General features: G+C 41.1%; 1 protein-coding gene across 2 annotated transcripts; it reads left to right on the forward strand.

Annotated features, from left to right (window-relative positions):
- The first annotated feature begins 23,089 nt into the window (after positions 1–23,089).
- On the forward strand, positions 23,090–46,260 carry olfm1b (olfactomedin 1b). Of its 2 annotated transcripts, none has more exons than XM_023817982.2 (6): positions 23,090–23,558; positions 35,831–35,980; positions 37,463–37,618; positions 38,943–39,162; positions 41,671–41,777; positions 42,461–46,260. In XM_023817982.2, the coding sequence occupies exons 1-6, from the start codon at positions 23,493–23,495 to the stop codon at positions 43,133–43,135; spliced, it is 1,374 nt and encodes a 457-aa protein (XP_023673750.1). In that variant the 5' UTR covers positions 23,090–23,492; the 3' UTR covers positions 43,136–46,260. The 2 variants fall into 2 exon arrangements, with proteins under 2 accessions (XP_023673750.1, XP_023673749.1); XM_023817981.2 differs by lacking the exon at positions 23,090–23,558 and adding an exon at positions 32,730–34,158.
- Positions 46,261–72,089: the final 25,829 nt, after the last annotated feature.

The raw sequence follows: 72,089 nt of genomic DNA on the forward strand, positions 1-72,089 counted from the left end.
CAGTACAACAAAGTGGGTTGTACATCAAATGATCAGCTTTTCCAGAAATTGTTCATGAAATGCCTGGCTGATAGTCGATAGTCAATAGTAAATATACTTTAAATGGCTTTTGTACAAAAATGACTAGATTGGTTTAATGTTTATTAATTTTATTGTTTTTCTTTGACAGGATTGTCATAAGCTAATGCATACATAAAATGGAGGAAATTTCGAAAGTACAGCACCTGCAGTGGATTTTGGGAGGTCTGACTGAAGCTGAACCAGTCCTCCTCATCTCCCTCATGTATTGGGTATTTTCAAAGAAGATGCAGTCAAATAACAGTACAAAACAGTTACTGTAGGACAGTAATGCGACATAATGTGCTTGAAATGCATCGAGTAACTCAACAGATCAAGCTTCCATTGGTACGTCTTTTCTAACTGCTTAGCCAGTACTTCCATACTGGAAAAATTAGCTAGAAGGCTGGGGACACCTGGGATGAGACACCAGTCCCTCACTGGGTACAGATGCACGATCACAGCATAATCGCTTGTCTGTGGACTGCAGTACAAACCCTGAGGACACAGAGGGAACACACCTGAACTTCACAAACACAGAATTGGAGGCAAGATTCACACTGCCAGTCCTACGGGTGTGAGTTTTCACCAGAAAATATTTCCCAAAATGTTTAATCAGTTTCTAACGTTGAAATATGCATTTAATCCTGTGTCACTCAGAGAAAAAACGCCAGTGTAAATGTGACACTGGTGAGTCCACATAAGTCAATAAGGTGCATTAATAGTGTAGAGCTTCACAAGGATAGTTTCAAGTCAGGCCACTTAACTGCACGTGTCATATGGGATAGTCAGGATCTCGGATGATGCAGAGACTGTATGTTCCAAAGGAAGCCGCTGCCACCCCTTAGCTCCGGAAAAAAAGGTAATTTCTCGCCGAACAAATGTGGGACACGTCATAAGAGGATATCACAAGTGAGCAAGCCAATCCGCCTGTTGTCTCACTGCTTATCCTGGTGAGAATCGTAGCGAAGTGTGGAGTGTGACCCAGGCAGCACGGGGTACTAGGCGGGGGAACACCCTGGTCAGGATGTCATACTATTGCAGGGCACAAACACAGATTTACAGATGCTAATGAACCCCAATCCACATGGAATGGAGAGAAATAGGAAACATGAAACACAGAACTGAGGTGAAATTCAAACCCGCCAGTCCTGGAGGTGTGTGGCATTGGTGTTACCCAGTGAGTCACCGTGCAAAGCTGTTTTTTCATACTCCCGTTTCACAAGTAACACAAGTGAGCAAATCTGTAATAGATGCATGCAAAGAACAACCCACGACAGGGCCACCAACCCATCACAGGACACAGGCCATTAACATCTACAGACAATTTGGTGCTTCTCACAACTTGCAAAAGATATTTGTTCTAGGCTGCTATGGAACCGGTTACGATGGGTGCTCTGGTATCACTGATTAATTAAAGGCCGGTTTATGCTTTGCAGAGAGCCCATAGGAATCGTTCTGCAGCATTGACTTAAATGAGCCAACAAGTATTACCATCAGTGTGACAAAACACACACAATCACACAAAAACCAAAGCATTATTTTCTACTCACAACATTGGAATATTGCCACACTGGTTTAGATATAACAATAAACAACAAAGCCTGGCATTGAAGAATATATTATAAAATTGAAAATTTTATTTTATGATTTATTCATGATTTATTTTATCTTTCTTTAAAGTCTCACAGTAACATGCTCAGAATGCCCAAAAGCTTTTTAAAACGGTTACATGCTATTATGACTTTTAAAAAGAAATACTAAAATAATAGCTGCCCCTGCTATGTTAGTACATGTACTGACATTACATTAATATTAGTGCATGTACAGATCTTTATAAGACAAGCACAGGAAACCATAAATAAAGGAAATGTATTCTCTGTCACACACCCAGATTAGCAGGCACCCAAAACGTTGGAATCAATAGTGAGGCAGGATTCTGTTTATGTAACACCAGTAAAAGCAGACCAACCCCCATAGATACTATTAATGAGGAATGCAGAGTAGAAAAGTCCCAGCGAACCTTCAAGAAAGTGTCAAGATGTCACACGCCTGCCCAGGACCGTGGAGCACACTTATCACGAGCACACCACCTACATATCCGCTTCGAAGCTCGCATCACTTGTGCATGACGGGGGGGGTTGGATCAGAAAACGTGAAGAGGAAAACTTGAGTCTGCAATAGTAAGTGTCAGCTAGCTACCACAGTGCATATGCTTTTCATGCTGTACAATGTCCTTGTAATCAGGCTGTGGTTGGCCATTAATGAGACATTATTCACTGGCTAATTAAAAGGGTTAGGAAAGAAATATCACTTTAATTGGGATTGACCTCATTTTGTCTTATGCTTTCACATTTTCTTCCTGGAATGATGTTCCTGTTTTATCAGGGTTATCCAAATAATACTGCCAAGAGAAAGGGGCGCTTTAAAGATTCAAGTAAGTCTCATAATTACCCAGTGATGCAAATTAGGCATTTAGATTCACAGCACTGAACACATTAGAGGTCCGCTGGGGAATTCAGTAGTGTTTGGATTTAATTACCAGTTTGATTATGAAGTGGACAATCATTAGCAAAGCTATGCCATAAATTCCTTCACTTTATTCACTAAATCAAATAAAACTAATGATATTAAGCAAGATAAACCATTCCTTGAGAAATGATTTACAAAATGTCAAACTTGCTAATTTGTAGTAGCAACGGACTAGTGAAAGCTAATGCTGATATGACAGATTTTGTCACAGATGGCTATTCTTTGAAATATTTGAATCATTTGAGCATTGTGAGAAATGTATCTGCTCTAGCTAATGGTGTGACAACCACTGAATTTGAAAGGCATGAAAATATGAACCACTGGAAAAAAGCTTGCAGTTATTCAAAGAGAATATTAATGAAGATGGCATACTTTTCTCTGAGAAATGTGATGAGATGTTTACAGTACATGTAAACATCTCACTGTATCAACAACCTAGTGATCTTCAAATGATGGAATACTTCATCTGCAAACCACTATTTAAAAAGGTAAAATATAAACTGCAAAACTGTATATTTATGAATTGTTAATTTATGGTTTATCAATAAACATGAACAAAATTGAGCTAGAATGCATTCTGTATTACCACTCACTGAAAAAAACTAAAAAATAATTTATCTACTGATTATTACATTCCCTCAACTTAAGTGAAACATTTTAAATACATAAAACCAAACTGATTAGTGTATTGAGATCATATCAGTGTCAGTTCAGTCGTTTCATAATCAGCTAAAGCATATTTTATACAAGTGAGCTATTGTAAGTAAAGTTTATTTATATAGCACTTTTCACATACACTGGTCACAAAGTGCTTTACAATACCAAGAGCAAGTAATAAAAAAAACACAGGAATGAGATACAGGTAAAAAGAAAAATAAAATAATGAGATGCATAATAAAACAGTAAGAAAAATAAGATAAAACAAAAAAATATATAAAAAATAATCTTTGTTGTTCACAATAAATACTATGATATAATGTTTATAAGTGTCAGTTAGAAATGTATCCTGACATTCCTGCATATGTGCTGGAGGTAGTGAATGCAATATTTAAAAATAAATAAATAAATAAATGTATACCAGAGGTCTTACAGTGGGAGCTCCTTCTGCAAAAAAAGAGAAAGAAATCTGGGGAGCAACTGGGGGAGGGGGGGGGGAAGGTTTGGGGTGATGCCAGTGAAAGTTGTCAACCAAGCTGAAGAGGGTAAAATTAATTACGCAGTCCACTCTGCAGCGTGCCATGACGATGCACCCCTCCTTATCTGAGGTAGAGTCAAATACATTGATACACATGAGATGCAAAGGAACAAATTAAATACATCAAACTGCTAATAGCTGTTACTATGCAGGCTATTCACTGTCTCCTTGTGGACTACTAGGAGTTCATGGTCGACACGTTGGTGACACTGCTCTACTGGGCACTGCATTTTGCCTGGCTGAGTTGACAGAGCAACCAGCAATCGATTTTAATCCTCCAGTCTATAAGAGCCACTTGTAATGTCATGACATTTTGCTTTCAACTCTTAATTTTCTGCATTTGCTGATTTTACAGCAGACATGAATTGGGCTAAAAGCAAAGGGAAGGAGGAATACAACAACAAACAGGCTGAGGCAGCGATTTTGCTAGGATTTATCACTGCATCACTGCATCATTAGCCACTGAGCACTGCATCATTACTCACAGCACTGGAAGGAAGCTAGAGGGACTGACAGCATTAGGCATTCAGTTAACACCTAATTTAGCTGATAAAAGCATCGGTGAGGAGTTATACATGCTTCCCATGTGAGGAAAGCTTATAAACATTGGCCTGTGCATGATCTGCATAGCAGCATCCACTTAATTTCATTGTCGTCACCTATTTCAGCCGTTTTAATGTCCAGATTGATTCATCATTACTTTGATACTGTCAGGCATTTGCAAAATTCATTCAGCCAGTCATACATCCTCTAGCCACTTATGCCAGAGGGTCATATGTGGGTGGGGCGGGGGTTCGGAGCCAATTCCACACAGCACAGGACTAAAGGCAAGGATGCTAGTGAATCGAGGGGAACACAGACGCGCTCATAAACATTCACATGCCACAGCCAGTTTGGAGACAGCAGCTGACCCAACTTCAGGGAAGCCAGGAGGAAACTTGTGCAACATGGAAGTACATGTGAACAGCGCAGACTCAGAGTGGAGGCGGGATTCAGAGCGTAAAATCTGAGTTAGATGACAGTGCTGCCCACTGAGCCAGCTGTCAACAAGGATTCCATTAGGAAGCACAGGAATGAAAAAAGAGCACACTTGTTTTAACGATGCCCATTTAGGCGGGAGGTATGCGTGCAAGCATGTAACAGAAAATGAGGATGCGTGTGCATATCTGAGAGCGTGTGAACTCGGGATGGCGTGAAAGGTGTGATCCTGATCCTCTCCGACAGTGAAACTGGATTCTGCAGTTCACACTTTGTTTTACTATTGATCTAAAACCCCAATGAAGAGGCAAGTAATGAAAACTGATGATTGGACATTAACAGATATCACTGTGATAACCAAGCACTACACCCAGGTGATGAGAGTAATCCCAGTGCTGCCCCCAGACCCTCTCCACCTTGTAATCCTTTAGCTTCATCGACTTCTTGATAAACATCGATTTATACTTCAAGCAGTGGGAAGAAAGCAACTGAATAAGTATCTTTGGAAATTAGATCAGTAATATACAGGGTGTTGGTTGTTGCATTAGATAAAAGCTTACAGCAGCAGATATCCTAAAATAGTTAATATATAAGGAGATATATGTTTATTTATTGAGCAGATGCATTGGGGGTTAAGGGCCTTGTTGCTCCGGGGTGCAACCATGAAATCACTTGGCCGAGCACAGAATTTAAGCCGGTGACCATCTGATTACAGATACAGCATCCTGATCCACTGAGCCACCGGGGGTGGATCTAAGGGGTGGCTGGCCATGGCCCTCCCAATCAAATACATGCCCACCCCCAGATGCCACCACTCAACGAAAAATAATGAAATCTGGAGCGTTTAATTCTGTAAACCATAGCTGTCCAACTGATCGATCAATCTGTCATGGTGTGTTGCCAGTATGAGATGATTAATGGATAACGCTTCCGATCACCAAAATATATTGAAAAGAACCCCTCTCCTCTCCCCAGCGTGGCAAAATATATGTAGGGGACCCCCTCACAGTTTTCAAAATATACAGAGGGGAGCCCCGCCCCCAGGACTTGGCAAAATGTACTGAGAGGAGAAATGGCGGGCTAAACCCATAAACCCATAATGGATGCATTAGAAACAATGGCCAAGTTCACTCTAATTACAAAAACCACAGTATACCAGAGAGCCAGGCAGTAAGTTCCAGCACTCTGTCTCTCAGGCCTGGTAATGGAGGCTATTTTAAAGTGAGCAGTGATCTAAGAAGCGTGGCACCAGCTTGGTCTGCTCATTTGTGGATGGCTGTGGGTGGGGCTCTGTGGTTGGGGTTCTGTTGGCAGTGCCGTGTAGGCAGTGTTCTGTGGGTAGGGCTCTGTGGACGGGGCTCTGCAGGTGGGGTTCTGTAGGCAGTGTTCTGTGGGTAGGGCTCTGTGGACGGGGCTCTGTGGGCTGTCCAGCATGCTGGTCCTGACTTAAAATCCCTACAATTTCCAACCACTTTTCCTGGACAGGGTTGCAGGAGAGCCTGGGGACAAGACAACGAACACAGGGGAGAATGCTAGTTCATCCCTGACATCACCATATAGGTGGCTCAGACTTGGTCATTCTTTTGTTTTATATCAGCTGAAAATTACAGCAAACAATGTACACAACATATATGTGAGGCAATGTATTTATATTCAAGATTCTGTATTTCGTAAATCCTTGGATGTACATGAATAGAAGCGAATATAAATTAAGCATATGCACCAAACAATTTTAGAATGGTGAAACACTTCCACAGATAATTAAACAAAACAATAATAATAAACCCTGAAGCAGACGCCACTTTTGGAATGGGCAGCGTAGCAGTTACAGCAGCTGCTCACTCTCAGGCTGCTGAGGAAGACACTCTTTGGAAGCTGCGAGTCACTTCCTGTCAGAACACTATGTCCCTTATTTTGCCTCCAAGAAATTCAGGACTTCCTATTCTGCCCCCTGTGTATGTTCTGAGGCAGAATACAAATATGTCTGCAAGACCGAACTTCATTGTTAAAACTGAAATGCACATTTGGCACTGAATGTGTTGAACATTATAGTACAATGGTCAACAATATATGATAATATATTGTTCTTCATCCCCGGAATATCGATGTATAACAAATGTTGGTTGCCAACTTAAATGATACAGCCAGAATAAAGAGGGTTAATGTAAGCTGTTACCCAAAAGACGACAGCATTACCAATCCCACTCCAGCTAAACTAAAAAGTAACAACATAACAGTTACTAACAATCCCAAAACACCATTGATGCTTTCCAAATTTACTAAATGCGTTCTTTACTTTATAATCAAAAAATAATTTCCCAAAGTCTCTAAATTAAGTCCTTTCCAGGTAAGGCAAACATGTGTGCACACACCCACATAAACACACACATGGTCTTGGGAAAGTAAAGAAAAGCATTTTGCATTCCTCAATGCAGAAAACTGCATATAAATCTCATATCTACAGGATATTTCGAAAGGCTCATTAAGCTAGTCTTTCCATTTTTCTCTTAAAACAAAAATGCATAATTAGCTTTACCATTTATGTGATAGATTAGTGCTCATATATGATCACTTATAATACATTTATATATGATTTATTATGATTTTCATCCTCACGACTCTCATGAACATGAATAATGGATGTGCCGAATGGTAAGAAACACAGCCAATTAAAGATCATGTGTCACTAACTGCCATCTCAGTTCCCCGCCCACACGCACCATGGCATTGTGGTGCTCTTCACTGAATCTCCTTATTTTTGACTTCCAAAAGCAGAACGCCAAAAACATCAGCCTGAAGGAGGTCTGCTGTCTTCACTGGTCATCTGTTATTATGCGGCAAACCAGGAAATGTTCCATCGAACCGTTGCTGATTTAGTATGGCACCTGTGTCTAAGCTTGCCAAAATGCAGAAACTTTTCCAGGAAATAAAAATAGATGCCAGTATTGGGTAAAGTGAAAATTATTTTGTGACCGGTTGAGTATTTTACCTCAAAACTTTCTCTGTAGAAACGGCATATACCAAAATGCGATACGAGAATATAGGAATACCTAGATATGGGATGGAAAACAGCAACTGTTAAGTGATCAGGGTGCAGTGATTCATTTTTTGGAAGCAGGGACTAAGAGTGGGCCAATGCAGACAACTATGTCAGTAAATTGGATCTCGCCAACCTGTCGATCCATTTTCTAGACACTGTAGCAGGCTGACTGTCTGGGTCCGGTACACGATCAGTTAGCTCAGGACCAGATGGCCCAGAGTGGGAGGCAGAAGGCGAGAGCAAGCCAAAAAAACACAGGAGCCTGAAGGAGGCTCAGAGTGAGGTGTTTCCTCCAGGGCTCTGCTTACTGATTGCTGGTATGAGGTGAAAATTCACATAATCCCTACAGCAGATGGCTGCCTACAGTCAGATAGAGAGGGTACTGCCCCATTCTTGTCTCAGCCAAGTCAAACGCATCCTCATTATGACCACTGGGTCAATAAAAAAACTGAAGGATTCAAATAATTGAAGGATTCAATTATTCAGGTACAAAGAGCTCACATGAAGGCTGATTATTAACTATCCCTCTGATACCGCAGTTACACGAAAACGCTAGTCAGGGACACCTCATGGCACTTTGCCATAATAAAGATCTCTGACCTTTTGATTGGTCAACAGTAGCACATGTAAATTACTGCAGTAATGGTATAGAACCAAGAAATAATATTGTGCTTTTTGTTGGTCCTTCCCTTCTTCGTTGCCCCCTAGGCTTTTTCCTTCTGCTCACACTCCACCTTTATGTTTCTTCTTTTAACTTGTATGTTTCCCTCATTGGAATAAGACATTCAGTTCAACTCAATGTTACATAGCTGTAGGAAGCACACCTTTGATACTACGTCACCATGCAATTTGAATGAGAAGCTTGTGTCTGAAGTGACACCTAAGTTATGTGCTGAGATGCTGAGGGAAAAGTTCAGCCCATCAAGAGTTGAGTGTGGTTTTCTATGCATTTAGTAATAAAAAGTTTTTAACTCATCCAGATCTTCCTTAAAGCAATCAGCTAAAGTGACAATAGATGAGGTGTCATTAGGCGTAACTGAAATGTATATCTGGGCATTGTCGGCACATGAATTATAATAAATAATTCTTATGTTTCCTAATGACAGAATATATAATAGAGAGAACAATATAGGACCAAGAAGTCTATCTGCAGTACTCCATACTGTATTTGTTTGGTGACATTGACGATGGAGAGCAGTAATTTGCCACTTCAACATATTGATATTAATTTGTCAAATATGATTTAAACCACTTCAGCACTATTCCACACAATCTAACATTAAATTGAAATCTATTTAATAGAGTGAAATGGTCAACCGTGTTAAGGCTGCACTGACGTCCAAAAGCAATAGCACAACGGCATTGTCACTATCAGTTGCTATTGTTACGTCATTTACAACTTTAGTTAAGGTGGTTTCGCTGCTGTTTCCCGGGCGGAAGCACAACTGGAAACTATCCAGGATGTTGTACGTTTCCAAATATGACTGAAGTTCTCCAGAACTTTGGATAAAAATGGTACGTTAGAGACGGGTCAGTAATTGCTGAGCTCCTGTGGATCCAAACATTCAAATGCCTCATGTAACGATCAGAAGATCTGGTACTGTGATAATAAATTATCAATTGCATAACTCACATTTGTCATACAGCTGCTTAGTACGTGTCTTCCATTAATTCAACAACTGTGCATCTTGTGTTTATAAATCAGATGGAGTCGGATTAAATAATGTTAATTCTTTCTCTGTTCCCATGGCTATTTTCTCACAGAAAATTTTATTGCACTGTATTGCTTCACTACTTCAGTGACAAACCAGGGAAATCAAATTAGAGTCATCTTAACAAAACAATAATTTTCCAGATGGATTAAACACCAATAAAAACCAAGATGCCAATATTGAGGAAACTAACAATGATTCCAAGACCCTTGTGAAGAAGGTATCCAAGTACTGCCTGTAGAATTTCATACAGGACATAAAAATATGAAAGACAACAGGCAGTGTTGAAAGACTGGCTACATAATTTTGTTGGAGACAGAGGACTGATGCTCATGACTGTGCTGGTAAGCTGGATCATGCCGACCTATCAATCCATTGTGGTGACACTGCTGAGGGCTGGCTGTCTGTTAGCACAGGGACTGATGATTAAAACATCATTTAAAGCATGCTCACGTTTTAGCTTTAGCATTCCTTGCCAATTACAGATACAATTAGAGTATAATATTAATTGCTGTAGCATTCACTGACATGGTACTTCATCCAGGGTGTAGCCCAGCATTGTGCCCCTGATACTGCCATGGATGAGCTTAAGGCCCCAGTCCAGATCAGGATAAGGAGATAGAAGATGAATGGATGGATTTGTATAGAAACCTTGACTGCATGCCACAAGCTAATGGCCAGTAATTTGATTAACAGGAGTTGCTTAGTTATAAGAGCTATATTAATAATCCACTTTTCCCTTTTAAGTCAATGTAGCAAATTCCATACTGTAGTTATTTTAACTAGTTCTTATTGCTAGCAAACAGCCTACATTAAATGAAATCTGACATCATTTAGACTACAGGATATGTATTTAAGCACCATTCCACAAAGGATGGAGACACTCTTCTTTGAAAGAGGAGGCATTCTGCATATATCTAAAACCATATTATCAGTAGATCTCAGTTACTTTGGTTCTCATTTGTTCCTGAATTGCCTTGGATCGCAGCATGATGTCTGACTTTTGAGGATCTTTCGGTCTACTCCACTTTGTCAGGCAGGTGCTATTTAAATGATTTCTTCATTGAGGACAGGGGTGGCAGTAATCAGGCCTGGGTGTGGTTAATTAATTGAACTCAGCTTTCCAAAGATGTGATACAGCACAGTTCATGTATGTCTTAACCTGGGGGGGGGGGGCATTTTTTCACACAGGGCCATGTAGGTTTGGATTCCCCCCCCCCCCCCTTGATAATGAACACCTTCATTTAAAAACTTCATTTTGTGTTTACTTGTGTCATCTTTGTCTAATACTTACATTTGTTTGATGATCTGAAACATTTACATGTGACAAACATACAAAAAATTAGAAATCAGTTGGCAAACACTTTTTCACACCACAGTGATTGGTCCACTAATGGTTTTCAAAGCTGATGGAAACACTAATCTGCTAATCACACAGTTAACTTCACTAATTAGCAGTTAGTGGATTAGCAGAACCCTGCCCACCACTGGCTACTTTTAAAATGTAATGGGTTATAGGTCATTAGTTGCCCCGTTAAAAATATAATAAGTAATGTAACTCTTCATCAGAGTAATGTAACTTGATTACTTTTTGATTAATTCTCTAACAAATGTCTTAAACTGGGCAATAAAGCTGAAACATCCCAATAACTTTGCTGACCCTGCACAGTGAAAGAGATGCAAAGTAACAAAATGTTATATTCTACATATAAGCTTTTTACTGAAAAAGAAAAAATTCGATGTAACCCCATTGTAATCACCATCATTTTGATTAGTAACTGTAACCGATTACAATTACATTTATTTTGTAATTTAATGACGTAATGCCATTATGTGTAATCAGTTACTCCCCAAAACTGGCTGTGTGTGAGGGCATATCCTACAATCCATGCTGTTCTCTGCCGTGTGTGTTGCACTTCCTGGGACAGGAACCAGGCACATCACTACCCTCTCTTGGATATGCAGTTATGGAACAATGATGGATGCAATAGCCACTAAGTTGCTCCAGTTGAGTTATCTTACAATCAAAGTAGCTTTACCTTTGCCCTTAATACAAATAAAATATAAGTAATAGTGGAAAAAGAATCATGATGAATATAGAACTTGAGCCAAAGCCGAGTAAAGGTTGAACATACTGTTATTTTTAGACATTTTTATTTGATAAACAACAAATAGAGATGGAATGATTTGTTATTTTGATGAGGAGTATTAATTGCAAAGGTAAAACAGTAAAGCCTTTTTCAAAGCACACAGCTGAACATAGGAAAGATGGTAGAGTGTCTGATGCTTTGGTGTTCTATACAGTAAAATACACTTCCATTCATCCATCTACCCCAGTCTCTGTCATGCTGTCCTGAAGTAGACAGGAATTGCCTGGAAAGCTAGTCTACTAAACACAGACAAAAAGCATAATAATTTGGACCGAATGAAATGAATTTAGTCAGTTGGATCAGTTTTTGAGATTTTTTTCTTGTATTTTATATCATTAGGTCAGATGTGTAAGAGCCCAGAGATGAAGTTTTGAAGGAGCTGCAGTTTGCCAACCATGGTAGTGAGAAGTTTTAGTGAGATAAGCGAGTTAAAGCCACTTCCTAAAATATGACAAAAACAGTTGCATAACAAAGTGAGAGCTTGAATATAAAGTAGAACTTTCTGCCATTTTTTCTCTCCCCATTATTCTCCTGAATTGTTAAAGAAATGCTGAGCTGGAGAAGCTAGTGGATTCACCAAAAAGATATCAATTTTGGTGATAAACGTAAGAAGGATATCAATATTCGGTGATAAACGTAAGAAGGATATCAATATTCGGTGATAAACGTAAGAAGGATATCAATATTCGGTGATAAACGTAAGAAGGATATCAATATTCGGTGATAAACGTAAGAAGGATATCAATATTTGGTGATAAACGTAAGAAGGATATCAATATTTGGTGATAAACGTAAGAAGGATATCAATATTCGGTGATAAACGTAAGAAGGATATCAATATTTGGTGATAAACGTAAGAAGGATATCAATATTCGGTGATAAACGTAAGAAGGATATCAATTTTGGTGATAAACGTAAGAAGGATATCAATATTTGGTGATAAATGTAAGAAGGATATCAATATTTGGTGATAAACGTAAGAAGGATATCAATTTTGGTGATAAACGTAAGAAGGATATCAATATTTGGTGATAAACGTAAGAAGGATATCAATATTCGGTGATAAACGTAAGAAGGATATCAATATTTGGTGATAAACGTAAGATTTATTTAACTAGTTTCTTATTGACATGGACGCATATGTTCTTGGTTGGAGTTATTTCATTGGCATTTTGAATCTGTTAGCTGTATTATCCAATGAGGGTGAAGCGCTGCCCTTAGGTCAGTGTCATTGTTAGGGTGCATAGGTTTTTCAATATCACTAATTAATACAGACACATTTTCTTAAACTAATTAAAACAAAGTGTCTTTGATCAAGGCTGAAATACCGGTTCCCCAATTGGTTTTTAAATGGGTGACATTTCAAATGCAGTAACTGTAGTTTCTAGGCCAGCATTAATTCAGACAGTACCTCTCTTCAGTGTCGAGATATGCTGGAGGTGGAATTAAGCTATTTTACCTATAAGTAAGTAAGTTATGACTGAAATAAAAAGATCATTTTTTTAATACATAAATGTTTATAGTGGTTTATATTTTAAAAGACATTTTCAATGTATTATTTACAATAATGTTCACTGTGCTTTTTGGTTTTTTAAATTGTTGAGAGGTTTCACTGCAAGCCTTTCACTCACATCTCTCCTCTCTTCCCTGGCTAATGAAAATCTCGTGGGCTGTGTTACCGAGCAGTTGGAGGTGCACAAGGGAAACATACAGCGATCTTTGCAGGGCATCCCCATGACAACTGCATCCTTTGACTAGTTACATAATGCAAAGAGATGTGAGATGGATGAGTAATGAATCTATCCTCTGAAGTTCTCAGCTGTGTAAACTTGTCGTAAAAGGTAATTATTCACACTTAATCCAAATATATTTAATTATGACCACTCCAGTCTGGTCCAGATACCTTGGATTTGTAGACTAGCTAATTTCAGCAAATTTTGCTTAGGGAGAATTAATGGTTATTATTTTGTGTTTCATTTCATTGTATTTGGTACAGACAGGTAACCAAACCTGCAACTCTGCAACTCTGAGAACTTTGAGTTTGTTAAGAAAAAAAATGTTTAACCAGATATACTAGTATTTAGGTTCATATTTCTGGATTTAGTATACAACCCAATTTCCAAAAAGGTTACGATGCTGTGTAAAATGTAAATCAATGACAGAATGCCATCATTTATAAATCATATAAACATGTGTTTTATTGAAAATAGAACAAAGACAACATAGATATTTTATTGTTTTATTGTTTTATGACAAATATATGCTCAATTTGAATTTGATGCCAGCAACACGTTTCAAAAAATTTGGGACAGGAGTATATTTACCACTGTGTTGCATCACCTCTTCTTTTAACAACAGTCCTTAAATGTTTGGTAACTCAAGAGAGCAGTTGTTGGAGTTTTGAAAGTGAAATGTCCCATTCTGGCCTGATATAGGACTTCAACTGCTCAACAGTTCAGGGTCTCCTTTGTTGTATTTCTCGTTTCATGATGCACCACATGTTTTCAGTGGGTGACAGGTCTGGACTGCAGGCAGAACAGTCTAGCACCCAGACTCTTTTACTATGGAGACATGCTGTTGTAATACATCCAGAAAGCAGTTTGGCATTGTCTTGCTGGAATATATAAGGCCTTCTCTGAAAGAGAGGTTGTCTGGATGGCAGCATATGTCGCTCCAAAACCTGTATATATCACTCAGCATTAATCCCAGATGTTTTAAACTGTCCGCTGATAACAAGCTGGATGGTCCCTCTCCTCTTTAGCCTGCAGGTTGTGGTGTCCATGATTTCCAAAAAGAATCTGAAATTTTGATTCCTCAGACTACGAGACAGTTTTTCGTTTTGCTCTGTCCATCTTAAATGAGCTTGGCCCTAGAGATGCTGGTGGCATTTCTGTTATGTTTGGATATGATTTCTTCTTTGCATGGTAGAGTTTCATCCTGCATTTGTAGATGCAGCAACAAACTGTGTTCACACACAATGGTTTTCGGAAATGTTCATAAGCCCATGCAGTGATTATCACTACAGAATTGTGTATGTTTTTAAAGCAGTGCTGCATGAGAATCCAAAGATCACAGCTATCCAGTACTGATTTTTTGCCTTGTATAGAGATTTCTCCGGATTCTCTGAATCTATTACTGGTATAATGTAACGCAGATATAAAATTGCCAAATTTTTTGCAATATTATGATTAGGAAAACTATTCTTAAATTGTTGCATTATTTGCCCATACAATCTTTCACAGAGTCTTCTCTACACAGAAACTCTGCCTCTCTGGGAGTCTCTTTTTATACCCAATCATCTTTCTGACCTGTTACCAATTAACCTAACTGGTTATGAGATAATCAACCAGGTGTTTTGTTTTAGCATTACACAACTTTTCCAGTCTTTTGTTGCCTCTGTCCCAACTTTTTTGAAATGTATTGCAGGCGTCAAATTCAAACTGAGCATATATTTGTCATAAAACAATTAAATTTCTCAGTTTCAACATTTGATATGTTGTCTTTCTTCTATTTTCAATTAAATATGGATTTATATTATTTGCAAATCATTGCATTCTGTTTTTACTTAGATTTTGTACAGTATCCCAACTTTTTTTTAAGTGGACTCGTAATTTAAATCAGTGGTTCTCAGGTAATTTAGCCTTAGGGATCACATTCCTTGATCAATATAGTCACAAACAAAATTTAAAATAAGATTTGCTGAGTGAAGAGTAGTGTCTGTAAAAGTCATTGACCAGAAGATTTGGTGGGTGGCGATACTTTTTAAATTTTTATTTAGACCACACACCCATTGACAATGGTCTTTGGGTTGTGACCCACCAGTTGATAGAACATGCAAACTCCACACACTCAGGGAGACCATGCAAACCTTACAGACAGGGAGAACATGCAAACTCCACCCATTTAGGGAGAACATGCAAACTCCACCCACTCAGGGAGAACATGCAAACTCCACCCATTTAGGGGGAACATGCAAGCCTTACAGACAGGGAGAACATGCAAACTCCACACACTCAGGGAGACCATGCAAACCTTACAGACAGGGAGAACATGCAAACTCCACCCATTTAGGGAGAACATGCAAACTCCACCCACTCAGGGAGAACATGCAAACTCCACCCATTTAGGGGGAACATGCAAGCCTTACAGACAGGGAGAACATGCAAACTCCACACACTCAGGGAGAACATGCAAGCCTTACAGACAGGGAGAACATGCAAACTCCACCCATTTAGGGAGAACATGCAGTCTCCACACACTGAGGACGAACATGCAAACTCCACACACACAAAGCAGGGACACAAAATGGACCCACAACAGGGAAGGTGTGAAGCTGCTATGCTGCCCACTAAGATGCCATATCACCCCTTATTTGACAGTGTTTTAAGAGCACATTTAAAAATTAAGCTGGTTTCAGAAATGAATATTTCCATTTATTATTATATTATTATGCAAGATGTTGACAATGAGGGTGTGTTCTTATAATTTACATTTTCTTATATTGGAGACACAAAGAGTGACTATTACTAAAGTTACAGAAAAAAGAGTAGATCCTGTTTATTTAAATTCAGTTCAGTTCAATTTCTTTTTATACAGTATAGCGCCTTTCACAACAGAGTCGTACCAAGGCACTTTACATGGATGTGCTGTTATACATTACACCATCATTAGAGAAAGTAATACAGAATGGGGAAAAGGAAGGAAAGAAAAGGGATCAAGACAAAGTTCATCAATGAGTCTGTTATCCACATTGGCCTGTGTAGGGTGGCACTGAAGGCTGCACCCATGATGATGCAGGTCATAGGTCCCATTCGCAATGTCACCCCTCCACGGGACCAAACCAGGACTCCAGTTCAGATGGTGCCCCCCCGGGAAGGCAGAGAGCATGGATGGTCGGAACATTCTCATTATTCAAATGATTTAATTTATTGATTTAATTGTTTATTAGAGGTTATTCTATAAGTCCCAAAATTATCTGTTCTTATGCTTTTAACAAGTAATATGCTGATCCATCCATCCATCCATTCACTTATTCTAGACAGTGTGATAGGGGTGGGGTGTCTTAAGCAGCATAGGGCACAAGGCGAAGGAACAGTCAACCATTACAGGCAGTTTAGAGATGCCACTTAATTTAACTGCATGTGTTTGGTGAGCAGGAATGCACCTCATAACCACAGAGAATGCAGGATTCAAACACACACTGAGCCCTTATGCCACCCATACACTTGCCTAAACATAACCAGTATTATTGCATAGCAAACAATGATGTCCTCCTCACCGTTTAGAATCATTATTGTTGTAGGTATCAAACCTGCCCACTCTGTCCACGGGACCCTCCCTGATGGGCCACGCCTAATGCTTGTTGCCCCTTATTAGTCTCTATGTAAAAGTGCCTGTTTGTCCTGTCCTCGGTGTCTGGTCACTGATGTTGTACCCTCATGCCGCCTGTGCCCTGCCTTCTTCCACTCCTCCCATTTTCATCCCTCGAAATCTGTTTTACTTCCTGTTTTATGTCCTGTGAGTTTAGTAAAACCCCAATTGTTTTGCAACCACACCTGCTCCTGCATCCTTCCTCTCACCCAATACGACAGAATGACCGGACTCAAACAACCTCAGCAGCCTGTGCTTCCACTCCGACTTTCACGCCTCCCTGCATCCTGTAGACTGGATACCGCGAGTGCCTCAGATTCAGGTGTCGAAGGGGTTGCAAGCGCCATGAGAGCTGCCTCGGCTTCAAAGGGAAGAATTCTGTTCTCTCCTGGACACCACCCTGGAGCTGAGGACTAATCCCACGGTCTGGAGGATCTCTGAGACAAAGCTCTCTTCTGGTCGGCGGAGAGGGTGCCCGTGAAACTCACCCCAGGCACAGATCCTCAAGGTCTGGCATATGCTGATTAAAGTGTGGGGAATAATGAAACGTGAGGCTGCTCAGTCTGCTGCCCCTTCACCTCCTGAACCCACTCAGCCTGCTGTGTCTCCGCTGGGTGAGTGAAGTCACTCAGCTTGCCACAGATTCACTGGCTCTCCGAAGCTTGCCACAGATTCACCTGCTGGTTCCACAAAGCTCTCCACCATCTCCTGCGCGAAGCACAAACAGAGGAAGTGAACTGACCCCGCATCAGAGCTCGCCTTATTCGGCCCAGTTCAGCCAGCACCCAGTCCCACCAGTGCCTGGCCCAGTTGAGGCCTCTGCCACTCCTGCATTGCCCAACCCAGGTGAGGCTGCCTCCGCTCTGCCTGACCACCTAAACCATGGAGGGGCCCCCACTCATCCTGAGCCATTACAGTCCAGCCCAGCGGGGCCTGTTCTGTCCGTTTTCAGCTTTGCTCTGTCCCCAGATGCTGTCCTCACCTGTTCTCTCAGTGCCCTCTTCCTCCTGTCCTGCAGTCCCTTCAGTGCCATCCGACCTTGCTAGAGCCTTGGCAGCCTCCAGTTCCATTGGCCCTCCGAGACCCTCAGGTCCTGTGGTCCAGATGGGCTCCATCTCGCTGGTGAAGGGGCCCGGGAGGATCCACATCCCAGAGTTGTCACCCAGCTTCCCAAACACCCCCCATTTTCATTCATTATGCATCAGTCCCTGACACACTGCCCTATTCTGCCTTTGGTTTTTCTGTGTCCCCAGTAACTTTCTCTTCTGTTTCCACTCCTGTCTCTGATGCCCCTCTACTTGTCCCATCTTGATGTAGCTTGTTCTGCCTTCTCTGTCTCTGCCGCTTCTGCTTCCTGGTCCCAGTTGAGGTCTGATGATTGTCCCTGGTGTCTGGTCTGTTTTGTCTGTGTGGGTCTCTCTTGTTGTCCTTTCAGTCCTTGGTCCAATCCCTGCTTGTTCGGTGCCCCTTATCATGCTGTTAGTCCTGCCATGTCTTGCCCTGTTTTGTCTGTTCCCTGCCCCTTGTGTCCACCCTGTGTATTGTCACTTTGGTCCCCTCTCCTGTTTGTCCTTCATGCCTGGAAGGCACACTTTGGAGGGATACTATCACGTCCACCTGACCCTCCTGTCCTCCTGATGCTTGTTGCCCTTTATTAGTATCTCTATAAAAGAACCTGTTTGTCCCATTGTCATTATTCTGGTCATTGGCATTGTATCCTGGTGTTGCCTGTGCTTTGCCCTCCTCCACTCCTCCCTCGTGATCTGGTTTATGTTCTGTGAGTTTAATAAGTAGTAGGCAGAATGCATTATACTTTTGATATCCTAACTTCAAAGAGAGGTGCAATTACTTCTATAATAAAGTTTCTTGTCTTATGATGAGATTTCTGCATTCTGTGACGTGTGCTGTGTATGGTGCCCCAGAAGAATATGGTTCTGTGTGCAAATGTCACGCCCATTCTTATTTATTCCTCTTCCTCTGAGCAGCATACCACACATGTCCAACAGGTCCTCCTGGAACTTCGTGACAACCGCCTCTTTGTGAAGGGCAAAAATTGTAAGTTCATTCAAAGTTCTCTCCGTTTCCTCAGATACCTCATCCAGCCAGGGGTGGTTAGTATGGATAAGAATAAAGTCAAGGCGATACGTGAGTGGTTTCAACTGAGAACAGTGAGCGAGCTACAGTACAGTGCATAGCATTTGCAAATTTCTATTGCCGATTCAGCGCAGTGGCTGCTCCTCTAACCTCCCTTATTCACGGAGGAAGCAATTGTTGTTTTGTAGTTATGTGGAGTCCCTCTCCTGCGCCAGTCAGATCCAGAACTGACTTTTGAGGTGGAGGTGGATGCCTTGGATGCAGGAGTCAGAGCAGTTCTCCTTCAGCAACACGAAGAGGTTGTTGACACCCATGGAGTACTTCTCAAAGAAGCCGTCTACCGCTGAGAGAAACTACAATGTAGGTAATCGAGAACTCCTGGCTATTATTGGCCCTTGAAGAAAGGCAACACGGGTTAAATGGAGCTAAATATCCATTCACTGTATTTGTTGACCACCGAAATGTGCAATATCTCCAGAATGCTAAAGGACTGGTACTTTTATTTTACCAGGTTTGATTTTAAGTTGGCATATCTTCCTGGGTCAAAAAATGTCAAAGCAATGCTTTGTTTCGAAAATTTGATGCACCACTTTCTCAGGAGCAGGCAGCGCTGACTTTACCCTCGTCCTATTTCTCTAGTCCCATAGTCTGGAGTTTATAAAAATCCATCTAGGCCGTCAACAGAAAGAATTCCCGGGAGTTCCCTCCAGGGAAAACGTACGTACTTCCCCAGTTTAGAGCCGCTAGTATGCAATGGGTTCACACCTCCTGGGGTTGTTTTACAAAGATGTGTCGACTGATCTTGCTACCCAAACATCCTACAGCAAGAAAACTGGCAGAACTGCTCCTGAGCTGAGTGTTCAGATATTATGGCTCATCAGAGCACATTGTGTCACACTGCAGTCCTCAGTTTGTTTCTTGTGTGTTGAGAGCATTCGGCACAAAACTAAACATCGCTGTAAGTCTCTGTTCTAGTTATCACCCCCAGTTAAACCGCGGAACGCACAAACGTAGAGGTCTCCAAGATCCTTCTTCTGTTGTGTTGCGACTAACCCACGGAATGGGCACGACATCTTCCATGGGCAGAGTATGCCAGGAATGCCCGACTTAGCCTGGTAACTCATCTGACTCCTTTCCAGTGTATAGGGTTACCAGCAGCCCGCGTTTCCCTGGGACTCGTCGCCCTGTGATGTGCCCATGATTGAAAAGTGGTTTTCGCAACAGCTGAAGTGTGTGGATCCGCACAAACTGCCAACTGGAGGCTCAGGCCAGGAGGCACAAGGTCCGCGCAGGTTGCCGGTGCCACGAGGCTCCCATATGTCAACTGGTAAGGTTATTGACGCCAGCCTACGTCTGCCCACGTGTTGCAAACTGCCCCCCAGTTTATAGGGCCGTTCGGAGTAGTCTGCCTGGACCTTTTAAGTCGAGGCCCAGGTCGGTGGTACATCCCTCGCCTCCTAGGGGTCCCCAGCTCTCCAGGTCATAAGGAATGGAATGATGGTCTTCCTTTGCCTTGTTATCTGAATCGCCTTGATTTTGTGTCTGTGTATGTGTGTGTGTGCATGTGTGTGTGGGCGTCTGTGTGCGTGTCTGTGATCCTACAGCTGTGTGAGTCCCAAAGTCTACTGTCTACAGTTACGCTGCGTTTATCGCATATCGCCCACCATTCATGTGTCCCTCCTAAAGCTGGTCAAATACTACTGAGTGTTATACTACTGAGTGTTATACTAATGAGTGTTATACTACAGAGTGTTATACTACTGAGTGTTATACTACAGAGTGTTATACTACTGAGTGTTATACTACAGAGTGTTATACTACTGAGTGTTATACTACTGAGTGTTATACTACTGAGTGTTATACTACTGAATGTTCTCTTCTCCCTGCCTCTCGTTTTACCTTGTCTGCTCTGCCTGATCCCATCCTGCTCACCTGCTTGTTCTGCCCCGTACTCCTGCCCCGCATCGCTTGTATACCTGTCCAATTGACTTCTTCAGATACAGACCTATCTAGCACCATGACCACGACTCCGACATCTCTGCTTTGCTGATTCCATTTCTGGTTGCCTGATCCCTTCAGTTAACTCCCATGTCTCCATCATAAGCGTCACCTGTCCTCTCTGTACTCCCAGCGTGACAGCAAGTGACATGTGTGCTGTGTATAAGTGCCCCAGAAGAATATGGTTCTGGTGCAAATGACATGTGCTGTGTAAAGTGCTCCAGAAGAATATGGTTCTGGGTGCAATTGACATGTGTGATGGTTATGGTGCCCCAGAAGAATATGGTTCTGGTGCAATTGACATGTGTGATGGTTATGGTGCCCCAGAAGAATATGGTTCTCTGTGTAAATGACGTGTGTGCTGTGTATGGTGCCCTAGAAGAATATGGTTCTCTGTGTAAATGACATGTGTGATGGTTATGGTGCCCCAGAAGAATATGGTTCTCTGTGTAAATGACGTGTGTGATGGTTATGGTGCCCCAGAAGAATATGGTTCTCTGTGTAAATGACGTGTGTGCTGTGTATGGTGCCCCAGAAGAATATGGTTCTCTGTGTAAATGACATGTGTGCTGTGTATGGTGCCCCAGAAGAATATGGTTCTCTGTGTAAATGACATGTGTGATGGTTATGGTGCCCCAGAAGAATATGGTTCTCTGTGTAAATGACGTGTGTGCTGTGTATAGTGCCCCAGAAGAATATGGTTCTGTGTGCCTAGTTGGCCAGAAGCAGACTTTTAATTGTAGAACTGCAGCAGGTTTGTCTATCAGTCAATTGTTAAAACCATAATTTCCTCCAGTTCTCTTGCTGTACACAAAAGGGTTAAATACTGTATATTCATAATTAACTAGCTCATTGATCACATACAAACACGGGCTGAAAATAAACTAATAACATTGTTATGTTAAAAACTGGCTATTAAATGCTACAAATACTCAAATCTTTCCAATTCTAAGGTTTTGCGCAAAATAAGTAAAAATGCAAAATACTCAAAACAATTGATAAGTAATTTCTGCCCTTGTGTGTGACCTCACTATCCACAATTTGGACTGCATTATAAGTAAGCTCTGTTTCTTTGTAAGAAGTTTTTCTTTCTTATTTTCCCCAATATCATTTTAAAAAGGTAGTGTTGCAGAATTCAGTTATGTCTCCTGTGTGGTGCTGAAGAAGATTTAATTTTAGCTGAATGCACATGGTGTGTATTTTTGCCCTTTAAAAGCACATGCCAACTGGAATGTCTCACATCAAATTTGCTTATTTTTTATTTCCCAGTTCACATATCTTCTTTTCTGGCTGTTTGAAACAGCAGTTTTATTCATACACAAGTCAGATGTTCACATTAAACAGCAGCTGACAGTGAGGAGGCCTAGGGGCTCTGTGCTGGGCTCGGTGAAGATATTACTCCACACTGCTCAGGTTCTGCAGGCATAGACAAATGTTTCCTGTATTCTAGCTTTTGGAATAAGCTTTTATGAGATTCCTTTGGGGTATAACTGATATTACCCAAGTTTTGGTGTACATCATCTTAGAAGTGTAGAATTATCCATAATGGGGATGCTAATTTATACAGCAATTTGTGATTTCTTAGGTTTGTTTAATGGAAAATGTCTCCATCTTCATTTCTTTCTCACATGTATATACAATGTTTACCCATTATATTATGATACATTAAATGCAGCTCTTCTTGAATTTTGGAAAAACTCTTTTCTTGGCTTTAAGTATGAGACATAAGGGACAACCTCTGCAGAACCACCAGAAGATCCAAATGGTAAACAGTAGATGGAATATTCTTTGTAAATCCCATAGAAGGACAGCAAAGTAACAGCATTTGGTGTCATCAAGGTTTTAATAAAATGGGTAAAAATATTTTATTTGCAAAAGCATTCCTCTGCACACCCACATAAACCTCATCCCGGGCGCTTTCTCCCTCGCTCTCTTCCCTTCATATCTCTCTTTCGCTTTTGCTTAACTTGAATTTCCCACGCTGACCGATGTCATTTCCGTTTTCAGCACCCTGACTAGCTCCAGCCGTCCTAAATTCGTAACGCTTCGACTGTGCGCTGCTTATCGGGAGACAAAGTTTTTTCGTGGAAACAAAGCAAAGATAAAATATATGTGAACTGATTTATTTAGCGGATGAACAGTTAGGAAAAGGACAAGAAGCGGGGCATAGACGTCGAGAAACTGGGGTGCAATAAATATGCAAAGCGACGGCTTGGTAAGGCAGATGTATCGCTTTGCTTTATTTTGGTGCTAAAAGGTAACAGAGAAATATCAAGAAGACGAGGGATCTGTGAAGACAACAGTACAGAGCGGCAAGAGGGATCTTCTGCATGTGAAGGCGCTGCTCCATACCTTGGAAGCGAGAAATGAAGCCTGCAAACAAGCTTCTGAGTCTCACCCTTCTCGTCTTGATGGGCACAGAACTCACCCAAGTAGGTTTTACATCGCCATCTTCTCCTTTAAATTGCATATTATATTTCATATCCCTAAAATGATAAACTTGCACAAGACAACTAAGGTTACCGTGAGAAGTACATTCCTTTTTTACTTGTCCATGCGTGGCATTTTGTATTAGTAAGGCATGACTTGTACCCAGCGTGTGCAGATAATGACATGTGCCACTGACTGATACAAATGGTATCCACTAATGCGCTTAGTCCGCTAAGAAATTAAGAAAAAACTCAATATAACATGTCGTCGAGGTGCAGAACATTGGGGAGTTGTATTTTTACAATTACTCTTTATATTATAGACGTCCCGTTAATTGTTTAATCCACAGCGCTAAGTAAGTGGGACAGCACTTAATGTACTGTATGATGTTTCTGTGATGCGAAACCATGTAAAGCAATTACAACTTGAATTGTAACGCCTAAATATCAGAATACTGTCTCTATGTGCTTGCTCTTGTATTGTAACTTGATACGATACCGATTGGCGCTTACCTTAGTCTAACATTAAAGTGCAGTTCTCCCATTGTGTTTGAACTGCAGACTGAGATGCACCTGCCTTCTTTTGGTTTTGCGTGAAGTCACCGGGAGAGAAGTAACAATTATTCTCTGATTTTACATGGACTAATTCCAGTTTAAGCACTGAACACTTTTCACACCAAAGTAATTATTTATGCCGTACCAGCATAAATAGGTAGCCCATTTTGGACTGCGATTTCCAGACACTAAAATCGGCGATCCTGTTAATGGCTTTAAATGTGCTTTGTCGCACGAGACAGATACACATTTTCTAAATGGATACTGCATAATTAATAAACAAAAAGCCCCGTGCATGATTTCACGTGGCTAACTTGTGTGTCAAAATAACTTAATAAAGTGTACTGAAACACGACAACAATAGCTCTTCATACCGGGCAATCTATTTCAAAATAGATACGTTGTAGCTGTGAGTCACATGTTTGTACTTGACGTGTTAAGTATTGCATTAGGGAAGATAATGGTCCATATCTGATTTAATCCATCTTTAATGAAGGAGCAACTATTACTGTTGGCCTTTTATGTTGGTTATAAAAATAATAGAGGTTGAGGTTGAAATATGTGCAATAAGCAGATGGAGAAATTTTACATTGAGATTGTACAAAGGATTTCTGACATTCTCAAGCTTATACAGGCAAATAATAATAATAATAATAATAATAATAATAATAATACAAAATAATAATAAGTATTATATTATTATTATTATTATTATTATTATTATTATTATTATTATTATTAGACTGTCTGAAACAGGAGCATCTTTGTCTCAGGCAGGGAGGCCCTGTAACAGATGGTGAAGTCTGCTCAGTACATTACTAAATCTAGTATTCCTCCCATTGCAGATGTTTGTACTGTTTTGTATTTATTTTAGTTTTAATTATTGGTACCTATTGTTGTATCTATTGTGTGTGTGTGTGTGTTGTATTTACTGTATGTTTTATTTAATCCTTAAGAATGTTCAATATGAAATTAAATTTTTATTTTGCATGTTGTATTTATTGGTTGTTGTATCTCTTCCCATCTGCTTTGTCCATGTCATATACTGCACTCTTCTTCCAAAAAGAACTATATTTTCATCTTTTGTAGAACAAAAATGATATTTTGACTTTAAATAATAATAATCCATATGAAGCTATAGGTCAATATAAGATCTACCTTTACATTTAAATAGCCCTTCTAATTGCCACAGTCATCAAATAAGACAACAGATCATTTTTATTTCTATACAGATTTCATATGCATAAAGTGTCTCAAATACTGTATCCTCATTGTAAACAGTACATTTAAAAATGGAATTGGCAGAAATTGGTGAGTTGTGTCCAACGATATTTTTAACTTAAGTGTTTTACATTCTGCCACAGACCTTACATATTCTTCACTGTTTGTGGATTGCAGCCTTGGATGACAATTGTGCTGAGAGTACAGCATACAATTCAGCATCGAGCCTTTAAAGCACACTGTGAAATATCGTGGACTCGAGGTTTAGAGTGTGTGGGCAGGGCTGCGCTTTGTTATTCATTTACTTCTTTACTCGCCTCTCACACAGGTTCTTGAACAGTTGCCATGTTAAAAAGTCAGTATCTGCTTTTTTTATAAAGTGACTCGTATGTTTTCAACTCAGCTGCGGAGTATGTCATAGACTTTCAACGCCGTGTGTGTGTCTGTGTGTGTATGTGTGTGCGTGTGTGTGCGTGTGTGTGTCGCATGCAGTGTGTCTGAATCAATCCAAGGTCCTCTGCAGTTTGATATGTTTCATCAAGAGGATCCATGCACATTTAACATAAAATCAAATTTAATTAACAAGATGAAGTTTGTCTGCCTATTTATTACTTATTTGTTTCCCACAAACATCAACCATTTATTAGGTACCTGATTAAACTAAAGACACAAAAGTTCCTGATTTTATCCAGTGGTTTATTTTTATAAATGAATGGACTGTGTAAGCTGATGGTTTTAGATGTAACTACAGTTGTTTTATTTTGTATTTTATTGTTATTTGATTACTTTTACTGTTTTTGAAATATGAAAATATCAGAACATTAGATTATTATTAGTATATTGATGAAAATAAGTACAATATTATAAGATGTGATTGCTGGCTTTTTCATTCAAATTGAAATTCTTTAATTGTTTCATCCTAGAATGTCTGTGCCAGTGACAGGTTAGGAGGACATTGCAGACCTTTGCTTTAATAAAAGTACGAGGAAAATCTAATGTTTAGTCTCTGGCTCAAACTAAGCATTGCCACAAATTGCTGAATCATTATATGTCTTTATTAATGCAGCAACATAAGTGTTTCCTAATTGAGTATAGAGAAGGAGATGTTCCAAAAAGCTCTTCTTATTGAGGCGTCGATATTGGGAGACATGAAAGGAAGCCGTGGACTGGCTTACATACTGATGTGGCTGGACACACGTGGATAGGTGTGGAGCTAATGGTCAAGATGCACATGGAGCACAGTCCAGCTGCTTGATCCCTTTTTTAAGAAGCATGAAAAGTCCTCCAGGCAAACCTTTTATTATGCATAAATTCTGTGCTAACAGTACAGGTTTTCAACGTCCTGCATTGCAAAGGAGAATTACAATTAAAAGGCCGGTGGAGCCATCAGGGTATAATGAATATTGCTGAAAGGTTTCCAGGGACTTGTTTGAAGTCATACATTTTTATTCCTTTTTGCTTTCAGTTTTTATTTATTTATTTCAGGGAATATGTATCAGGTTTCATTTTATTTCAAGATGACACAGGGCTGTGTTCTGGAGTTTACTTTGGAGGCTGAATGTAGAACGATCCCAGAACAGTGCTTACTGAGAGCTATACAGCTGCAGCTAAATGAGCAGCTCTGATTAAGAAATTGTGCAGAATTAACTATTCATCTTATTAATAAAGCTGTGAGCCAAAGGCGCGCTTTCTCCAAAAAAGCGCATAGTCTCTTGGCTTCACAGATATTCCCCCAGAAAGGCAGATTTTTAAATATCTCTCTAAGTCTTTCACTCTTTTGACTCATGATCAATAGTCAAGGCAACAGTTCTGTTTGGTGCTTGACTGAGGGGTAAAAAATGTAATTGTGGCTTGAGGGATTTAAAAAAATTATTTGTCTTGTATTTCCGTAACCTGGCAATGTTTCTTTTTTCACAATTTCACAATATTTCCCTCCAGTTTTCCGAAAAAACAAATTGGTGCCTTTGTGGTCAAATATTCCTAAAAAGCTACGGACCTATATTTATTCAGCTCTCATTCTACAAAAGCAGTATCGTAGTTCATATTCTTCTGAGATCTAGAGTAATTAGTGACCATTTTGTAGTTGCCTTGCTTTACTGTCGCCTTATGGGTTGCCGAACCTGGATAAGGAGGCAGGCAGTAAGATGCCATGTGACGCTGAGTCAGCAGAGCTCTCCTGTACATGCCACGGAGCTTCATGACAGCTTTTGCCCGGCATCCCCCCATTTGCCAGCCAGCTTAGTAATTAAGAAATCTTCAAACATGGGATGCATATAATAGATTCATATGCAATAAATGATGTGCAGCTCTGTGCTGATTGAACACTGCTATATAATTTTATCTGACAGAAACTGACAGATACTTGTATCGGTGCCAGATTCCACACCGATATTGTAGCAATAAAGTCAAGATGGGAGCAGCAGCGTCAGTAAATGCCTGCACTGTATCGATCGTATGTTACACTATACAAAAGATTGATGGTGTTAGCAAGGGAGGCCAAGACTACATTTATGCTATGGCTGTATATTCAGTTCAATTTATTTTTTATATAGCGCCTTTCACAACAGAGTTGTCCCAAGGTGCTTTATATGTGGGTGTTGTGATACAACATCATTAAGACACTATATATATTCCAATTCTGTACGCGTCCTTCACCTATCAGAGTAGGAATAAAATGAATACAGAAGAGTTTTCAACAGCTTTACCTCGTAGACCAGCAGTAACATTATTAGAGTCTGAATGGGGACTTCTTGAGAGAAAAGTAATTTATGTTTTTACGTAACACAATATAGCATAAACGCAGCAACAGCCAGTGTGGAATCTGCATGTTCTTTGCATCGGTTTCCCTCCTGTTTCTTCTTGCTGTCCAAAAACTTGCTATATATATTAATTAGTTTATCTGACCCCTTGCAAGCTCCTTCCTGCTGTCCTACAGCATAGTGTTGCCTGGGGTGGGCCCATGACTATGTTACCTGGGGTGGGCTTTCGACTGTGTTACCTGGGGTGGGCTTTCGACTATGTTACCTGAGGTGGGCCCATGACTATGTTACCTGGGGTGGGCTTTTGACTGTGTTACCTGGGGTGGGCTCTCGACTGGGATGTCTGTGGCAGGCTCTCAACTGTGTTACCTGGGGTAGGCTCTCGTCTGTGTTACCTGGGGTGGGCTCTCGACTGTGTTACCTGGGATGAGCTCTAGACTGTGTTACCTGGGGTGGGCTCTCGTCTGTGTTACCTGGGGTGAGCTCTAGACTGTGTTACCTGGGGTAAGCTCTCGACTGGGATGTCTGTGGCAGGCTCTCAACTGTGTTACCTGGGGTAGGCTCTGGACTGTATTCCCTGAGGTTGACTCTTGACTGTGTTACCTGGGGTAGGCTCTCGACTGTGTTAACTGGGGCAGGCTCTCGACTGTGTTACCTGGGGCAGGCTCTCGACTGTGTTACCTGGGGCAGGCTCTCGACTGTATTCCCTGAGGTTGACTCTTGACTGTGTTACCTGGGGTAGGCTCTCGACTCTGTTAACTGGGGCAGGCTCTGGACTGTGTTACCTCTGGTAGGCTCTGGACTGTATTCCCTGAGGTTGACTCTTGACTGTGTTACCTGGGGTAGGCTCTCGACTGTGTTACCTGGGGTGGGCTCTTGATTGGGATAGCTGGGGTAGGCTCTCGACTGTGTTACCTGGAATAGGCTCTCTCACACCTTGTGAGATGAGCAGTCACAGAAAAGCAAGGACGAAACCCAGTGTGATCACTCTAGCTCCTTCTACTGGACTGCGAGTAGAGTGCTTGTATGCTACATTCTTGGAGATCGTACTGTATACATACCTGAGTCAATATCACCATAAGGTGCCTTTGAGACTTCCCCATTTCATCAAAAAAAAGCTGAGATTTTCCATTGAACTTCATATTAATTACATTAAGTACATGTTATACTGTTAGAAATGCATGTTGGTCAAGCTCCCACACTTTTTATAAATTAACTGCAAGCAGACAATTTACATGCAAACATGAAAATACGTCCACCCTGTCATGGACAATTTCAAAGCAGAGAAAATACATTTAAATTACATAGTGATTATAAAATGTACATTTTCAGAAAGCTATGTAGTCCCTTTCTCAACAATATATTTTAGTTAGTGGGAAAACTATTTGGATAATAATGAAATTATGGCAAACTATTTGTTTCTCTATAAAATCTGCGAGATTTACACTTTCTTTTTTAAATAAAATCTAACAAAAAAGATATCTGGTCAATCTTTCAAGCAATACTATTTGGCCCTCATTTGTTTATAAAGGAATAACACAAAATATTTTGCTAACTTGTGAAAATAATGTGTTTATTTTCATAAAACATGAAAATAACAGGGTGGACAGTGACATGACAGGGTGGACCCTGGGCATGACAGGGTGGACACGTTGTGAAATGTCATTGAATGGCCTCATAAATGCAAGGAGCAATGCAAGAAAATTATGTAAAAAGCTGTGCCTCTAATATTTCAATCTGTTTTTTCAGTTTTCTCTTCGAACTCCTTCGAATGCTTTCCCCTTGACGCTGTTGCCTGAAACACAAACTATTTGTAAGGATTTAGAACATAAGAACATAAGAACTATACAAACGAGAGGAGGCCATTCGGCCCATCGAGTTCGCTTGGGGATTTTAGCAAGTTAAATATTATAGGGACATAAACAGTTGATAATTGTCTTTCAAATAAATTTAAACTTTCTAAAAAGTCTCATCAGCTTAACTTCCAATGATCTAACCTGGAGGGCCCTGGCCTACGCTGATTTTCAGTTTCAGCAGGGGAGTTGGGTGGTGTTTCTGACTGTAGCAAAGCAATGGCCCTGTTTTTGGCTCTGGCTCGACTTTTTGCCTGTCTCCATTTCTTTCTTTTTGCCCTCTTTTCTCTCTCACTGAGCTCATTGACACCCTTCTTCTTTCCAGTCTCTCTGTCTTTTTTCCATTTGGCCCTTTCTTTCTCAAGATACTTTCTTCTTCTGTCTGGGTCAGTATCACGACGTTCCCGATACCTCCTAGGCTTGCTTATATTGATACGGCAAAAATTGTCCATATTGTCCATTCTTACTATTTATAGCATGTACTGTCATAAAACGTGTGTAATAGCTGTTGTAATATGTGTTACATTTTCAGCATGTGGCCTAAACCATGCGTATGTCCACCCTGTCATGGAAGGCTTGCTGACAGGGTGGACAATGGCAGGGTGGACATTTTTGGCTAATATTAGCATTTAATGAGCACATGGTGGACCTTTACTTAGCAACATGTTACAGTCAGCAAGCTAACTGTGTACTGTTTTATAAATATATTTCAAATTTCTCAATGATTTTTTTAACAATTGATATTTCACTATGACAGGGTGGACATGTTAAGCTTGACAACATCCAACTATACACATAATATGATGAAAATTACAAAAGATAAGTGTAAATACTTACTCTGCAACTAGCCACTGCTTCAGCCTCCATTGAAAAAAGACAAAATGCTCGTAGTGATGTCACTGAGAACGTCAGAGGGTTTCTTAAAGGGGCAGTTACCCCATAATGACAAGGTGGACAGCAATTTCAGGGACACATGCAAAATGTTCAATATGATTATGAAAATAGAATATACATGATCGGAATTACTTGTTTTATCAAATAACTTATTGTGGACAATAAAACCATGTTTTAAAAAAATTAATTTAGTTTCATTTAACCACTTATTACACACTCTGTAGTTAGCAGAGCGGTGTGTGGGACATGCCAAAATCACGTGCATCCAATGAAATACAAGTGTATAAAATGAAGGAAACACATTTTAAGAGACTTTTCATTGTACTGATATGTGTGCAAGTGTTTGGCCACTTATAATAAAACCTCAGACTTTCATTATTCTGCCACTTTTTCATGATAACTGAGTGAGTGTGATAAGGACACCAAAGGCACCTCATAGTGATATTGACTCACCTACACATATTGTGTTCCTTAATTGAAAAAAGGCCTATATGTTTTATATATAGCTATTGCTACACATCAAATGTATTTCTGAGACAAATGAGAAACCATTAACTATTGTATCTTTAAGAATTATATAACCTACATTTTGCGCATACTGTATATATATATGAAACATTTCTCTATTGAAATTAGCAGGCCAGATGTTTTCGACATTTTGCGTATTGATATCTCATTAATTGGTGTTAATCGGTATATTTTTTACAGGACACAAACCCTAAAAGGCATAATGGTCTTAAGGAGTGTTTTGTAGGTGTAAAATATATAAAGATAATAGTGTTTTTAGTCTTTTAATTTAGAAGCTCCTGAAGTCTGGATGCAAGGAGCACAACCCAGTCCTGCATCTTCTGGATGTATAACATGCTGCCAATCATCCACTTCATTTATAATAAGTCTGAGTGGAGAGGCTTTGTTGATGTAGGCAGGAATAATTGCCCGGGTCTTTTTGGAGTGTGGAGACATATTAATACCTTGTCCACTTAAAAGAGATCAGAAAAAAAAGACTATTAGATGTCAGCTAAATTCCTTTGTCATGTTGCTTGAAAAGTAAATCATATTCTGTATTCTAAGATCAGTTGGAGGGGAACATTGATGTAAGCTGTGGATTCCTTATAACAGTAGTTTGCGGAGTTTGTCAAGGGCTGACATTAAATGGTATTTTTTATATCTGCAGAATATACAGTATCTAATATATTATTTCATTATTTTTTGTTACGCGTTATATTATTATTTTATGCTGCACAGTCTGTTGGTTTCTCAGGAATTATACATTAAAAGGCAATCGTATTTCTGTCTAAGCACTGATGACATCCCACCAACAGGTCTCACGTTAAACAAGACGGCACATGCTAGAGTTGAGAAGCAGATGGGTTCATGGTTGTGAATGGAAGTTATTCTTCTTAAGTCTGATGGCAATCATGAGATGGAGAGTAACTAAGCTGCTGCCTTGTCTGTCTCAGTTACTGCTTTCGGGTCAAAATGTTCCATGTTGCAATTGCTGTATGTGCTTTGTTTGTGTATCACACAGTTGCAGACATCACTGTTCCCCGTTCCACAGTGAACCTTCTCCCGCCTGTTGTATCTCTTAATTAAAACATTGTTACAAAAGCACATTGTTATGTTGTACACACCTATTACAGATGGCACCATATCTGAGATGATGAAGCAGACTGAAACATTGCTATGTTGTTCTTTAATTCTGTTGCTGTTTTGGTCCACTGATCCCTCACCCACGTAGAAACATCCATTAAACCCTAACTTGATTGACTTTTGTGTATTACTTATAAAACTACCTACATCACAGAAAATAGTGAACGGGGCTGGGTGCAATGATTGCTGGTTACAGAATCATAAATAAATTGGACTTAAAACTGTGTTTGAAGGCTATACTGAACCTTAAATTATACTGAATTGCTTCAGTGCAGTGTAAAGTTGTGAAAGACTACCTTAGTCGTTATGAATAAAACATTTGCTATGCGCTTGGTCCTAGAGATCCTTTCAAACATGTTAATAATGTTACGTACTGACAGAGTGATGTCATCGTTGGGACCCTGTGTGAGGCCGTTAACCCCAGCAGCTTCATGGACACTCACCTTCTTGTTTGATCCTCACCTGTATGGCCTTTTGTGAAGAGAGCTAATGGAAAATTCTTTATTTATTAAAACAGCTTCAACGTGTGCTCTGAAAAGTTCTTGGGATTTCAATACATCAGATGTGGACTGATTGGAGACTCGAGTACTTGCATATTTGGTGTAATACCGCGGTTGTCTGGAAGATGGCGATCGAGTTTTAAAAACGCAGACAATGGGGAAAAGCTGGACAGCGCGTTTCGGGTGGATTACGTGATTGCTAATTACTAGAATCTCAGCCTTCGGACAAAACTCCTTGTATTAACATTGTTATAATATAGGACCACAATGAATTTCCTTTTCAGCTTCATAAGGTTAAAGGGGCTATTTTTTAACAATGCAGTTCATGTTAAACAATGAACCTGTATTTTGCATTATAAGTCTTTTATCGTTATTGCTGGGGTTTTGGTGGGCTGGAAAAGATTGCTAGCCAGTGAACTGTGACTTCTTAAGTGTTTTTTCACAGTTAAAATCGAGGGATGAAGCAAAAAAACACAACTGAAGATATCCGACAATTGATCGTTAAGGGCGCGGGATGGGCGTTTCATACGCACCACCAACCTGACATCACAATGGGCTGCGCTGCATGGGACCAGGGTACCTCCTCCATTCCGAGCAGACGGCATTTAGACTCTGGCACATTCTCATTTAGCGTGACAAGCAGAGGAGGATTAAAGGGGGTTAACGAAAAAAGAAAAGGCTTACAGGACAAGAATTAGCAGAGGACGCCACATACCGGAGTCAGTGCTCAACGAATATCTCAGACATCCAACTCCTGCGCACATGCTGCGGAGTAGTCACAGACTTCATAAATTTTTTGTTAAATAACCGCGTTAAGCTGTATTTGCTATTCGAATAGCAGAATATACATATATATATATATATATCTCCGTTCGATCGTTTGCCAACATGTCTAGGATGAGAAGGATGGAAGTTGGGATGCAGGCGCCGCAGCACGCTCTTGCCGGCAGGATGAGGCGCTCCGAAGGCTCTCCGCTGACAAGTGTAGAATGAAGGTGTCCGCGACACGCCAAGCGCAGACATGTCCGTGCCTTTGCTCAAGATTGGGGTTGTGCTTAGCACCATGGCTATGATCACAAACTGGATGTCCCAGACGCTGCCCTCCTTGGTGGGGCTAAACACCACCAAGCTGATGGCGGCACCAGGAGGGATCCCAGATCGTAGTATCGGAGTAAGTTTGACACCGGATTAGGTATCTTTTATTAGAACTTAATTGGCAGGTATGCATGTATATATGTCATTATTATTAGTAGTATTATTACTACTACTACTATTACTACTGCTGTGATTCGTAATGGTAGTACTACTGTTATATGATTGATTTTATTTTGGTATTTTTGTCATTATTTGTTGCATTCATCAAGAACTTTCTGAGCTTCTGCTGTAATAAAAATGTTTCTTAAAATTGTCCTCCACTGACAGTCACTATCAAGTTGAAATGGTTATTAAGTTTTGGAATAATTATGCATTACTGCCCAGGGTTTACAGTAGGTTTGCACCCAGAACAGAAGCCCTAGCTGCAGTCCAGATACCCAAATAGCCAATGAAGGGAAGGCTAAAAGATCCAATACTGGGGCTATAGTAGTACTGCTGGATCACATTCTGTGTCTCTGTGTCTGTGTCTCTGTGTGAGATCACCTTCTTAGTGCTTTTGACAAGAACCATAGAAGCATATGTAACTCTTCCAGTAGATACTGAGCGGCTGTAATAATTATGTTGAAATAATCGGCGTAATTATCATAAACATTCACCCAGTTCAGACTTCACACAGTGCTGTTTTGCAAATTTACAAATAAATGCTATTGGTCATTATTATTTACCTCAAAATGAGATTTTACTGTGGCTGAATATATGTGTTTTTTCAATTATTGTTTGTTGACAAAACATCTGTCAGCTAGAGAAGATCTATATTCTCATTGCTGTAGTGCTCACCCAGCTGTACATAAGCATTTAAATACTAAGCATCATCTATGGTATCAAAAGAACAATCCAATGTAATTCTTTTTTATTAGTACAGCATAAATGCAATGTAGTGCTCATAAAATAATACACTTAGTGTCTCACAGAATGAATTCTAACACATTCTAAAGTTTATTTTTATTATGTATCAATTAAACTGAATTTAAAAAATCATTTACGATGTAAACAGAAAAACAACCCATTCTTGCAATCATATTTGTGTTAGGTGGGTGGTTTATTAATATAAGTAATGTATCACCTGGGTGGTGGGATTTCTGTGTGAAGATATTGAATTAGAATTCCCAGGACACAGGCCCACAGATATCAGAGCATACTTTTAATTAAGTATAAAAAAACTGTATAACTTGCCTCTATTCCTCTTTCCTGTGATTGATCTTGAAATTGTTGCATCACTGGTCTTCTGTTTGAAATCAATGAGACATGATTTTTAAATTCAGCCTGGTGTAGCAGTGTAATTAGTTTTGCGTCAGACTCTTAATTCTAACATTCAATGGTGCTAATCTGAGTAAATTTTATTTAGAATATTTAAGTCGTATGTCTGCATATTTCCATTGTATTTTATTTGAAAATTTCAAAAAGATCTCATGTGCCATTATTCTAATGGGGAAGATTGTAATCAGATTTGGATGAGCATTTTTGCACCACTTAATTTTATTTGCTATGTAAATGTTCAACGAAAAATTGAATAGTCTCAGAACACAAGTCAGAAGCTATAGCTTAAGAAATCTGTAGCCAGTGTTTTTTTCTCTTTTTTTCCGCCTTTTTACTGCTGGAATAATCAATAACTTGATTGTGCTTGTGTCTTTTCATTTGTCTGTCTATACCCACTCTTCTCGCTGTGCCTTCGCGCTCTCTGTGCTCAGGTACTGCCGACTAACCCCGAGGAGTCGTGGCAGGTGTACAGCTCAGCACAGGACAGCGAGGGCCGGTGTATCTGCACCGTGGTGGCACCACAGCAGGCGATGTGCTCGCGAGACGCCAGGACCAAACAGCTGCGGCAGCTGCTGGAGAAAGTGAGCCCCGTCAAACGGAACCTCCCAGCTGCTCTTGCGCCTCCCAGCCCGCTGACGTGATCTAAAGCTCATTAGTGCCGCAGCCTGTAGTCCCCCAGCCATATTCATCCCCACCCTGCCCCCTCAGAGCTGCTACCTCATTCGCTAACATGCTCACTAGCACTTCCCCCGAGGATGACATGCCACTATTCTGAGCTGCTCCGTCATTTCTAAAAAAGAGGCACCTAATCTAAAGATGTTAGCATTGTTATTTAAAGTCATTAAAGTGCTCTATGTCTCCATCATGAAGTTCCATTTCTCTTTATTAGTTATTTGATATTATCTATGATATTATACAGTGGTACCTCAGTTCTCGAACTCATTAGAACTCGAATTTCTTAAAAGTCGAACCAACCGAACCAATTTTGAAAAATTTTGAAAAAAATTACCTAGAACTCGATCTGAATCTCAGAAGTCAAACCGTGAAGGCCGACCTAAGATAACTTGTACACGCGGGGAAATGAGTCACGCGGCACGTCTCTCAGTGGAAACAAAGGGTAACGCTTCAGTCTCAGCCTCACATTAGCTGTGATAGCACCGTGCATGTTTACACTAACTGAATACATATATTTAGACAGTAAAAATACATTTAGATAATAATAGTAACAGTAATTATTATCATATAATAAAATACATTTAAAAATAAAGATTTCTTATTCATTATTTTAATATTAATAATAAACCATTAATACATTTAATTATAATAATATTGCCGTGCCCAGCAGGGACGGAACGGAGACAAAGGCGCAGACGTCAGGGTATCGGGAAATATGGGGTTTAATTACAGGTAAGGCAGGCAAAACGCAGACGGACAATACAATGACCGGACTGAAACGCGGACTAAATACAGAGGACTAATGACAACATCCAGAAACAGCTGATCACACGGGGATTCCACACGGGGTTAACGAGGGGGCGTGGCACACGGAAGGAGCGGACAATCGGGCCATGATACATTGTTTATTTTTTTAACTTTACACATTGTTTGGATACATTTATTTTCTTACTTTAAAAATCACTGTTTTGGTAAATTGTGTTTAGTACAGGATATGCTTTTCTTGTTTTTTCCGGTTCATTTTGTGTTTAAATACTAAAAAAACATATTTCGGTGTAATTTTTTGGGGCCTGGAACCAATTAATTGGTTTTCCATTATTTCTTATGGGGAAAATTCCATCAGAACTCGAACTTTTTAGGATTCGATCCGGAGTTCTGAACGGATTATTTTCGAGTTCTGAGGTACCACTGTATTCTATATGTGATGTGTGACATTTTGTAGCCAATTATCAGACGTTTGCCAGAATTGTGTTGTCATTATTCATAGTCATTGCATGTCATTAAAAACAAGACACATCCCAAACATACTTGGAGAGCATACATGGAGTTGGTGCTTATGACAGTGGTAGACAGTGGTATTTATGATGTTCTGATCTGGTCTGTTTCAGGTGCAGAACATGACACAATCCATCCAGGTTCTGGACAAGCGGACACAGAGGGATCTGCAGTATGTAGAGAAGATGGAGATCCAGTTGCGTGGCTTGGAGACCAAATTCCAGCAGGTGGAGGAGAGCCACAGGCAGAACATTGCCAAGCAATACAAGGTGTGCCTCGCCATCCCAAACCTCAAATGGTGATAGTGCAATAAACATAGCCAAACAATCCTGACCCACCAGGAATAACATTCTTGCTTACCAAATTTTGAAAAACTGAGCAAAATTTGGCAAATGATAATATTTTTAAAACTTGTTCAAAATGTTGCTTCATACTGCTGACTCTGGCCTTAGACTAGTGATTTATCAGGTCAAGGCCATGAGAATGTGCACAATTTGCAGGGATCATTTTTCAAGCTCAGACTTAGAATGCTAATTACTGAAGCATGATACGTCATGGCTGGTGGGATACAAATGTTACGATAAATTCTATAGTGTGTGGCAACATAAAGTAACAATTGGAACTAGGAATCTAGAGGTTCCCTTTAAAAAGAAGGCATAAAAAACAAGCAAATTCTTTACTGGTTATTTATGAAGCTGTTTCATAATCGGTTGGATTGACTGTCTAATGTTAAGTGCAAGATCATCCTTTTTTGTGCAGAAATGTGCAACCCATTGCAGTAACACTCATCATGCTACAGCTAACTAAGATGTATCATAAAATACCCCAATAAATCATATAGTATTTCAAAAATATTAATTGGCCATGCATTCAGTGTGGATAGTAGTTATAAGGATCAGTAAAAGTCTTACTGTTCTTCTTGTTAATGGGGATGTTGCACATCTCAGCAGACTCCTGTGGTACTTTGCATGCTGTCAGCATTCCCCTGATCGCGGTTCGCGGTTCCTCACATGTGTGAGCTTCCTGCATCCGGGGATTGTGCATATGTTCATTTGTTGTGAATCTACCTGTGTACTAGACAGGCTAGTAAGCTAGATTCCTGAACAGTATCTCATCTTCTTGCTTGCAGGGCTAACTTTACGAAATGTTATCAATGCTGCAGAGACGGAAGAGGCAGTTCTGTCCAATGTTACCCTGAACGGGGCCCCTGACTTTTTTGCATCATGCCATTTATTTGAATTTAGCACCTTTTATCACTAAGGACACCCGATCACCAATGCACTCGTCCTGCATGTGACTGTGAAAGCATTCATTAAATAGCATTTTTACACATTTAAGTTTTGTTCTTCTGTTTTGTCTATGGTACTAAAACAACAATACAGACCACTTTGTGTGTGATATTAAAGCATGTAAACCCTAAGATGTTGCATTTTAAATATGAAAATAAAGTGCTTTCCCAATTGTATTTCGTACGACTTGTAAATTTGTCTCATTCTTCATTCACTGTAGGGAGGCAGTCAGGCCAGGGTCAGGCAGGTGTTGGGCAGGAATTTTCACGCATGACACTGAACCAAGCTTATTTTAACCTTTCAGGCAATAAAAGCGAAAATGGAGGAACTTAGGCCATTGATACCAGTGTTGGAGGAGTACAAAGCCGATGCAAAATTGGTATTGCAGTTTAAGGAGGAAGTCCAGAATCTGACGTCAGTTCTAAACCAACTTCAGGAAGAAATGGGAGCCTATGACTACAAGGAGCTACAAAACAGAGTGTCAAATCTCGAGGACAGGCTCCGAGCATGCATGCAAAAATTAGGTAGGCTCAGAGAAGGCAGAACCTGCCAACCTCGTCCTGCCGCAGAGTCCAGCCTAAAGTGCCCCCACCTCCACACAGACAGACCCCCAAGTGGCGGCTGCCTTGCCCCCCCCCCCCCCCCCTTTGAGTACTGGCCTTTGAAAGGCTTATAATAGATCATCACATTTTCTTTACACAATGTTCACCCCAAAAAGCACTCGATATTTTCAGTGTTTTTGAAAATTATTTTTGTAAACAGTGCTCTACTTGGCTGCACTAAACACATTATTGCTTGTCAAATGCTTTATCTCTCATTTCATTCCCACAGAAAGGCATTCTTTACTTATGCTTTTTGTTTATGGAATTTTTAGTTCTGTCCTATTGTATTTTTACATGTAAAATATTCCTAGCAGTGATGCAATATTATTTTTAAGGTACATAAAACACCAACTCGTTTTTAAAGCTGACATAAATTAAACTAACGATGCAAAGAAGACAATAATGGAACGTAATAAAAGTCCCCTTCGATGTTTTATACTAATGAAGCATTACCCTTATCCAGTTCATTTTGACCAATCAATATCCACTGGTGAAAGACTTGTTATGTGGCTTAAAAATGGATCATGTATCCTGAGCATGACTGACGTTCTTGTAACTTCTGTATAATGGGTGGGAGGAATCAGCAGTGAGTATAATTTGCACATGACATGATGTAGAGAAATCACACTGCATCTGGGTTCCAGTTCCCATTCCAAACAATCCCCTCAGTTCTGATTGGCTCTTTTATTTCAGCTGAGCTTATGGATTTTTTTTGTAGCCCTTAAGTCTGCTGGCTTTCTGGGAAATAAATTTCAGGGCTGTTTATGTTGTTGCAGTTCTATATGAGTCCAACCCAGAGGAAATTGGTCTTCTCTGAGATCACAGAAAGGATCTAAGCATGATCCTGCTTACCAGAGCGAAAGAGCAGAGTCTCGCAGTGAAAGTGTCCATTTCCTCTGCTATTTCACCACATGCCTAAATTACAGGAATAATTTCACTGAGTATTTTCAGTATATACTGAAAGAAGGGCTACCTTCCCTATAAGACACTACAATGCTTTCAGTGCAAAGAGGCGGAATAACAGAACAATGAGAGACATGAAAAGCAATGCCAAGGACTATACAAAAGATTTTTATAAATCGATAAGGATTGACATAAATGTTATCATTAAAATAAGTTATAACATATTACAGTAACCTACCATATATAACATATTTTTTTAAAGGAATACAACGTATCTCCACGACAGCCAAAAAAAAGAGAAAAATATCTCCTTAAAACAAAAATTCACAGGGCATTTTTGTTGTAGAATAACCTAATGAGCCTAATTAATGTATAATAACAACAGGCATTTACTGTGGACCTATCAATAAGTAAACAAATAACCAAACAACTGCTAGATAACAAAGTACAGTACAGTACAATAATACAGTATTAGAGCCTTCTTTTAAAGTTAGTATAATTAAACATCATTGAAGTATTTTAAGGAACTCAAAATTTGAAAAGAAAATTAATAGCTTGTCCAGGGGAAATGATTGCAAGATGGACTGACGAAATTAAGACCTTTATTTGCTTTTCTTTATAATGAGGCACTCAAAAAATAGGACGAAAACACCCCAGTAAAGGGGAAACAGTCAGAGAATTGCTGATTTAATTTACACTTCTCGACTCTAGTATATAATCGCATTTTATAAGCACTGTACTGATCCCTGAAGGATGGTCTGTGGGGTTCTGTTTGCTGAGCATGTGACAGTCCGCAGAGCATTGTGGATGAAATTGAATTCCCTGCTCCAGGCATATGGAGATTAGGGAGCAATTCATGTCGGAACTGGGGATTGTCTGTATTGGCGAGACGAACACGGTAAATGGTTCACAGAAGGGCAATACAGCAGGACAGCAGAGATGAATAAATGAGAGGAATCGCACATCATTAGCAGAACAGAAAGCACACAGAAATCCATGCCATTTTCTGCATGAAAGAGCTGTATTTTCAGGGCATGCATGCAATTACACGTTGTTATTATGTGTTACATTTTGGCTGGAGGTGAACTATATGCGAGTATAAATTCAGCAGGCAGTCACCAGCAATGTGGGGAAAATGTGTGGTGCTACAAGAGACTGCAGCTACACACAGACATTAAAGTCTGCTAAAAGCATGCATAGGGACACAGCTAATAGCGTGAGGGGCGATGAAGAGCGGATGTGCGGGGGCGGATGGGGACGGGGGGAGAATTCAGGGCCAGGACACTCACAACCAGAACCCATAGAGCACTGTAATGTACCTACACAAAACACTGTATTATGCTCAAAGTGAAACTTTCATACATATATACAGTTACATATACAATTTAATACATATATACGTTTATTGAATTTGCTAACTGAAATGATACAATCGACAACACTGTGCATGTTTCTTTTTTGTTTGTTTGTTTGTTTCAAGCAGTTTGTATGGGTGGGGAATGTGTAACTATGTGTTCACCCTTGCAGCTTGTGGGAAGTTAACAGGAATAAGCGAACCTATCACAATTAAAACATCTGGATCGAGGTTCGGTTCCTGGATGACTGACCCCTTGGCGCCTGAGGGAGATACCAGGGTAAATGTGGACCGCAAACGTATCGGAAAGTGCGCATGCAATGTCACTAGTTACAGATATTTAAACTGAGCCTGTGTTTTTTTGCAGTCATGTATTGCAGATATTTTGTGCACAAGAGTCTATAAATATTTCACATCTTCATGCGCTACTGTTTTACATTCAGCAGGAGCAACATAGCAGGATGGTTAGATCACTGAGCTAGGTGTGCATTGTGTATATAAGTACGTACATGCAATGTGCATTTAAAAAGCGTGGGATTTATTCGGACAGGAATCTGTAGTGTGACATTTAATATTCAGCAAAAACGATTATTCTTTCAGAACTGTCTCAAGTTGTAAGAAGATCCGATTTCACACTAACATTGCAGTTCATGCGACTTAGTCATAGATAGCCTGCTTTAACATTTGAAAATCTATTTTCAAAAAAGTTTTAGCTTAATTAGGGTTCAAGATTTATAAAAAGTAATAATTACTTCTCCTTGAATTCCATTATCCTTATCTGAGAGCAGCAGACTGTCCAAGGCTTATATGCAGAGTGACACTGGGCTACGTGACAAAAAACAAGAGAAGGTCATCACACAAAGACTGAGTTCTTCTGCAAAGTCATTTAGTTTTTTAGTACAAAGCTTCTGAAACGTTTCTGAGTGACTTGTTAAGCTGTCATTCCTTGTTTTTCTTCACTAGGTGTGGTACATGGACGGCTACCACAACAACCGCTTTGTGCGGGAATACAGGTCCTTTCAAGATTTTATGACCGGCGATAATTTCACCTCCCACCGCCTCCCTCACCCTTGGTCTGGTACAGGCCAGGTGGTCTACAATGGCTCCATCTACTTCAACAAGTTCCAAAGTCATATCATTATCAAGTTCGACTTCAAGACCTCCATGATGAGCAAGTCCCGCCCCCTGGAATATGCCGGTTTCAATAACATGTACCACTATGCATGGGGCGGCCACTCAGATATCGACTTAATGGTGGATGAGGGAGGCTTGTGGGCCGTGTATGCCACCAATCAGAATGCTGGGAACATCGTCATCAGCAAGCTGAACCCCAACACGCTACAGATTATTAAAAGCTGGAGCACTGATCACCCAAAAAGGAGCGCTGGTGAGGCCTTCATGATCTGTGGGACACTGTACGTCACCAATGGATATGCCGGGGGGACCAAAGTCTACTATGCCTTCAATACAAACTCCTCCACCTATGAGTATATCGACATAGCTTTACAGAACAAATACTCCCACATCTCAATGCTGGACTACAACCCCAGGGACAGGGCCCTGTATGCATGGAACAATGGCCATCAGGTACTATATAACGTCACTCTGTACCACGTCATCCGTTCCGAAGAGCTGTAAGAGCAGACGTCAAACACGATGGCACCTGAAGCTCATAGTGGATGACTGCCATAATGAAGTAACCCAGAAAATATCTGTTTGCAAAAAAAAAAAAACAAAGATGTGTTAAAGGGACTGTTGCTAAAAGGTCAGATATACCAGTTTTGAAAACAAATTCAACCACATGAGGAACTTGTGGTGAAATTGGTATCTGGCATCAAAAGAAAACCTTGATAATGAACTGGAAATCGGTATACAGATTAGCGGAGAACCATGTGAACTGTATGAGCAGAACCAAGGTTCATAGGACTACTGAATCTGTACATCAGTACCGAATCCATTCATATCATTTCTAACAATAAAACGAAGAAAAAAAAGAAAATTATGATGGAAATGGCCTGCGTTAGATGCTTGTTTTGTGGCTGTAATATGGATTTATGGATTTATGGATTTTTTCTTATTGCATGGGAAATTTATATGATCATAACCCTATTGTTCTTGATATTTCTACTGTATGATGTGGTTAAGCTACAGGGTTAGTTTCAGGACCAGTGGGGTTAACATATATGAACATGGTCATTCTTAGTTTTTAATATAATACTGACATAACCATCTGCACAGGGAATTAATGATGCATCCTATCTGTGTTCAGTCAGATTATGCAGAAAGGACCTGTTTGGGTCACACATCCATTCAGCCTTCAGTAATGGAGACTTCACAAGACTTTTCTGTAGAATAGTAATCTACCTTTCCGTATCTCCATACAGAAGTGGCCTGCATCTCCATTTGTATTTGGAAATGTCTTGTATGTGAAATGAAGTAATTCAGTTCAGGTTCTGAATGTACCTTTTCAAGTTATATTGAATTCAATCTATCTGCTGGAAATAGGCCTTTTTTAATGCATACATTATACACGCTGATATTCAACTCTATAGTCATCTAATCGTTTCACTACAAGCAATCGTATTGTTTTTGGGTATGTGTAGACTAACATTCTTCACTGGGTAGTGGATTTTGTAATTTAACAATATCCTTTATTAATTATCCCATAACTATTTTCTGGAATGCATGTTAACTGGCAAACAAATTTATTCTAGGGAAGTATATGTGACACGTTATTAAAGGCTGACCCTAGCTTAAATTCCCTTACACACATAAGATAAACCCCAATTTAAATTATTTAAATTTCTTTAAAATTTTATTTAATACGTACACATGCTGCGCCAAAGCAGTTCAGAAATTTAAACACTTAATAAATATTAATGATGCAATTAACTTATTCAGGACCTTACTGGACCTGCATGATCTAATGCCATTACAAATCAGAGCAGGCATGTTGGGCCAGCTCTCAATAATTCATAGAAAATTAAACTATGGATTTAAGTATAGTGCTTCTGCTACATGAAAATAGCCTTGCATTACTGTTCCCAAGATCAATAGACTTGGCGCATCATATTAAATAAAATTTTTCTTGGACATCCAGTAGATAGGAGAATAATTTTGTCAAAAGTAACAAGATTCAGGGACAGTAACTTTATGTTTTACGTTTACATTGGCAAGTTTATGTCATCCTTCATTAACATTGCCTTATTTCAGAAAGATTTGCGGCAAAATTGCACTTGTGTGATGACATCTCCAATGTTCATTTTAAAGTAAAGTGAAGGGCCATTCAGAGTTCCTCTCAAAATTGATTATTTGTCCATAAGTAGGATCAATTATTCATTAATTTATGCATTGGATAAGATCCAGATTACAATGAAGATTTGTCTACTAGTCTGTCTGCAGCAGTATTGTATACATTCTCTGTTAATGGCATTTAATCTCAGTGGACATAATGACTGACCAATAACACAGTATACATATATTCATCACACATATACACTGCATTTGTATATACATTGCATTAAATACCTTTTGAATAATTAAAGAATATGAAAATGTACTGTTAGAACCAGGTGGTCTTAATGTTTGTTTTAATATCCAGCATATCAGTCTAAGTAGCATCTAATACCTTTAATTTTATTGTCCGTCATAGTTAATGTGTTACTGAGAGTATAACTGCCAAATGATTGGAATTATACTCGTTATGTTCAGGTACATGGAATACATCCCTAGAATCAGCAAACTTGGCCCCAGACTCGGGGTGGGGGGGGCGAACAGCCCTGTTGGCTCCATTTATAAATGACCCCCTCAACCATGCACAGTTTGGAGATGGATGGTTTTTAGTTAAACAGCCTGATGGAATAAAACACAAAATACTTTATGTTCCTTTAGTTCCAAGATATGGCTACTTAATACAACAAAGCTATTTCAGTTCTAAAATATGTAAATACCATAATGATTTAGAAGGCACAATAGTATGAAAAGAGTAATGAAAGTATTTGCAATAATGTGCAAATATCCATGCATATTTTTTCACAGACTGTTATGTGTGTGATTTTTGTTATTTACTGCTCAGTCTTGATTAGACATTGATCTTTATCTGTCAGGGTGGAAGGTTTGTATTGTTCTAGTTTGGTAATTACATGGAAATATTGAGACTTTCCTATCAAAGTACTATTAGTTTTGTAACTAACTGGTTTTAGACTTGATGGGGAGAAAAGAAAAGTAGCCCAGCAATGTAAATAGTTCACACTTTACATTATATGTGAGCTGTTTTAATTACTGTGCATCATATCCCAACTGGGTGACACAAATTTTTCTTTCGATAATTAAAAAAATAATGAAGTGAATTTGAAAAGATGGAAGAAGGTCCATGGCCCATGTTGACAAAAAACTGTTACCACATGTAATTAAATTATGGGTTTCATGGACTCACAATATTCTGTATTCATGGGCTCCAGAACAGTATTCTGTAGTTTTCCAGGCAGTTTAGTTTTCACACGGATTTATTGGAACAGATGTGAGTCGTCCAGAATTACACATATCTATACATTTTAAAAATATTTTTGCTTGGTATTATTGTTGAAAAGTAGTGTTGTTAAATGTCTGTAATTATTAGAAATACAATAGAGCATCCGGGTAGCATGGCTGAGAAAAATATAGATTTTTTGTTTATTTAATATGTGTTACTTTTATGTAGTTATTTTTATTGGTTTATTGCACAGAATTTAAGAAACAATAAACATAAATATATGCACCATAAATGTGTCTGATACTGTTTTCTCACTGAAAACTTTACTTGAACAAAAAGGGCTGAATCTTAATCGGTCTATATAAAATTAATCTGTAAAAGTAACAGGGGGCAGCGGTTCTGAGTGAATCTATACTGTTATATGGAAACTGCACACGGGTATAACCATTCAATTACAAGCTTGTGCACCTTTAAAAATTATTTATTGTGTGTGTGTGTGGATTATGTATATTCAATGGCCCCCACAACGGTATTTTGATGTTGTGGGGGCCATTTTCCAGGTCCTCACAAAGATCTGCAAATGCAATCAAAACAGTAAAAATGCCAGAAGTCTTGTATTTTGTTTGGTTACTAATGGTTAAGGTTAGGGCTGGGTAGGGGTTAAGGTCGTCATGATGGGATTAAAGTTTTCCCCATAGAAATGAATGGACAGTCCCCACAAAGGTATAACTACAAACCATGTGTGTGTGTGTGTGTGAGAGAGAGAGAGAGAGAGTGTGTGTACCTGCCCTATAATTAACTGGCAGTTGATCCACGGTGAGTGCTACCTTGTGCCTCCTGTTTCCCAGCATAGGTACAAAAACACCATGTCCCTGTACTAGATAAGGAGTATGGAAGATGGACTGATGATATGAAGTATCGCATAAAAACAACATTTGGCCTCCTATTTCCCCCATGGTTCCTCTCCAGTATGGTTTTATCCTTTTCAGAGAATCAGGTATATGAATTCGAATGGCTCTGGCATTGAATTGTGATCTGAGATGAATACAAACAGCAAGTTATACAACTTGATATTGTCCCTCTGTAGTCCTCTGTCTGTAAGCAACACCTGCAGCATTGTTTTCAATTTGCTCCACTTCATAAATTCCTATATCCCTGTGTCAGGGTCAGCATAGTGTATCATTTGGGAAATATTTATTCAACGTAACCAATCCTGTTGGAAGAGCAGCTCAAGATCTCTCAGTGTGTCTTGCTGCCTGAAGATATGGGCAATTTCCATCCATCTATCTTCCAACTGCTTATCTCAGGCAAAATAGAACACAAAGCTTGGGGAAATTCTGGAAATCACATGGCACATACTGTACACTCACCTAAAGTATTATTAGGAACACCATACTAATACAGTGTTTGACCCCCTTTCGCCTTCAGAACTGCCTTAATTCTACATGGCATTGATTCAACAAGATGCTGAAAGCATTCTTTAGAAATGTTGGCCCATATTGATAGGATAGCATCTTGCAGTTGATGGAGATTTGTGGGATGCACATCCAGGGCACGAAGCTCCCGTTCCACCACATCCTAAAGATGCTCTATTGGGTTGAGATCTGGTGACTGTGGGGGCCATTTTAGTACAGTGAACTCATTGTCATGTTCAAGAAACCAATTTGAAATGATTTGAGCTTTGTGACATGGTGCATTATCCTGCTGGAAGTAGCCATCAGAGGATGGGTACATGGTGGTCATAAAGGGATGGACATGGTCAGAAACAATGCTCAGGTAGGCCGTGGCATTTAAACGATGCCCAATTGGAACTAAGGGGCCTAAAGTGTGCCAAGAAAACATCCCCCACACCATTACACCACCACCACCAGCCTGCACAGTGGTAACAAGGCATGATGGATCCATGTTCTCATTCTGTTTACGCCAAATTCTGACTCTACCATTTGAATGTCTCAACAGAAATCGAGACTCATCAGACCAGGCAACATTTTTCCAGTCTTCAACTGTCCAATTTTGGTGAGCTCGTGGAAATTGTAGCCTCTTTTTCCTATTTGTAGTGGAGATGAGTGGTACCCGGTGGGGTCTTCTGCTGTTGTAGCCCATCCGCCTCAAGGTTGTGCGTGTTGTGGCTTCACAAATGCTTTGCTGCATACCTCGGTTGTAATGAGTGGTTATTTCAGTCAAAGTTGCTCTTCTATCAGCTTGAATCAGTCGGCCCATTCTCCTCTGACCTCTAGCATCAACAAGGCATTTTCGCCCACAGGACTGCCGCATACTGGATGTTTTTCCCTTTGCACACCATTCTTTGTAAACCCTAGAAATGGTTGTGCGTGAAAATCCCAGTAACTGAGCAGATTGTGAAATATTCAGACCGGCCCGTCTGGCACCAACAACCATGCCACGCTCAAAATTGCTTAAATCACCTTTCTTTCCCATTCTGACATTCAGTTTGGAGTTCAGGAGATTGTCTTGACCAGGACCACACCCCTAAATGCATTGAAGCAACTGCCATGTGATTGGTTGATTAGATAATTGCATTAATGGGAAATTGAACAAGTGTTCCTAATAATCCTTTAGGTGAGTGTACAAACACACTCTCATCCGCACACGCTACAGGCGGTTTAGGGACAGCTATTAACCAAAATTCATGACTGCAGGAGAAATATGGGGTACCTTAGGAAAACCAATATGACTCCACACACACAGAGCATGTGGGATTGAGATCCTCAGTCCTGAAGGTGTAAGGTGACACTTCTACCTACTGAGTCTCCCTGCCATCCCTCTGTAGTGTCCATGATTAAATGAGTCACTTTTCTCATGGCTCCTAAATGGCATAAATCATACACTATCAGGTTTGGGTCGACATTTACAGTGGCTTGTAACCAAAATTAATTTTTAGGGGGGGGTCGCCCTTAGTACATTTCACCGAAATGCGGGAGGGAGAGGTCTCTCTAGACTTCTGGGCCCCCTTATGTCTATCGGGCCCTAGCCAGATGTCAAATTTACCTACAGTACGCCTCGATCCGGCCAGCCTGGTAAACTATGTGTCTTGACGTTTCAATTTTAGTGGCCTAATTTGCTGTGTAAGTGGTACCAAACATTTTCAGCTGAGAAACAATCTATGTTCTTCAGATCACTGTAGCTGTCTTTTACCTAAACACCCCAACAGTTAAAAAGAACACAAGGTCGGCAATCCAGAAGATCTTTAATCCCTCTCCCTGCTGTTAGAGGCAAGGCAATTAGGAGCAGGCAGATAAAATGCTTGGTTATATAGACTAGATAATACCAATCCATGAATGGCCTTGAGTGGGAAGTGGACGTGTGCCGAAAGAACGAGACACACCAAAATACGGTGGATATTTTTTTAAAAACTGGATATTGTAGCTTGATGCAAACAGGTGCAAGCCCACATCTACTGACACAGATTTAGATAATAATGTATACTTATCAACATGAAAAGTGATTATATCACAGCAAATGAACAAATTAGTTTTAAAAATCTATTTTCTATTTCAAATTAATGAAAAAAAGTTATATCCTCCTGAGACCCCGCCCATTCATTGTCCACTGTAGTGGACATTTTGTTTTTGCATCTATCTTTTCACTGTAAGGAAACATATTTATTCCTGTTGTACACTAAATAGGACATGCTGTGAAATTAAAAATAAAAATAAATTTGAAAAAATTTAAATATACCACTTGTATGGCTTTTGCACTGCGGCAGGAAACTGGAGTACCCACATAAGGAGAACATGCACTGCACACTCAGCTGGAGCTAAGAACTGAAACATTAACCACAGAGGTGTGAGGCAAAGTCAGAGTTACATGTAATTAATCTTGGCTGGTTTGCAGTATTATAAAATGCAAATCAGGTATCCCCACTGCACCTTTCACCTTCATTATAGTATTATAAAGCTGAGATTAGTGCAGCACTTGAGATATAGTATTAAACATGCGATTAGAACTCCATATAATAATATAAATGAAAAAATATCTTACAGCATCTTTAGTCGAATATATTTGGGCATTAAATGAAATGGTATGGTATTATTGTAATAAGTTTCCTAACTCTTAAAGGGCAGTTAATGACAAGATAATAGGGCTACAGGAAGCCCCATATGGTATGTCATTAGATAAAGGAAAATGAGGAGCAGCAAACGGTGCGACTAGGACAGGACCCGTGAAAGGCAGTATGACACTACAGTGCCCAGTCTCTCCTCTGCTGCCAGTGTTGCTGTCTATTAAATTTCACTCCTGTATCAACTCCACAAGGAAGAATGCCAAATACAAGCCTCGTATTTCTTTCTACCAAAAGGTTTTGCTTGTTGTTTTTTTCCTGCACCCTGGATGTATCATCTTTCAATGAAAAGGAAAGTTGTTAGTAAAGGAAAGTTATTGTGGCAAAACAGCTGTTAATGCTGCATAGCAAACAGCAAGTTAACCCTTATGTGTCTCGATGAAATTCCAGTTTCTGTATACTATTAACAGCTGTTTATACCAGCTGCACTGCCACTATAAACATAGACAGTACTTCCTGCACTAATTTCCCGGTGTATGTAGTGTGCTTGTTTGTTTAATGTGCAATGTTTGTTACTGTATGTTAGCTAGTAAATATAGGTAGTGGTCTTCACTCTCTGTCTTCCCCTTAATTTTGTGATAATTGTATGGGAATTTTTGCGCAAAATAAATACTTCAATAACTCTGTCTTTAGCTCTGTAATGTCTGTCCTGTCATGAATGTTGCACCATTGGTTCAACATGAATATCATTTTGTTTCGCTGTGTACTTACTGTGTATGTGGCTATCAGTAAAACAATCTATGTGGCTTGACAATAAAACTTCACCTGATTCTTCATAACACATTTCTGCAATTACTAAAGTCACTGGCTTAAAAAGTCACTGTTTTTTTCAGAATCAAGGTTAGGAAGATGGCAAATCACTTGCATATCAAATATAGAAATGCTGTAGGTATTAGCATACCACAGAAGTTAAAATACACAAAAAGAAAATCATATGAGGTCTCCGAGGTCTCACCACCCTACTCTGATCTTGGTTTTCATTGAAGTCCTTTTGTTTTTGAAGCAGAAATAACAAGAAAATAATTATTAGGACTGACCTTGTCTATTCCACTCACCATTTTCCATCCTTAGATCATGTTCCGTCATGTATGCTAAAGATATAAGAAAATATTTTGTCTTGTAACCTGTCCTCGTTTAATGAAAGAAGCATCTTCTTAAAGCTCTTTTTTGGACTCATTAATTAAGTTAGTAATTTCTGGAGAATCCCCAAATTTTGTTACAATAAAATCTTATAGAATAAACAAAACAGATACAGGTATATACACTAATATAGTTAATTTTGTAGTGTGGAGTTCAATGTATCTTTATATTGTACTGTATTGCATTCAGTCTAGCAAGAGGTACTGACTGTCCATTAATGTATAGGGAAATTTCTTGAAAAGGTATCAACTGTTATTATAAAAACTCCTTATAGGTTTATATAAAATTAAATTAACCATTTACTATAATTCCTTATCCAGTCATTACCACAGTAAACCTGGAGCCTGTCTCAGAAAGCACACAGCAATGGGTACGGGATGGAATGTCAGTCCATCTATGAGCAGGCACACACACACACACACACAAACACACGCACACACACACAGGTTTGTAATTAGATCTTTGTGGGGACTCTCCATTCATTTGTACAGGGAAAATAACACGCACATAATAACCTTAATCCCTACCCAGCACTAACCGTATAACTCATAAGTAACAAGACTTTAGGCATTTTACAGGACTTTAGGCATTTTTAGTGACAACATCAAAATAACAGGTTTTATTACATTACGTGGGACATTTGGTCCCCACAATGTAATATTAACATATTCCACACACACACACACACACAGGAAATGGACCCACAACCATGAAGGTATCAGGCCTCAGTGTCATCTGCTTTGCTTCTCAATGATACAAAACATCATTCATATACAGTATGACTGAGAATTAAAACACATGTTCTCTAATCTTTGCAAGTGAGTCTTTCTTAAAACAAGAAGACCTCATTACAGGAGCGGAAGAAAGGACAGAATACCCAAATTGTACTTTAGCTTTAAAACCCTTAACTTCAAGAGGTGAAAACAAACTGTTCAGACCCTTCAATCAGCATCTTTTATGTGTTTTTTCTTGGAATCTCACTCTAGTGCCAGATGTTACTTACTAGCATAGCAATTCTGACTAATATTTCTAAACATTTCTAGCACACCACAGCTATGAAAAAACAAAAACATTCATATTCAGCATCATGGTAGTTGGAAAAAGTGTTTACAAAGTTACAGAGAAAAATGCAAACATTGAAAACAAGCAAGAATCTGTGAGTGAGTGCACAGGACTTCGCCAAAAATGGATTATAAATTGATTATCTTACCTAATGGACTGTGTTCCTATGGATAGATTGTGGTTAACTTTTGATAGATTGTGGTTACAATATGCTTTATGAAGGAAACAGCAACAAAGAAATCAGGTCTTTCATGCTATCTATACCAAATTAACAATAAACACATTTAAAGCATGAACCAAAACGCATGGTACAACCGACCAGCTTAACATCCATCCTGCTGTGAGACCATCTCAGTCATACATGCATACTGCTTCTGTAATGTCTTCTGTAATGATTACTTTTCATTTCTCCTCTTTGTCACGCCCACTTCGCGAGATCAGCTGAAACCAACGGAAGCTAATTGAAACAACCATACTTAAGTCACGCACTGGCATTAGTTCAGTATGAGGTATTGTTGCAATGCACGTGATGAGCACTCTAACTTTTCAACCTTCGGCTTCCCTTCCATCGACAGGGGCTTTGGATTACGTTCGGGCTTCTGGTATACCGATTGTATGGTTTCTGGCTACGACTTGGACACGGCTAATGAGTTCCCATTGCTCGGCCCCAAATAAACCTGGTTGCCTTGATTTGCCTCTGCTTGCTTTATTAGGCAGGACACTTTCTTTCTTCCCAATAATGGCCTTTGAGTTTTATGAGGAATTGCAGGTTACTGGTCAGAATTCCATCTCCATGCTTTACCCTGACTCTTACCCGCTTGAAAACCACAGCCGGACTGATGCAATGCAAGGCAAGTTACCTTAGCTATTTGATTAAAAGCTGATTTAAAATTAGACCAAATTAAATGATTCTGTAAGGAATACTTCCAGTAATAACATTCTCCTCTTGAGTGAGGCTCTCCCTCAAGTTACTTTACTTAACAGTACCTTTCTTTCTTGTCAGCCAGCTACATATTTTTGCATTGTTTTGAATATAAATGTACGTAAAATGTATAAATTATATGGACACATGCCTGCCCATTCTAGTCCTTTCTATAGGATGGTGTGTTCTTTTCACAGCTGAACTTGCTCCCAGACATTTCAACCTTCACAATCATTTCACTTGAGGGTGACCGGGACAGCAAGACAGAATTATGGAGAACTGACTTGTTGGGAAGATGGTGTCCTGTGATGGTGCCAAGAGGAATGTCACTAACTCCTTCTGTACAGCCACCAAACCTGCTGATAATATTTAGTGCAGGAGACTGCATGACTGTGTGCTTAATTATACACCTGTCTCAACAATGGGCTTGGCTTAATTACCAATATCTTTACTTAATACAGTAGGGATGTCCACAAATTTTTAGTGTGTAAACTGCTTAAAGTGATCTGAAAGGTAAAAATGTTTTGGCCCTGGCTCAGTTTCAGCTGCAGTATTTTGTACATGCTGTCAAGAGAAAAGTCATATGCCCTCACATTTTTTTTTATCAAAATCTTCTAGACCTTGGGCTTTTCCATAAATGTAGAAGTTTAAATGACCCCTTTGCTTCGATAGAAATAGAACTGAATATACTATCTTTAAATGACTTTGGAAGACGACACTACACAATAACAAAGGTATTATCATGATTTAAATAATCAACAAATGCATTAGGAATTGCAATTACATTAGCATTCTGATGACAAAGCACATTCAAGTGCACCCATAATTATTATGCTGTTCATAACTAAAGTAATCTTGGTAAGTTGTAATGAAATCCATTACATCAGCAAGAGATTTAATTTATGGCAGATATTGCTATGGTTACCAATGTCATAGACTTAATTTTAAGTACATAATGCAGAGGAAATATAGAGAGGCTAGTATTTAAAGAGTAAAAAACATAATTATTAAAATTTGATGGTACTGACATTACATTCTGTACATTCAATTCTAAAGAGCCTTTTATTGCAAGTTAATTAACCCAAACCAATTAAAATATCATTATGCTTTTTACTATCTTTAAAGAAAAAACTAAATTTTATGCATAGATGTTATGCTAGGTGATCCGCAGAGCGGGTAAGCAGGCAAGTCCTGTCGTAAGTGCAGACAAATGGTGTTTATTGGAACAGATCGGGCTGACATCGAACAAACATCCACTAACATTAATGACAGATCTGGGAAGACTAACTCAGATGCGGACTAAATACACAGGACAAGCCAAGAGAAACAAGAAACAGGTGATGACAATCGGGAATTAACATGAGGTAACGAGGTGGGCGTGGCACACGCGAGGATCGGACGAGCCGGGCGTAACAGAACCCCCCCCCAAAGGCGCGCAGTCCGGGCGCGCCCCAGGGGAGGGGATGGACGAGACGAGGGAACAGGACCTGGAAGACAAAACCAAAACCATCAATAGGGTACCGGAAACAGGACGGAGAGACAGAACAGGCACAGGGACAAGAAGTAGGATAGGACCTGACAAAGAACGGAAAATGCCAACAGACAGACCAGGAAAGGAGACACAGGGGGAACACCGACAGGCGGAACAAAAGGGCCAGGAGGGAACAGAGGCACAACAGGGGGAGAAGGAGCAGGAACAGGAGGGACAAAGGGATGAGGAGCAGACAAGGGAGACCAGACAGGAATGGACAGGGGACAAAAGGGCCCCCGAGGGAGCCCAGGCAAGCGACAGGCGGTGGCCGTCGGGGTCGCAGACAACCGGGAGGAGGGAGCAGGAGGGGACCACGACGGGAGCAAGGAGACAGATGGAGGGACCGACAGAGGAGGCAAGGAAGGAGCAGGAGGGGACACTAGGGCAGGCAAGCAGGAGGGGGAAGCCGCGGCAGGTGAGGGCGCAGCCAGAGCCGGGGAAGGCACCGTCCGACGCCAAGCAGGAGCAAGGGGACCCGGAGGCGGCCGACGAGGCATCTCTGGAGGGACCGCAGGCAGGCGACGAGGCACCGGAGGGGGACCCGGAGGCAACAGCTAAACAGGAGCCGCAGGTCCCGCAGGCAGCCACCGAGCCACAGCCAGGGGACGCACGGGCGAGCCAGGGGGCAGGGCAGGCGGGACCCGGTCCCTGTGTCTGTGTCTTCTCCCCTTTCAGGACACAGATACTGTAGGCGGGGTGTTGGTCGGATTTGACCGTGCTGGGGCAAGGGAAGAGGAATCAGTAGGGTGGTCCCCGAGGGGTCCCACTCAAGTTCCTCCTCCAAGGAGGAAAGAGCGGCAGTCAATCAGTCTGGGACCTCCTCGGGGACTAGGATCAGGGCTGGAGGGAATGGAACAGGGACCGGGACAGGCAGAGACTGGGCCGGGGCAGCAAGCGTCGCTGCGGGCGTTGCAGGCGGTACAGTAGTTACCACCGACTCTCGGCCAGCAGGGGACACTGACAAGACGGGCAGGGCATCAGGTGAGACAGGCAGGACGGGCGAGGCAAACAGGACAGGTGAGTCATCAGGTAGTGCCGCGGCCGTGGCAGCGTCCTCGGGCGGTGCCACAGGCAGAGCGGCGGCAGCAGCAGCAGGCGGTGCTGCAGGCAGAGCGGCGGCAGCAGAAGGTGGGAAGTCAGACACTTCAGCCAGCGCGTCCAGGTCTGGCGCTTCCCAGCAAGGCTTGGTCCCTTTAAGGGTTTGCAGGACCCACAGGATAGCATCCAAACTGGCCCTTACCCCCTCATATTCCAGGTGGCCACCCTGAGATATGGAGGTTGATGGTGATGATGGCTGCGCGGGTGTGGTGATCCCCTGGGGTTGCTGAGTCAGGAGGGGTTCCTCCTGACATTCCACAGGAAGAGAGGCTGCAGAAAGATAGCATCTAATCGTAGGGGTGGCTTCTTCCCCTTTTCCCCTATGCCTCTTCTTTTTTCGCCGACAATTCCTTTACAATTTTTACACCTTACAATAAGTTTATTGGAATGTAACCCCATAATGTACTTTAAACTTAATACAGCAGAACAATGCATTCATGCATTCTGCTTATCCAGAACACTGTCATAGTGACCTTTAAGCGTATCGCAGGAAACACAAGTCATGAGGCATGTCACCCTGAATGTTATGGAAACATGCAATGGGAATAGTGTAGTTTGAACTACAAATGCTCCTCGCTTTACAGTGGTTCAGCTCACCATATTTTGACTTTATTATGGTGCGATTAAGATATACATTCAGTTGTCAACTTTGAATTTTGAGCCATTCCTGGACTAGCGTTAAGCCACACAATACTTCCTACTGATGTCAGGCAATGGCGGCATACACACAGCCACCATTTTCTGTGGTATATTTGGTATTATTTTTCATGTGTGTCTCTGTGTGTGTGTGTGTGTGTGTGTGTGTTTAACCAATTAGACTCATTTATTTACTTTTTAAATAATGACATTTATTACAGAAAATATTCACAATATTTTGACATGTCATTCCTTTCAAGGATCGTATTATGAGACTCAGGCTAAGGCACTCCTTGGGTGTCTTGCCTGTTGTCTCAGTATATGCTCCGACTCAAGTGAGTGACCTCTTGGTGAAGGAGGCATTTTACTTGCAACTTCGCTCCACGGTTGAAGGGTGCCTACGAGGTAACACTCCTCTGGTCATGGGTGATTGCAGTGCGACCACTGGCACTGACAGGGCTGGCTATGAGGATCGTATCAGTGGAAGGTCAAGGGCTGCGGGTAGCTGGATCCTGGTTCCAATGCCCTGAGCAACATCGTTGGACTTGGTACTCCAGTACTATTGGTGCGGTGGAGGAGATCGATCACATACTGGTAGGTAGAAGCTGGAGGATCCTGTGGAAGTGCAGGGTCTACGGAAGTGCCCAGTTTATGAATTCTGACCACAGACTTGTTGTTGCTACTCTGAAGATTCAGCTTAGATCCAGTAGGCTGTCATCTACTAGGAGAATGAGGCTGGACTTAGCCAGACTCCAAGATCAGGCTGTTTCTGATGAGTCTGCATGCAGTTTGTGTGAGGAACTTGCAGACTTGAGTGCGACTGCTGACTCTAATGTGATGTGGGAGACCTTCAGTGATAAGACTCTGAAGGTTGTCGTGGGTTGTGTTGGTGTTGCCAGGTTTCCCACAAGGAGGTGTTTCAGGGTACCCTGGATATTATCGAGAGGAGTCGCAGGGCACGACTTGGTGGCAACTCCAGTCTGTGCCGAGAACTGAGAAGGATGGCTGTGAGGGCTCTGAGGGCAGATGAGGTGTTTGTTAGACAAATCTGTGAGCAGGTGACACACCATCTGTGGTCTAGTGACCCATGTCCTGCTTTCAGCGAAATCAAAACACTATGCACATCTGAATCTTTTCCTTGGAGACTTGCAGTCAGGGTGGGTGATGGAATGCTCCTTACAGATGATACTGCAGTCGTGACCCGCTGGGCCGGCTACTTTAAGCAGTTGTTTAAAGCTGACCTTCTAGCTAGAATGTTGGACATCTCTGGGTCCACAGATCTCGAAGCTGATCCTCCGATCATCTGTGAACCACCTAATCTTACTGAGATTGCATAGGTGGTGAATCAACTGGGGGTAGGGTAGGCCACAGGGATCTGTGGTATCTGGAGTGAACTTCTCCAGGCTGGTGGTAAGGCTGGTCTCTTGGCATTGCAGGCAATCTTTGCTTCCATTTGGGAGTCTGGCGTCATCCTAACTGACAGGAAAACAAGACTTGTAGTCCCTATCTGGAAAGGGAAGGGTGATCGCTTGGATTGCGGCAACTACAGGGGGATAACACTGCTCTCAGTGCCGAGTAAGGTTCTTGGTAAGTCGTCCTTAACAGGATCCTATCAGATGGTGTTACGCCTAAGAAGTCTACCATCAACCACATCCTGAAACTGAGGGTTCTCATCGAGCGCAAGCGCAAATATCAATAGAGGTTCTTTGCAGCCTTCATCGGTTTTCGTAAAAATGTGTTTGACTCAGTTGATTGAGTTGTCCTGTTGTTTTCCCCCGAAGTTGCTGGACGTCATGAGTGGCCTGTACACTAGTACTGTGAGTGCTGTGTGGAATGGCGGGAGAACCTCCCCATTCTTCCCAAATGATTCTGGGGTTTGCCAGGGGTTTGCTCCTACTCTGTTCAATGCTTGTATGAACTAGGTGTTGGGCAGGGTCATGGGGTACAGCAGTTGTGGGACATCTGTTGATGAAGAATGATTTACTGATCTTGATTTTGCCAAAGATGCTGTGATCTTTGCAGAATCAATGGAGGCTCTGATCAAGGCTCTCGAGAGATTTAGTGAGGAATCTGAGTGTCTGGGATTGCGAGTGTTCTGGATAAAGACCAAGGTCCAGACCTTCAATGAGTGGCTGGACAAGGCTGAAGGGATGTCCACGTAATGTCGGGCAGTGGCAGATGGATGGCCATTTTCCGGAGGGTGGGTCTGGACTGTGTATCTGCCTGGGGGGGTCGCCATCTGAAATCCTGAGGAGTTTCATGTGGTGGGTGCAGCAACATGCTGCATTAGTGCATGCTCCCGAACTGGACCCGATACAGTATATACAGGTTTTACAGCAACATATGTTGCCATCCAGACAGCTTCTTGGTCAGAGAAAGCCTTGTATATTTCAGCCAGACAATGCTAAACCGCATTCTGTGCTAGACTGGCCTGTCTACAGTACAGACCTGTCACCCTTTGAAAACATTTAGTGCATCATGAAACGAAAAATATGACAAAGAAGACCTCAAACTGTTCAGCAGTTGAAATTATATATCAGGCAAAAATGGAATAAAATTTCACTTTCAAAATTCTACCAAATTGTCTCCTCAGTTCCCGAACGTTTGTTGTTAAAAGAAGAGATGATGCAACACAATGGTAAACATGCCCCATCCCAACTTTTTTGAAACGTGTTGCTGGCTTCAAATTCAAATTGAGCATAAAATTTCTTAGGTTCAACATTAGATCTGTTGTCTTTCTTCTATTTTCACTTAAATATGGGTTTATATGATTTGTAAATCACAGTATTCTGTTTTTATTTACATTTTACACAGCATCCCCACTTTTTTGGAAATGGGGCTGTATAGCATGCATATGTTTCTTTCAGGGACATATGGGACAATGCATAATGATACGCCTTTAATGACAGTGGCTGTTGAGTTTTATGTAGTTCATCAGACTAATTCTAAAATCTTGGCTAAGTATAAGCTTGTAAGCTTCCTTGTTCCACTCCTCTTGTTTTGATCCCTTGTGATCCAGTTTGTTTCTAGTGTCTGTTCATTTAGTTCAATAAACCCTTTTGTTCTACCACAACGCCTGCCCTGAAGTTGTCTATTCCTCATGTCAGGACAGAATGACTGGACTCTGGAAACTGCCTAGTGGCTATCCCCAGGACCCCCTTATGCAGCGTATTTCTGCCTGCACAATCTCCCCAGAACCCTTGCTGATCCCTCCAGAGCAATCCCTCCTATGAGCCACCTGGAGTGGAGGCAGTATCCTGTCATGTGGAAGGTGTCTGAGGACAGAGCAATCTTCAAGCGGGCTGGGGAGATACTGGCATGGCTAACCCCAGGCACAGATCCCCAGGAAACAGAGATGGTCCAGCATGGTTTGGGGTAGATGCAGCAGCTAATTGAGCAAAAGGTTACTCTGCCCGCCAGTTCTCCGCAGCGTGCCGCAGCTCCCCAATCTGTCGGAAGGAGGAGGAAGCGGAAGGAGCTGGCTATGTCCACATTTCCCGTCTCGCCAGATCCCATCTGAACCCATATACCAGAGCCCAGTGTGGTGCTGCTGCATGCCACTTCTCCAGAGCCTGTTACAGTCCTACCACACACCGCTTCTCCAAAGTGCACTGCGGTCCTGTTGCATGCCACCTTTTCAGAGCCCTGACTCCAGAGCCCTGTCCAGGGGAGGCTGCCACAGCACCTCCAGAGCCCTGCCTAGGGAAAGTTGCCACCATACCTGAGTCTAATGAGCCCAGCCCGGAAGGAGCTGCCTCTAGTCCTAAGCCTGCAAAGTCTGGCCCATAGGGGCCTGCTCCACCCATCCTCATCTCTGCTGCACCCCCAGAGGCCATCCACGTCTCTGCTGTACTGTACCTCCAGAGGTGGTCTTTGCCTCTGCCGCACCTCCAGAACCAACACTCCAGTTTCCTGGCCCAGAGAGGGCCATTCAGCCCGCACCTCAGGCTACCAGCCCAGAGAGGGCTGCTCAGCCTGTGTCCCAGGCTCCTGGCCCTGAGATGGTCACTCCGCCTGAGTCCCCTGCTCCTGGCCCAAGAGGGGTTCCTTCGCCTTGCTTGCCTCAGGGTGTCCTGGCTTTGCCGCACTCAACTCCAGGTGTCCAGCTCCACCTGGTGTCTCAGATTCACCTGCTTGTCTCCAACTGTCCTGTCAGCTCCTGCCTTGTCTCCTGACGTTTCATCTACTCCAGTCACATCTCTTGATGCCCTGCTGATACCCACATCATGTCCTGATGTCCCGCTGGTGCCCACCTTGTCTCCTGTCATCGTCCTTGAAACATACAAAGCCCGTTGCTGGCAGTCTCCTCATTCCTTGCTGGTCACTGGTAGTCCAACAGCTGACTCCCCGGTCACTACCAGACCAGATTGGAGTGATCCGAAGGATCTAGGGCAGGGGTGTCAAACGCCATACACTAAGTGTTGAAAAAGATGTTAAGCTCATTCGCCTTCTCCGCAGTTACCTCTCCTGTACTGTTGTTCTTGCGTTTATAGCCGGTGATGATTTTCACTCCTTCCTAAACAGCCTTCATGTTGTTATCCATCAATTTACGCTCCTCTTGTAGGTCTCCTTTGCCCCTCTCAGACACTGCTTCACTTTCCGCTGTGCTGCCTTTATCTCCTCCTTATCTTTGTTTTTAAAAGCCCTCTTTTTTTGTTGAGCCCCTCTTTTACTTCCTTGGTCACCCATGGCTTGTTATTGATGAAACAGCACACAGTTCTAATGAGAACCACCACATCCATGTAAAAGTTTATGTAATCTGTCAGACAGAGTGTCAGACCCTCAATATCCTCCCCATATGAGCCCTATATTACACTCCAATCTCTGGATTCAAAGCAGTCTCTTAGGGCATCCTCAGCTTCAGCGGACCATCTCCAAAAGGAGCGGGTAGTAATTGGCTGCCTTTGCACCAGAGGGATGTACAGTGGCTGTAGGTAGACTAGGTTGTGGTCAGACCTCCCTAGGGGGTGGAGGGGGTTGGCTCTGTACACCTCTTGCATATTAGCATACAAGTCTATTGTTTTATGTTTTCTTGTTGAGCAGTCAACAAACTGATCAAAACCGGTAAGAGTTCCATCCAGAGTAATATGATCACCTGAGATGACAATGAATGCCTTGGGGTGCTGTGCTTGGTGCCTCCTGGACACCCCTTTCCATTCATCGTGCCTCAGTCCCTGTCCCAGGGCCCTGTCCAACCTGTGATTTACCTCCTCCGGTGTTTCAGTCTCTGTCTCTGTTGCTCCCCTGATTGTATGTCTTGTTCCGGTGTGGCATGTTCTGTCTGTTTCTGTGTCTTCTGCTCCCTAGTCCCTATTGATGGTTCATCGTTCCAGTCCCTGGTTTGTTCTTGGTGATTGGTATCATGGTGTTTGGTGTGTTTTGTCGATGTGGTTCTGTTCAGTGCTGTTCTCTCTTGCTGACCTCTTAGTCCCTTGTCTGGCCCCTGCCAGTTCCATGTCCATGATTGTGCCATGCATCCTGCCCTGCCCTGTCTGGTGATTCTACCCCTCAGGTTTTCTGTGCTGGCTACCCTGTGTACCCTGTTGGTCCTGCCATGCTCTGTCCAGCATGGTGTCCCTTCTGTCCCCTGTGCTGTGTGTCTCCCCTGGGGTCTGCCCCTTGTCGTCCCCACCCCTGTTTGTCCTTCCTACTTCGGGGTGAGGGGAAGTGGGTACTGTCATGTCCTGCATGTCTCCCCCTCCTTCCTAAGTAACCCTGGTGAGCTTGTTGCCCCTCACTAGCCCTTGTGTATATAAGTCCCTGTTTGTCTCATCATCCCCAATCTGGTCATTGATGTCAAACCGTCTTGTTGCTGGTGCCCTTCCTTCTTCCACTCCTTCCATTTTGATCCCTCGCAATATCGTTTATTTCTGGTCTCTGTTCTTTGAGTTCGATACACCCTCTTTTGTTTTGCCGCTACGTTTGGCCTCGAGTCCTTTGTTCCTCAAGTTGTGACAGCAAGATTCATTTGTAACTGGTCTTGCTTTTTTGCAGTTTAAAAATATACAATATCCTGAGAAGTTAAGTCTCAATATTTCCTTATAACAAAACCTTAACAAATTACTCAGTGAAAAGAGCTTTGTGAATTAAAATTAAATTAGAACAATAAGAATATGATTTGGTACTGTATTTCAGAACAAGCATATAAATTAACTGTAACACGATCTAGGGCAGTGGGCTAAGCTTCGGTACTTGTGATCAGATGGTTGCCAGTTCAAGCCCAGCTTCAGCAAGATGGTCACATGTCTGTAAGCCCTTGAGCAAGACCCTTAACTCCCAGCCCCATGGGCACCAATACAGGTGGCTGCCCTTAGCTGCCAAGCGTGCCCTCACCTGTGTGTGTGTTATGGAGAGCAAGATGGGGTAGGAAAAAAGACAATTTCCCCATGGGGATCAATAAGTTGTTTTTTAAAATTATTTTCTAACTGATAAATGTTGCTATGAAGATTATTTTGAAAATAAGTAAACTAATATATACAGACATGGCCAAAAGTATTGGCACCACATTTTATTCAAGTAATGCATTGTTCTTTTTGAAAAGTATTGAAAATATCTGTCATCCATGCATGATTTTATTTAGTTGAAAGTGGAACAATACAAAAAAGCTGTGAAAATAACTCAATTCTTGTTTATTCTACAAAGATATTCTTAAATCAATGATATTGATGCCCTTCAGGTGAAGAATTAGCTTTATTGTAGTGATTCTTCAAGTAGAGTTTTCTTTTAATTAGTATCACAGATGTCTTCAATCATATAATTGCTCAATCAGTCAGTTGAAATGGAGAAAAAAAAACGTTTACAAACCTTTACTACGCTTACAAAAGCCAAGATACCAAAGATTTGAGTCGTTTTCAGTTTTTTTATTATTTAAAAATAATATGTTGTCATAAACCAAGAGTAAGGTTTCTGTTCAATACAAATTAAATGTGAAAAAAGAATGGTGGGTATCATTGTCGCGTCCAGCCCACCCTGTCTGTCTGATCCATGTGTTTCCCCCTGAGCGTAGCTCTAAACTAGCCACACCCAGGGCTCGTTAGTCTTACCTCTCGTTTCTGCTCTCCTGTTAATCACGCACAGCTGCCTTGTGTCTACTCCCTTGTTAGTCATGTATTTAAGTGTTCCCCAGTCCTCATGCTCCTTAGTTCTTTCCTGTTCATGTCTCTGTACCCATGTGGGGCTGCCAATAAACTTCCTCACAAGGGGTTTTCAGCATAGCAGCTCACTTTTGGTTTGTGCTTTTCGTGAGTGACGTGACTCATTTACTTCTAGTATAACTAGTTTTAATTTTGTTCAGAGGAAATTGTGTGAGTTTTTTTTTTTTGTTTGTTTGTAATGGGCCCAATTATATTAGCTGGGGCTCCTGGGGCATGTAAAGATGGACCTAGGGTAAACTCCATTTTCAAATCACTTTTAACAAGTGAAAAGAGACCCTTTCCATGGCCATCAGAATAAATGTCCCCTTTGGTTTTTTGATTGAGCACTTCACATTCAAGGTCAAAATATCATGAAATTTTCTCACACAGGTTATTGTCTATTTAAGCTAATGAACCTTTCAGCTCATGCTTCTGGTCAAATGTAATGCTTAGCACTTACTGTAGTTCCATTATCCATTTATCTGGGCGCAGTCGGCTATGTAGCCGTTTGTCTGAGTGGATCGTGATCTAACACTTTGTAGAGTTATACATGTCATTAGCTATGCAGACGTCCCTGGGAATCCTGCAAGTCAATGTGCTCCACTGTGCTACAACAGGAGCTATTACATATTTCTTCTTTTTTTATCTGCTTCTCAGTCTGAAATTTTAGTTTAGTCTTGAAGCTTTTGCTTTGAGATTCTTTTGGTTATACAAAAACAAACTTTACTAAAGAAGAAGGTCCATCATTGCTAAAATGAGAAGCATTTATTATATTTCCATCTGTAGTTTAAGCATCCAGGTCACTTAAGGAAGTTTTTAAGAAAGATTGATAAAATAACACACATTGAAACACTGGGCACAAGCTGCAGTGCTGGTTGGTGATGTCATCCGTCTTAATATGTATTTCTTGGCCCCAGTCAGTAAACTCTAATATTTATTGTGTGTTATGTATTGTACCGTGACTGCCCTACACTGTGTGTTGCCAATAGTCACTCACTATGTAACTCATAAACCGACGACTTCTCGTTTTGTAAATTTCTAATGTTTCAACTGTCTTGCTTTCATGAGCTTGATTATTTTTTCCTGTTGTAAATTTTGCTATACCCGTGCTTATTAAAGAATTACTCGATAAATCATTATATTAATTAGTAGATTACTTGATTATTCATACAAATCTATGGTTATAGCCTTTTCTTATGTACAGTGAATCTTCTTTTCTTTTCTTTTTTTTTTTTTTTGCTTGCTTGGCTATTACGAGAGCAAGGTCAGAGAGTGTAAAGGGCCCAGTGATAAAAATCATTCTACTGGCTGTGGAATTTGAAGCAGAACCTTCCAGTTGTAGGGACAGCATACCTACCAGCTGAGCCACACACTAGCCCACCTTTTCAAAGGCATTTTTTTTTTCAATTACTACTATCCATCCATTTTCTGTAAAAGCTTGTCCTATTCAGGGTTATGGGGGGGGGGGAGGGGTCTGGAGCCCGTCCCAGAGGCTACGGAGGCAAGCCAGGGAATAATCCAGGATGGGGTGCCAACCCATCACAGGGCACCCACACACACATGCCATTCACTCACCCATGCACACCTAAACCAGAGAACCCGGAGGAAACCCCACGCCAACGCTGGGAGAAAATGCAAACTCCACACACATGGAACCCTGGCAGAGACTCAACCCCTGGTCCTAGAAGTGTGAGGCAGCAGTTGCACTACCCCCTAATAACTCTAATTCATGTTCTGTAAAACCAAAAGAAATCTAATATCGTAACTATATAGCTAATATTGGAAGGAAGAACTTTTCCTGGAGTCACTCGCACAATGGATTCTTGGCTTTGGGAAGCATTTTACTTTAATGACAGTGAAAAAAGGCATTTTGTTACTGCAGGCACTGCAGATTAGTAAGCGTTATTTGATTTTGATTTAATTTTACAAGGTATCATCACTATGACCTGATATGCAATGGATGTTGCAACTGGCATGTAATTCTGAGAGTTTGCATAGGTGAACTAGTGTCAGCACAGTGTTGTGGCTGAAAGGAGAGGAGGTAATCTCTCTGCTCACTGCTGGTGAACCTGTGCACATTGGAAAAAGCCATTTTCTGTTAAGACACATATGGCCCAAAAATAAACATCTTTATAATATGCTACTGAAGTACTTTTCCTAATACTTTCTCAACGCCACAAAAATTAGTCACAAACCACACACAAACACCCAAAAAACAGCAAAAATAGAGATAGAAATGCACAAATATGCTTATGTACAAATTAGAAAAATGCATAAATACAAACATGCTCCCTGCTGTATTAAAAAAACAATTATGAAGGATGCATGGATGGATAAAGAGAAATATAAAAACAATAATATGCAATGTATACTCTACAAGCACAGTGATCTGAACATCAGTATGCAGACACAGTAAGCATCACACTGGATCAGTCTCCCCTGAAAAGAATCAATGCATTAAATTTTCATTTTGACGATAAAATGAGTATTCCTGCACACATTCACAACCCATGGCAAACAAATGACCATAAAATCAACAGAAAATGTGACTTTCTTCTTAATTCAAGTAAGCTGTCATATATAACATTCTGTGGTTAGTCTGAGCAATACGCATCTGCCAGCTTACCATGTAGAAAGGTAAATAAATTTTCATAAGCACCTCACAAACCATATGCACGGGGATACTAATATTCTCCAATGAGAGAACTATAGGTAGAGATGGAAATAAGGATAGAGGAGAGAGGACTTTTATCGTCGCTCATTCTTTGCAGGTGCAGCTATAATAGAAAATACTGGAACACTGCATCATTGTGGAGGGGGAATTGTGAATGCATAATTTAATTTGATGTCTGCATTATAGTTCACTTTATATGACTGAATAAACAGGATAATGTTTTCTATGAGTGATAAAGAACATACATTGTGGCAAAAATACCACGTGAATCTTATCCAATTCTACACTAACTGAATGATGAGTCCATCCTTACCCACCACTTGAACATTTGCCCCTTAACACTGTGTCTTCATTATGATGTAATTATACAGCAACTTGTGTTACCACATAACAGGATTAATTCCGCCCGAAGGGACCATAACAATCTATTGAACATTAGTTAGCTTGGCCTTCTGGATCCATCCACCTAAAACAAGAGTCATAATGTGACAAGTGAAGGCAATGCTCTGCTTTGCCTTGTCTTTGCCTGTAAGGAGAATATTAACAGAATATTAACTTATTGGGAATCATCTTTCATTATATTATGTGCTTTTAAACACATTTGTATGCCTAGTCACTCCATGTAATGCATAAGCAACTAGAATACATGCTCCCCAACCAACATATTCTGTATTCTGTTTCATATAACATGAATAAGCACATCTGTATTCCTAGTCGCACTATCAAATGTATAAGCCACTAAAATACACTCTCCCCAACAAACACAGGCTGCATTTTGTTCTATAAAGCATATATCACAGCGATTACATATAAGATGTAATCTGTGTCAGTATGGAGGTTCCATCAATACTCTTTTACACTGAGGAAGTCGCCAGCTTCTGCTGAGATTTGGGAATACAGTTACTGGGAGGAGCTGTGGTGCTTTCTTCATACAAAGAATGTCTTGGAACCTCCTTAATTACAACACGGTACCTAACATTAAAATATAAGCTAATACAAATGTGCATCCATTTCTCACCCAAGCTGTCAATAATGTTCTTATTAATGGCTGCTCCCGGCCATTGGGCACTGCCAGAATGACGGCAAAATTACAAATTATAGGATACTGGACTGACATCAGAGTAAAACAGCCTTCAAAGACTCTGCTGTACAAGCATGCATTTAACTATAATCTTATAACTTTTTCATTCTTTTGACTTCAAGCAACATTTCATCTCCTTGAAGTTCCAAGAGTTCGCTAGTTGTCAAGGTCAGTTCTTTGTGTGCTCTCAGTGTGCAAAACCGTGCATGTCGTCTTGTGCTTATTTGTTCCTTCAAAACAGCGTTGGCACTTTTATCCTGTGACACCACTTGCATGCTCAAACTGTAGAGCCAAACAAGTGGGGAGTGACTTGACTCATCTCCCGATCGCACCAGGGCTCTAGGAACAAGTTCTTCCACATGCTGCTTTTGTGCACAGCCCTGACACAAGGCATCCTGCATGTGCAGAAGCACTATCAGACCTGCAGGATCCCCAGGTCCTCTTCACCGCAGTCTGTTTAGCACAATGCAGTCTGTGCTGCTCATGACCTTCATTCACTGTAAGCTACGTCAAAAACTTAATACAGGTTTTTTGTTATTTTCATTACCATATGCATCAGAGTAGCTTGCTGTGCTTTACTACCTGTAAGCTACCAATTATTAACACTTATTTATGTAAATGCTAAGACAGTGTTCCAAATTCACTGTATTGTGCTCCTGTGGCTCACCTGAAAAATAATTAATTCTAACTTGTGTAACCATGACAGCTCATTTACCTGTGTAGAGCATCAGAGCAACCTTCTTGTAGAAGATGGACAGGAGACATCTGTGCTCCACCTGGGCTGCTACTGTATCACTTTCATAGTACAATATGACCCATCCAACTGCCTGGATTAATTCACTTCTTCTCACAGCTCAATTCTTCAGCAGGTTAAATGTCCCTTCCTTCTCAAACAATCTGTGCGGAACAATGACCAGGCCTCAGAATGGCTCTGGGTCAGCTCAACCAATGAAGCGACAGAGAGGCATGTGGTCCATGCTGGCTTTCCCACCGAAACGGGTCAGTGCTATCTCATTACTCCCCAGTGGCAGAGAGTGTCCTACCCCCTACCCCAGGCCCTTCATTTCCTGCCCAGCTGGATATTTTACCATGAATCTAGTTATGTCTTCACTGAGTTGGATGCAGAAAAAATTAGCCGTAGTTTTCCACACTTGTATGAACCGACGCATCCTTAGTTGCATCCGCAGACTCCGTTTCTGAGGTCTCAAGGGACATTTTCCCCAGCAAAGCAGAAACATGGATCTGAAGCCAAAGTGCCTGTGAGGGTTGAAATTTGCTTGTGAAATCCAGACACATGTGGTGAACTGACGTGGTTGTTGGCAAAGCTGTTGGTAGAACACAGGGTTCTGGCTGGATCACGGAGCTGCATTTATGATGTAAGCTACCACACAGTAACCCCAGAGTAAGTCATGCTTCTCAGGGTATCACTGGTGCCTGTGACAACCTACCTCAAGATGCATGTAGCACCAACATGACACAAATGCTAAATCTTGGAAGGCTGGGAGGCAATTTTCTGAATAGAATGAGTTTCCTTCTAAGCTTAGACTTGGGTCTTAATCTCCTTCGGCTGAGCATCAAATAGAGCTTTTAGTTTCCTACTGACACCCAGGCCTTAGTCTGCCTAGGTCACCCACCGCCCCCCTAGTCCTTCTGCCTGCCCGCCAGTGTCACCCCCCTGCCCACCTACTGTATGTTGTCCCCCCTACCTGCCTGTCACTGCCTGCCTGCCTAGTCCATCTGTTTGCCCGCCTATGTTGCCCCCCTGCCTGCCTATGTCACCCCCAGGCCACCTCTTTTACCCCCCTGCCCATCTAGTCCATCTGCCTGCCCACCCATGTTGCCGTACTGCCTGCCTATGTCACCCTGCTGCCCATCTAATTCATCTGTTTACCTGCCTATGTCGCCATCTTGCCTGCCTACCTCATCAGCCTGCCCAACTATGCTGACCTCATGCTGGCCTTTGTCACCCTCCTTCCTGCCTGTGTCTCCCCCCTGCCCGCTAAGTCCATCGGCATGCCCATCTGTGTCACCCTCTGCCCGCCTAGTCCATCCGCCTGTCAAACCTGCAGTACATGTGGACTGCACTACACGCCGAATACGTGTCCCCTTACAGCCCTACCAGGGAAGTAGAGATCATCCCGTACGAACCTGCACTACACGCCGAATACGTGTCCCCTTACAGCCCGACCCAGGAAGTAGGGATTATCCTTTGACAACTTAGTGATGTGGCCAGGCTCGAAGACTATCCGACTAATTGCAAGAAACTATTTCCATTTACATTGTCACTCCTAAAAGGTGGGATATAATGGATCTGATTTAAGCAGACCCTCGGTTCTGATAGAACATTGTCATCATACAGTGGATACAGTCAATGGGTAGTTCAGGGCATCAGGGACTCAACATACATCACATATGTTGTTCCTGCCCAGCAAATAAATTGTTTTGATTATATTTTGGTTGCATGAATCTCTTGTAAATCCCTAGGTACTGATGTTTCTGCAATTCTTAGCCAGAATAATATTCACTAGAGTGTTGGTGTAAAAGCACTGGACATTGATTGATTGAACCACCTTCCACTATGTCTTGAGTTGAATCAGTTAATAATCAGGTACTCCTCATAAATGGGCTATATCAGGGGAGTTACAAAAAAATGAATCCTTTTTGTACTTTGCAAAAGTGACAGGATGTTGTGTTTTCTGCCACAATGAGAAAAATATAAGTAGTTGACCTAAATTCAAACCCTTCACTCTACATCACCAATAGTAACAGCATCCCTAACATGAAGCTTGTCAAGGTGGAGAAGCCAGCTGACAGGTCTATATATAAACAAATCATGGTGGAAATCCTGCTTCGGCCTGCAAAAACAAGTCTTCTAAGTTCATTTTTCAGCAGGACAAAGACACAGTGGACACAGCTTGGCAGTAACACAATGTCATAGAGGTCAAGTTGGAGATGATTTGACATCAGGCTTTCAGAGCAATTTTGTAATATACTTAACAATTCTTTCTTTCGTGATTCTCTAATAAAAGAAAGCACATTGTTCTATCCTCTCTGCTTCAAGCTTGAACAATATATATGGCAGTAAATTAAGCTTTTTAGCACAATACATTTAATTATGCTGCCATGGTTGGTCAATATTGCGCTATGCTGCTAATATCTCATCTAGAATATATTCAGCTGAAGCAATTTCTCTTCCTGTCTTCTGTCCAGTGCCATCTGGTCATGAGCTCACTGCACACTGACAGTACTGGCCTGCCTCAACGGCCAGTGAAAAGCTACTGCCTGATCCAGTCTCCTGATCCAGCTGTCAGCAAACGCCCCTCTGTGGCCGGCCTAGAGGAGCCAGATCCCCTGTCAAAGTCATCAGTAACCAAAAGACTCTCATGTACCTTATGGCTATATTTGTAATTTGTACTTTTATAAACATTGCAGTTTAAAAAAAAATTCTAATTAGAAAATTGGAAAAGTTTTCTTGGGGGGGAAATCGACTGTTAAAGCAACAATGTGCTAATGAGAAAAAAACGTCAACCTCTATAAATAAGTATTCAAAGCAGGAATCTAAATGAAATTTGCTTGCCATAAAATTGTTGAATTGTACACTCCTAGGCTAAAAAAAACACGGCCCAAATCCAAATTGCACAACATTAAGCTTTGGCCCATTTTGTTTGCCCGGGAGTGAATGCTATGGCATTACGAGGTAAGCAACACGAAGAATGAAAATGTAGCCAGATGGGGCGTGCATCCCTAGCTCACTGTAATGACACGTCACTGAGCCAGTGAGCAGGGACGCCGCCAAAATGCAGACAAAAACAGGCACTCCAGGAAAAGAACAGACAGTGTGGACGGCTTCTCCTGCTGTCGGCCGATTCTCATCAGAACAAAAGAGACCCCATACGGCTACCCGCCCAAAGTCTGCTCATCACATTTATGTACTGTACTCCAGCCAGGACATTATATGTTAAACATAATGTAAGCTAGTTTGCATTGATATGCATGCATTTCTTTGTCTTTAAGTGAAAGCACTCACTCTTGCTTTTGTTTGATCCCTGACTGGTTTCTTCGCTCCTTCATACTATCACTCCTGTGCAGTAGGCACTGCTATGCATGCAGTAAAAGCACAGCAAATAAGGCTAGTTCACAATCACCATACAAATGTTTGTTTCAATTTTTATATTCAGCAGCTATGTATGGAAAATGTCTAGTATATAGTCATAGTCTAATTCTTTGGGAAGATGAAATAGATGCATTAAGGGCTTTGCTCAGGGGCTCAATGGTGAAACCATTGTGCATTTTTCATTTGGGATTTGAACCAACAACTTCCTCATCACAGAACTGTCCAAACCTGCAATGCCAAACAGCATTCCCATTCTCTTCTTGGAATTTGCATGTTCTCCAAATACTTACACAAGATTCTAATAGGAACTCTAGATTCATGCTGCATTAAGAACCATCTTTTTAGTACTGGAGTTACGTGTGTGTGTGTGTGTGTGTGTGTGTGTGTCCTGATGTGGACTTCTTGGTGTCCTGTTCTTCCTGAGATGGGTTCCAGGCCCGAGGTAAGAGGTATGAAATATAGATGAATGAATGGAAGCACATGGGTGCATTACCATACAGGGACATTCACTGAAAAACATGCTGACATTTATTACTAATTAATGGCTCAAACGAGTTAGTAAGTGCACTGTAAATGAACTGATCATTCACTGAACATGCAGAACTCTATGTGCTGGTAATTCATCGGTGTGCTTATGTCATCATTAAAATGT

The sequence above is a fragment of the Paramormyrops kingsleyae genome, chromosome 7, assembly GCF_048594095.1.
Source record: "Paramormyrops kingsleyae isolate MSU_618 chromosome 7, PKINGS_0.4, whole genome shotgun sequence".
Taxonomy (NCBI): domain Eukaryota; kingdom Metazoa; phylum Chordata; class Actinopteri; order Osteoglossiformes; family Mormyridae; genus Paramormyrops; species Paramormyrops kingsleyae.

Excerpts from the sequence above, each read along its gene's own strand:
- olfm1b (XM_023817981.2), top strand. The coding sequence starts at position 34,009 with ATGTCCGTGCCTTTGCTCAAGATTGGGGTTGTGCTTAGCACCATGGCT. Across the intron at positions 35,981-37,462 it reads TGCGGCAGCTGCTGGAGAAA|GTGCAGAACATGACACAATC; the intron begins GTGAGCCCCGTC and ends GGTCTGTTTCAG. Across the intron at positions 37,619-38,942 it reads ACATTGCCAAGCAATACAAG|GCAATAAAAGCGAAAATGGA; the intron begins GTGTGCCTCGCC and ends TTAACCTTTCAG.